This window comes from Bos mutus, chromosome 19 (assembly GCF_027580195.1).
Source record: "Bos mutus isolate GX-2022 chromosome 19, NWIPB_WYAK_1.1, whole genome shotgun sequence".
NCBI classification, from domain to species: domain Eukaryota; kingdom Metazoa; phylum Chordata; class Mammalia; order Artiodactyla; family Bovidae; genus Bos; species Bos mutus.
In genome coordinates, this window is record NC_091635.1 from 47,653,067 (window position 1) to 47,723,159 (window position 70,093).

At 46.3% G+C, this 70,093-nt stretch overlaps 4 protein-coding genes across 5 annotated transcripts; all 4 read right to left on the bottom strand.

Moving 5' to 3' along the window:
* Positions 1–2,157: 2,157 nt before the first annotated feature.
* On the bottom strand, positions 2,158–12,265 carry CCL16 (C-C motif chemokine ligand 16). 2 transcript variants are annotated; one of them, XM_070390490.1, is made up of 4 exons: positions 12,128–12,265; positions 8,963–9,245; positions 6,059–6,179; positions 2,158–5,612 (listed from the first exon to the last, which is right to left on the bottom strand). In XM_070390490.1, exons 2-4 carry the CDS (start codon positions 9,030–9,032, stop codon positions 5,501–5,503), a joined length of 303 nt encoding a protein of 100 aa, XP_070246591.1. In that variant the 5' UTR covers positions 9,033–9,245; positions 12,128–12,265; the 3' UTR covers positions 2,158–5,500. The 2 variants fall into 2 exon arrangements, with proteins under 2 accessions (XP_070246591.1, XP_070246590.1); XM_070390489.1 differs by lacking the exon at positions 12,128–12,265 and adding an exon at positions 9,398–9,536.
* LOC102264403 (C-C motif chemokine 14) lies at positions 12,186–16,705 on the bottom strand. The gene is made up of 3 exons (XM_005899667.3): positions 16,444–16,705; positions 12,881–12,995; positions 12,186–12,403 (listed from the first exon to the last, which is right to left on the bottom strand). The coding sequence occupies exons 1-3, from the start codon at positions 16,526–16,528 to the stop codon at positions 12,319–12,321; spliced, it is 285 nt and encodes a 94-aa protein (XP_005899729.2). The 5' UTR covers positions 16,529–16,705; the 3' UTR covers positions 12,186–12,318.
* A 10,268-nt stretch (positions 16,706–26,973) lies between these two features.
* On the bottom strand, positions 26,974–32,138 carry LOC102288203 (C-C motif chemokine 15). Its single transcript, XM_005899666.2, has 4 exons — positions 31,747–32,138; positions 28,979–29,053; positions 28,040–28,151; positions 26,974–27,624 (listed from the first exon to the last, which is right to left on the bottom strand). Exons 1-4 carry the CDS (start codon positions 31,802–31,804, stop codon positions 27,429–27,431), a joined length of 441 nt encoding a protein of 146 aa, XP_005899728.1. The 5' UTR covers positions 31,805–32,138; the 3' UTR covers positions 26,974–27,428.
* A 19,057-nt stretch (positions 32,139–51,195) lies between these two features.
* Positions 51,196–57,338, bottom strand: LOC102287915 (regakine-1). Its single transcript, XM_005899665.3, has 3 exons — positions 57,106–57,338; positions 51,807–51,921; positions 51,196–51,579 (listed from the first exon to the last, which is right to left on the bottom strand). The coding sequence occupies exons 1-3, from the start codon at positions 57,173–57,175 to the stop codon at positions 51,486–51,488; spliced, it is 279 nt and encodes a 92-aa protein (XP_005899727.2). The 5' UTR covers positions 57,176–57,338; the 3' UTR covers positions 51,196–51,485.
* Positions 57,339–70,093: the final 12,755 nt, after the last annotated feature.

The window sequence follows — 70,093 nt, forward strand, 5'->3', positions numbered from 1 at the left end:
TGGCGGGCGGGTTGTTAACCGCTGGACTACTGCGGAAGTCCTGCCTGCAAAGTTTCCTTCCCCCGGTTCCCTGTGTGGCTGATTCCCGCCGGTCATTTAGCTCTCAAGGGGCATGTCACCTCCTTGGTAATGCCTTTCCTCACCACCCACCTAAAGTAGACATTGAGTCACCTCCCTGATCTTGAGAGCTGCCTGGAAGTCTTTCCACTCCTGCAGTTCTCCAGTCTAGAGACGATCAAAGCTTCCACAAGACTTCTGTGAATCCCTGATGACTTACTTCACAGGTTTTGGTCTCCGGTCCAGGGATGCGGGCCCTGTGTCCCATCTCTGGCTTTCAAAGACCAAGTGGTCTCTTTTCTTGGCTTACTCAGAGTGATTTCATCCCTCCCCTTGAAATCTTACCCCAGTCTATTCTTGCCTGGAGATTTCCATGGACAGAGGAGCCTGGTGGGCTCCGTGGGGTCGCGAAGAGTTGGACATGACTGAGCGGCTCACACACACGCGTGCACGTGTACACACACACATGCATACACACGTCCATGTCCTGGGGGCATTTCTTGCCTTCACTGGGGTTGCAGACACATTTTCTAAACATGATTTTTTCCCTCCAGGAGAGGGATTCTCGTCCTAGCTGATAACAGAATAGCGACATTTTAGCATCACAGTTAAGAGACAGAGTTGGGATCTGAACCTGGATTTGCCTGAGTGTGGAGAATGCTTTTATTTTTTTTAATTTAGCTTTTTACCTCCCTGCATCTGTGGCCTGGGGGATCTAAAATTTTGACCTGCGGACTTTTAGTCGTGGCGTGTGGGATCTAGTACCCCCACCAGGGGTCGCACCCAGGCCCCTGCATTGTGAGAGGAGAATTTGCTACTGGATCACCTGGGAAGTCCCGAGACAAAGCTTTTAAACCAGCACATCACTGTGTCCCGCAGATCCTCATTCAGGCTGCTGCTGACTCTCAGCCGTTGCTTGCACACAGGTGCATGCCCACGTGTTCTTCCTACAGAGGGAAAGTGCCTGCCCTTCTGGCTGGCCTTGGGAGGTTGCCTCTAAGGCTAAATAGCATTTCTTACAGGCCAGCCAGAGCTAGCTGCAGGACATCTGGTCATCTCGTCTAAATTCTCATGGTGCACAGTGGGGATGGGGTGCAGAGGGGATCCATGAGAGGGGATGTGCCGGCCAGGCTCCTAGATGCCGGGTAGAATGCTCCTTGTACTGCCCAGGGCTGCTTCCTTCCTATTTTCCCTTCCTGTCCCACCCACTGGTCCCCTCACGTTGCTGTGTGTGGCCTTCACCCCTTTCTACCCTTTTCTCTGAAAGATGAGTGAAAACCCCGCTATTCCAGGCCTTATTGTCCACCCGCTACCAGTCATCTTGGTTCCACAAGGCTGACAGTCACATAAGCTGGCTGCTGCTGCTGCTAAGTCACTTCAGTCGTGTCCGACTCTGTGCGACCCCAGAGACCGCAGCCCACCAGGCTCCCCCGTCCCTGGGATTCTCCAGGCAAGAACACTGGAGTGGCTTGCCATTTCCTTCTCCAATGCATGAGAGTGAAAAGTGAAAGTGAAGTCTCTCAGTCGTGTCCGACTCCTAGCGACCCCATGGACTGCAGCCCACCAGGCTCCTCCGTCCATGGGATTTTCCAGGCAAGAGTACTGGAGTAGGGGTGCCATTGCCTTCTCTGATAAGCTAGCTAGGCATACAGTAATGTGAATGAATCACTTTGATTGATCAGGCTGATCACGGTTGGGAGACACCTATGGGTCAGAATGAGGAGGTCTTTCCTGTGTGTGCCTCTGTGTGCATGCGTGTTATGTTAAAAGCCAGGCATTTATCTACCTTGAAAAGATTAGGAAAAGCCCTCTGATGGACACAGACGGGGAAAGGGAAGGTGGGATGAACTGGGAGTTCAGGTTTGACATAAATACACGACCATGTATGAAATAGCTAGCTAGTGGAAACCTGTGTAACGCAGGGAGCTCAGCTTGGTGCTCTGTGGTGATCTAGAGGGTGGGATGGGGTTGGGGTGGGAGGGAGTCTCAAGAGGAAGGGGATATACGTATCCATACAGCTGATTCACTTCATTGTTCAGCAGAAACTAACATAATGTTGTAAAGCAATTATACTTCAATAAAAAACAAATAAAAAACCCCAACAAAAACAACAAAACAGCTGATTGCACCTGAGATAAGTTACTTTTGGTTCTGAACCACTGGGAGTTTCTGACAAGTTTTATTATTATGTGCCGGGATAAGAATTTGACTTTGTATACAGATTTTTCAATTAGATTTTTGGACTGACATCTCAACTCTGAACTCTTGATAGATTAAAAAAAAAAGACTCATGATGACATTTCCATTCCAGCTTGCTGGAATCCCGGCCTCGCCTGTGCTTCCTGTTTTCAGGAAGCTTGTCCTTCAGGCCTTTGAACTCGAGTTCCCTGATTATGACCCTGGTGCTGGCTAAGGACTTTGAAACCTCCTGCTTGGCTGTGCACACCAATCGTGGTCTGGCTTCTGCGTCAATCCAAGCCCTGCCACTTCTCCGTGTTCACTCTGGCTCCGGCAAGCAGAGGTCCAGCCTGGCTATGTTGTATCTGTCGGTGGTTCTGTCATCCCTGGGCTGTGAGCTCCTGGAGGATGTTTGATCACAGTTAGCTTTGATTGCAGGAATTGTGGAGAGAAATCCCTGGATCCAAAAGTAGGAGCTCACAGCCTGGAGGGACGACAAGGGAGCATTGACCTCTGTCTGGGACAAAGGGGAGGGTCAGAGTTTGAGGCCCTTACCTGCCCCAAGCTCCTGCCTGGCCAGCGTGGTGACTGACAGGTCAGTACAGGAGTTAAAGTGCTTTTGGCACAAACGACAGAAGCTAAGACCTGCTAACTCGAGCTCGTGTAAGGAAAAGGGGGTACCCAGACACCCGTGGACACATTAATGAATGAACAAAACAGGGTAGACACAGACAATGAAATATCATTCAGGCCTAGCAAAGAATGAAATCCTGACAACATGCATAAATTTTAAAAACATTGTGCTACGTGAAATAAGACAGTTACAAAAGGTCAAATAACGAGATGATTCCATTTATACCTAGAGGTATAGGTACCTAGAGGTACCTAGAGGTTCCTAGAGGAATCGCGTTCATAGTGACGGAAAGCAGAATAGTGGTTCCTAAGGGCTAGGAACTCCGGTACTTTGGCCACCTCGTGCTAAGAGTTGACTCGTTGGAAAAGACTGATGCTGGGAGGGATTGGGGGCAAGAGGAGAAGGGGACGACAGAGGATGAGATGGCTGGATGGCATCACTGACTCGATGGACGTGAGTTTGAGTGAACTCCAGGAGTTGGTGATGGACAGGGAGGCCTGGCATGCTGCAGTCCATGGGGTTGCAAAGAGTCGGACACGACTGAGCGACTGAACTGAACTGAACTGAACTGAAGGGCTGGGGGGAGGGAGGAGGGGGAAGTTATTGTTTATGGGGAAGAGAGGTTTCAGTCTGGGGTGAGGGAAAAGTTCTGGAGATGGATAGTGGTGATGGTCGCATGACAATATGCCACTGAATTGTACACTTAAATACGGTAAAAATGTTGGGTACGTGTGAACACACACACAACAGAACTGACCTAAACCAGCAAAAAGTTATTGCAGAGGTGCTAAATGCCACCACGGTCCTCTAGGAATTCAAACAAACGGACAAAACAAACAAGAATAGTGGGAAGAATGTTGGGGCACCTCATGCAACTGAGGTTAGCCAAACCTCCAAGCCTGGAGGAGGGACAGGGCAGCTCCAGGGGCTTCGGCAGACGAGTACACAGACTTCTTCCCTTTGGACAATGCTCCAGGGCTGGTTTCTCAGGTCCGAAGTTCATCTAAGAGAGAGTCTGATTGGTCAGCTGGGGTCAGGTGGCGTTTGGGTGGGTTAGCATCAGTTGGGGTCGGGGAGCAGGCAGGCAGGATGATGTAGTACCACGGGCGGCCACTGGGGGCAGGCTTGGGTCAGTTTAGCAGAATCCAAGTCATTGGAAGACCAGTCTTCCCAATGATCACTTCACCAAATTCGTTTCTCTATAGGGCTTTAGTCAGGGCTTTTGCCTGACTTTGCTTTGCCTTCACAACACCATTTTGGGGGAATGTTGGACTTTGTCTGAGTCCACTCCCTATTGTTGAGCTGGGGACAGAGAGGTAGGGAGGAGGGGAAAAAATAATCCACGTCTGGAAAAAAAATAAAGTGAAAGTGTTAGTCACTCAGTCACGTCCTGCTCTTAGCCATCCATGGACTGTCACCTACCAGGCTCCTCCGTCTGTGGAATTCTCCAGGCAAGACTACTGGCGTAGAATGCCATTACCTTCTCCAGGGGATCTTCCCTAAGCCCAGGAATCGAAGCCAGGTCTCCTGCATTGCAGGCAGATTCTTTACCATCTGATGTACCAGGGAAGCCCCCCACCTCTGGCCTCAGTGCTATATAAAAGCTCCAGTTCCCCAAATGGAGAAATTTCTCAGGGGAATGTGAAGACCCTGAAAAAACTGAGATTAAGTTTCTGCCATCCCAGCAGAAAGGAGGCAGGGAGTTAGAAACGAAGTTGGTAATAAAGGAAATTGTGTTTACTGAATGGTTGAGTTTGGGACCAGGATTTTCACCCCCAGCCTAGCCAAATGCCCTTCCAGCTTGCAGTGGGAGGGACCTAGGGATTGACACCTCCTCTTTTGTTTCAGTACCATCTGTACCCACATCACCCTGGGGAAGACCCAATATTGGGGAATTCAGCAAAGCCTCAGCAACAGGGACAAAAATCATTAGCATTTGACGATTCCCATAAGAAAAGGTTAGGTTTTTTGTTTTTAATTTTTATTTATTTGGCTGCCTTGGGTCTTAGTTGCGGCATGAGGGGTTTTTTAGTTGCAACGTGTGGGATCTAGTCCCCTGACCAGGGATTGAACCTGGGCCCCTGCACTGGGAGCACAGAGTCCTAGCCACTGGACCACCAGGGAAGTCCCAAAAGGTTAGGTTTTAAAAGAAAAGCATAATAGAAGAAAAAAGAGATCTAGACAAAGGATAAGGGTAGACAGGAAAAGTCAAGAGTCCCGTGAGTCTTTTAATGAGTGCGAGGCCAGAGAGAGCCAGAGGTGGTTTGGCTGTTGGGAGGCAGGACGTGATCGTTCAGGACGGGCTGGTGCATCGGAGGGAGGTGAGGGTCTGAAGCAGGACAAGGAGGAGGATGTGAAAGTGCCGTGCTGAGCGTTAAGGATGTACCCCCGCCCTCCCCCTCAACCTTGGCATTTCCTCCGGAGACTGAGAATATATTCGAAATGCTTTACTTTTTTGAATCTCTGGCCTCTTTCTCTGAAGGTGACTCTTGTCATTCAGACCGCAAGGTTGCCTGCGTTTTCACGGGATTACGCCTTCCCCCCCGTTGAACTTGGGCTCTGTTGGAGGCCTGACCACCACGGCGAGTTGTGGATCTGGGCTTGACCTTCCTCCCATCTGGTGATGTTAACCTAGGCCAACCTCCTGGAATGCCGCGGATGAAGTCTGGGATCCTTGACGTACTCTTGGACCCAGTCATTGTTGGGGTCGGTACAGACCTCTCGTTTCCGCTTGGTGATGAAGCTGTGGGGGCAGAGTTAGACCATCAGGGGCCCTGGAGCAGTTAGGGGTCCAGTCCACACACTCCCCCTCACTTCTAGCTCACTGGGGGCTTGCCTCATGCCCTGTACCATCTCCCTAGGCCTCCCTCTGTCTGGGTCCCCTCAAAAAACTCCCCTCTCTGGCCTCTAGACCTCATCGTCTCTTCTTTCAGCCCCTCTCCATTCAGCCTAGACCCTCAGGCTTGAGTTCCATTATGGCCACCGTTTCTTGGACCACATGAACCAGCCACGTGCCTCTGTAAGGTGGCAAAGTCTAGAACAAACCCCAGGCCTGTCCCATGAGAGTCAAAGCCCAGGCCCTTAACTGCTGCTCCCCTGTTCTAGCATGGAGACTTGGTTCTGTGTACCCCGATCCAGCCTTGGGCTCCCCTTCCTGCTGCCTGTAAATGTCTGCAGGATGGTGCTTACACGATTGCCGGCAGGTGACAGTTGAGGGCCTGTCTGTATCCCACCACCAGTTTCCTCGGCAATACTTTCTCATGATACTTCAGGCAGCAGTTGGGTGGGGTGTTCACCGACTCAGGAATTTCTGAGGGGATGACATTGAAAGCTGAGTTAAGAAGGCAGAGAGGAAGCCCATGGCTGCCCACCTCCATCTCCCATCTCTTGCATTTTGTCCGTTCTTCTGATGGCAAAGCCATCTGTCAGCAGGGATTGGTGGTAGCTTGATGGGTAACAGACAAGAGAAAAAGATGAATCTTCTGCAGATCTTTCAGCCTCATCTGAGGCTGAGCTTCATCAAGTACAAAGGACTGGGGGATTCACATTTGCTGATGAACTTGACTGGGCAAACATATATTGAGCTCCTATTACAAGCCAGGCTCTATGGGAGTTAGAACATGTGGAAGACACAGTCACTACTCTTGTGTCCCCTTATAGACCAGTCTGGGTGAAAAAGCAAAGTGAACAGATAAGCACTACAATGGGATAGAGTAGATTTTGACGCAAGGGGCCATGGGAACAGAACGAGGAGCACCTGACCCAGCCTGGCAGGTTGAGGAAGAAGTCCTGCAGCAGGTGATGTCTGAGCTGATTCCTGAGGGATGAGCAGGACTTAGGCAGACAGAGGGGTCATGGGATCTGGAAGAAAGAAATATATGGAGGCCTGAGGTGGGGGAAGCCCAGCGTGTCTGGGAGGATGGAGCAGTTCCAGGAGCCACAGTGCAAGGTGGGAAGGAAGAAGTAGGAAGAGGATATTAAAGAGGGCGGGGAGGGCTGCACCCCTTCTGAACTATGTCAGGGAGCCTGCATTCTGTCCTAGAGGCACCAGAGAGGCTGAGGTAGGGGGGAAGCTGAGATGCAGGGATGAGCAGGAGATGTCAGGGCAAGGGGAAAAGGCTTGTATTTAAGTTTTGGGGCCAGACAGCATGGGTTGGAGTCTTGACTAAATGACTTGAATCACGGGCAAATTTCTTAACCTCTCTGGATGCCTTCACCCATTAAATGAAGGTGAAAAAGCTCCATCCTACACAGCAGGGGAAGGAGAAGGCAGGATGAATTGAGACAGTGGCATTGACATATATATGCTACCATGTATAAAACAGAGAGCTAGTGGGAAGCCGCTGTATAACCTAGGGCGCTCAGCTCAGTGCCCTGTGATGACCTAAAGAGGTGGGATGATGGGTGGGAGGGAGGCCCAAGAGGGCGAGGATGTGTGCAAACATACAGCTGATTCACATTGCGAACAAAACATTGTAAAACAGTTATTCTGCAAGTAACAAAATATCCTATGCTACACCATAATGAAACAATATTTAAAAAGAATGCATATGTATGTATAACCAAATCACTTTGCTGTATAACAAGAATTAACAACATTGTAAATCAACTATACTTCAATAAAAATAAATCAATAATAATAAAAAGAAGTTATGTCCTAGGATCGTGGTGAGGATGAGTTGAGAAAATGCTTGCAAAACCCTTAACTCAGAGTCTGGTGTAGAAAGTGTCAGCGCTTGTGATTAAGAGCTGATGGTAGGGAGAATGGATACATGTGTAAGCATGGCTGAGTTCCTTCCCTGTGCACCTGAAACTATCACAACATTGTTAATGGCTGCACTCCAATACAAAATAAAAACTTTTTCTTTTTTTTTAAAAGAGGTAATGGTAGTAATGGCCACTCTACTGGCTTGGAAAGTATTTTCTCTCCCTCTCTGACACTCCCAGGAGGCCAGACTTGGTTGGTTGGTAGCACTGTGTCCCCCTTGAGCTCCCCTGACTGCTCATCATTCAAGGATATCACCTTCCCCAGCCCCGAGACCTGCAGAGTGCAAATCCCTGACCAGTAGGTGGCAAAACTTGAGACGTCTCCAGGGCACCATTTGGCTGATCCATGCTTTGGCTGGGCCATTTTTCTTCCTGCCTGACCTTCCCGAAGGGCAATATTGCCCCCTCCCACCCCCAGGAGGCGCCTCTACCCACAGTGGCCCTGGTTCTTTAAGGCGACGTTTACAGGGATCAGGGGCGTGCTGAGAGTATGTGGGCAGATTACATGGTGTGTGTGACCCTCGCTCCCCCGAGGGTTCACAAAGGCAGAATCCAGCCAGACTACGTGCCAAGGGCAGCCTTAGGGAGAAAGGAAGGGCTGGGGCCATTAAAGGCGCGTATGTACTGAGAGATGGCCTGAGTCTCTGGTCCCTTGCCTGTCACCAGCCCTCATAAATGCTGGTAGAGGCAGAGCCCATGCATCTGTCTCATGGCTACAAAGCCTTTCAATCTCCTTCAATCCCTTTTCTCTTTTCTACAAACTTTTTTAGCCCTAGGCTGGGAGATGGAGCCAAGGGCCCAGAAATCCCCAAATGGCACATGTGGGCATCCCACTGGGGTGTCTCTTGGTTGCCATGGCAGTCCCAGAAATTTACAACAGATCCTGCCCGCAAGGGGTGTCTAGATTCAGACTCCCCGTTCTGGGCTTAGCCCCAAATCTCCCTCCGCCGGCCTCCCTGACTCCCTCGGTCCTGCCCTGCCAGACCAGGCGTGGCTTTTCCCACCCACTTGCCTCGCCTTCCTCCTCATCACATATGTTTGTGATTGTCCCTTCTGCTCCTTCCTTGGCTCTTCCTCCTAAATGATCATTCCTGCTGTGTCCTCAGGACTCCTGATGTGACCTCGACCCAGCTTCCTGAGACTGCCCAGCCCCAGCAGCTCTGGAGCGCAGCTCAGCTCTGCTTGCCAGGGGCCAGTGTGCAGCAGCGTGGGTGCAAGTGGGGGCCTGGGGCTGATGACGGAGGCCTGAGAGCACTCTCGGCATCACCCTGGCCTGCTCCCTGTTCCCTTGGCTCAGTGCCGCCCTCCAGGGGCAGGTGGACTCACTTGGCTGGCTGTGAACAACAGAAGTGATGGTGAGAATGAGGAGAAAGAGGGCAGCCACGGAGACCTTCATCCTCTCAGTGGGCAGTCAGGCTCCGGGGGGAGGCTGGGCGGACACAGTCTCCTTCCTTGCTGGTCACCCACGCGGGGCCCTCAGCTCTCTGGACTCTGACCACTTCAGAGTGGGTGGAGGAAGAGAGACGACGGTCCTCCCTTCCTGTTTGCTGAAAGGGAGGGCAGTGGAGGGTGGGGTCTGGTGCACAGTTGAATTTGCTAACATTTGCATCTGCATGGAGGAAAAGAGAAAGGGAGGAATAGGCGCTGGGTGTCAGCTCCCTTCAGGCCCTATTTTACTTAAATTCACAGAGGGGAGTAGAGACTTTATTCCCGTTTTGCAGATGAGGCCCCTGAGGCTTAGAGAAGCTAAATAAATCTCACCTGGGTAGGAGGCAGAGGCTGTTTAGTCACTAAGTCGACTCGACTCTTTGTGGCCCCATGGACTGTAACCCACCAGGCTCCTGTGTCTGCGGGGTTCTCCAGGCCAGAATACCGGAGTGGGTTGCCATGCCCTCCTCCAGGGGATCTTCTCGACCCAGGGATTGAACCTACGTCTCCTCCATTGACAGGCGGATTCTTTACCACGGAGCCAGATAGGCAGTCCTGGAAACAGAATCTGTGTGGCTTCATCGAGTTGCCCGCCCCCATCTCTACTTTGGGAAAGAAGAGGGAAGGTTGAACCGACCTTTTCCTCAGGTGATCAGTCTTTGGGAGGCCAACAGAAAGCAGGGTTAGAGAGAGCACAGACTGAGGAAAGGGTAGGGTTTAGTGACCTCGGAAAAGAGTGTCCCCCTTGCCCCCGTCCAAGGACACACGATGGAACTCACACTTTCTTGGTGCAGATTACGCCACTAATACTCTTCTCCCATTCCTAAAGGGTCAGATCTTTGGGTCCCTGTTTGCTGAAATGTTTGTCTCATTTGTTGATGCTCTCATTTACCTCTTTGGACTTTGTACTGGGAACCAGTTTCAGGTCTAATCAGCTGATCCCTCCTGGGTGCCCTCGTGCGTGCGGGTAAAGTCTCTTCAGTCATGTCCAAATATTTGCGACCCCAAGGACTGTAGCCTGCCAGGCTCCTCTGTCCTTCGGACTCTCCAGGCAAGAATACTGGAGTGGGTTGCCATATCCTCTTCCAGGGGATCTTCCTAACCCAGGCATCAAACCAGCTTCTCTTAGGTCTCTGGCATTGGCAGGCGAGTTCTTTACCCCTAGCGTCACCTGGGAAGCCTGGGTGCCCTCAGTGTGGGTTAATCCAATCTGCCACCGTGGTCAATCATGGCCAGCAGAGGGCTGTCCAACACGGTGAACCTGACAACCTGCTTCTGGGTCCCAGAGTTCCAGCTTCCGCCCTTGGCTTTGGCTAAAGCTGGACTTGCCCCCTCGGGCTTCCCTGGCGGCTCGATGATAAAGAATCCGCCTGCAATGCAGGAGTCGCAGGAGACGCAGGTTCAATCCCTGGGTCGGGAAGATGCCCTGGAGGAGGGCATGGCAACCCACTCCAGTAGAGGGGCTTGGTGGGCTACAAAGCGACTCAGCATGGGCCCATGGACCTGCCCCTCAGTATCTTCTCTTTTCAGACTGCCTCAGAACCCTGTTCCAGGCTGAAGGCAGCTTTCAGAGAAGAAATGAAAGAGGGGATTTGCTCTTTGATGGACTGTGACCTCTAGAGGCATGAGGGAGTGTTTCAGGAGATGGCAGTTTTGGGGGACGGGGCGTGGGGAAATAAGGATCTCGAAAATCCTTGTGGGTCTTGTTGTTTGGCAAGATTGCTTATAAAATAGGGAAAAGCAGGCAATGCAATTAGTCCTGGTGGGTTCAAGGCAGTTAGTGGTGGTAAAGCTGTGGCTTTTTATGAGGGTAGCGGGGTAGGTATATGAGATAACCCTTAACCTCTGTGTGTGGAGGAGAGGAGGTATGAGGAAGCCTGCTGTGCCTTTGCTGTGCAGACACCCTTGGTCTTTATGGAGGGCTGGAGACCAGGGAGCGTGGTCATCATGTCTACACTGGGTGTGCTCTTCCTCTGTGTATGCAGAGCTCCTTGAACCTGGAAGATGGGTCTGAGAGCCTTTGGGGTCAGCTGGAACATAAGCTTCCTCTTGGTTCCTTTCTCATTCCGTCTATCCACCCATCCACCATCCATTCATCCACCCATCTATGCATTCATCCATCCACCCATTCATCCACCATCCACTATCCATCCATCCACCCATCTATCTATCCATCCATTTATGCATCCATCCGCCCATTCATCCACCATCCACTATCCATCCATCCATCCATCCATCTATCCATCCATCCGTTTATGCATCCATCCACTCATTCATCCACCATCCATCCATCCACCCACTGATCTATTCATCCATTTATCCACCCACCCATCTATGCATCTATCCATCCACCCATCCATCTATGTACCATCCATTCATTCATCTATGCACCATCCATTCATTCATCTATGCATTCATCCATCCACCCGTTCATCCACCATCCACTATCCATCCATCTATGCATGCATGCATGCATCCATCCATCTACCCACCCACCCACCCATCCACCCACCCATCCATCCATTTCCTGAGCACCTGATGTGGGCCAGACTTTTTGCTATGCCTTGTGAAGTACACAAAAATGAATAAAACAATATAGTGCAACCTGATGTGTGTATGTGGATGGCGAAGAATTGGATAAAATTTGTCCATCAATCATTCCTATCTTAGCCAGCAGGGGACAAAGGCCTTGGGACCACCACAGAAAAAAGACTATGGAACTTAACTGTTACAGAGAGGCCTTTATGAAGATTTAGCTGCAAAATCAAGCTTTCCTTGTGAAGCTTAAATAAATGAATGCACATAGACTGCTTTAGCAGAGTGCTTGGACTATGGAGGTGCTACAAAAATAGTATCTGTTTTTATTGTGGTCATTACTGTCTCAAGGTAGCCTTTATACAGTGTGTCTTCCTCACTTCCTGTTCAGTTTCTCTCTACCTCCATGGCAGACCTGACCCTTTTTTTTTTTTGCACCAGGCTCTGGCCAAACTTCTGCAGAGTGAAGCATGAGGCTGAGGGTGGCACCCTGAGCTGCCCTGCCAGAGCAGGCATGGCTGGGCTCACCAGTGTCCTCAAGTCCGCAGCGAGAGGGGAAATTTAGTAGAAATGCATGAGGGCAGGAAAGGGCCTGACTGGTCTTTAATTCAAGTCAGGGCATCTCCCAGGAGGCGGCTGGGGCTGAGCTGGGAGGAGGGGAGTGGGTTCAACCCCCTCTGTTTAAATCCCGAGCTGTGTCCTTCTCCATTACTTCTGGGTCACTCCTCCAGTTCCTTGATATAGTCCTGGACCCAGCCATCATGGGGGTTGGCACAGATGTAATGGCCCTTCTTGGTGATGAAGCTGTGGAACAAGAGGGGAGAAGGATGACCAACCAAGGCTCCGGGAGCCAGGAAGCGAGAGCCAGTCCTTCCTTCTTCACAGATTCCTCATTCCACCCAGACCGGTTCCCCTTCCTTAGTTAGAGGCAGCCCAGGGCCAGTGTATTTTCAGAGATACACCCTCCAGCCCCTCAGGGCTGCTTAGACCCGTCCAGTCTCTGTGCCCAACCCAGGAGGTGTCCCTTGCCTCTCCTTCCTCTCCCCACCACATCCTCATCCATGGGCCCAGCTTCCTCCTGGACCCAGCAGGGCCCCCCTGACGGCCCCTGAGCCCCAAGTCTGCTTCTCCCTACCCCACCCCATGCTGCTTCTCTCTGTGGACACGCCTGAGAGCACTTTGGGGAGCACCCATCCTGCATTCTCCCCCCTGCCCTTCCCCACCGTGCTCCCAGCCCTACGGGCCCCCCATCCCCCAGGGTGGTGTGTGGGTTTCACCTACACGATTCCAGGCTTGGGGCATTGGCTGCTGGTCTCATAATAGCTTGAAACGCGCTGCCGGGGGACTGGCCGGCTCACGTAGGTGAGGCAGCACTCGGCGGGGTGGTAAGGTCCTCCTGAGGAGAAAGAGGGGAGCAAGCTGAGATCAGGGTGCTTGTTAGAGATGCAGGGTGCTGACTGCCTCTGGAACCCTAGGGGGTGCAGGAGGAAAGGAAGGAGAGCACCCCAGAATTCAGAGAGAGGGCTGTAGAAAAAGCTCAGTCCCCTGGCCTCCCTCTCAGGCTAATCCCCGGGCTCCTTTTTCTCTCCTCCTTCATCACCGATCACCCTGCCTCCCTTTCTCTCACCCCTGTGGAGTCCTTTACCAAAGTCACCTCATGGACTGTAGCCCGCCAGACTCCCCTGTCCAAGGAATCCTCCAGGCCAGAATACTGGAGTGGGTTTCCCATTCCCTTCTCCACGGGATCTTCCCTGACCCAGGGATCAAACCCAGGTCTCCTGCATCGCAGGCAGATTCTTTACCATCTGAGCCACCAGGGAAGCTATGTTGTCATGAGCCCCCCTGCTCTAAACCGGGCAGCTCCCTGACCCCACATTGACAAAAATACCCATCCTATAGCATCCTAACCAACCACCTAACACCACCCTTCTAGCAAGAAGTTTCTTTGTCTTGAGGCTATAAAAATTGGCTACCAGCCCACAAAAGGCACTGTCCCTGTCTTGAGCCAGCCCACTGGCCTAACAGCATCTCCTGCTCTAGTAAACTCTCTTCTCCTCTCATTCTGCCTCATGTCTCAAAATTCTTTTCCAACCTGCGCATAGACCACGACAATTGCCGCCTCACCCCCAAAGGACTGGCTGATGACTTTGAACTCTGGATGGAAGCGCAGCAAAGTCCAGATCTCAGCGAGCACACAACCCTGGGGAGAAGGGATATTAGGGGGGAAAAGTCCCAATAGGATTGGGGATGCAGATCCTGTCCCTCCCAGTGCCCCCATCCTGCCTGATCCCCACTGAACCCACGCCCTGCCAAGAGGGCAGAATGCCCACACCAAGACCCACGGACAATGACCAGGGAGCTAGGACTACCAGATCTAACCCCATCCAGCCTCTGTTGGCTTTGCACCATCACCCCCATGTCTGCTCATCTGTGAACAAGGCGGTTAACTGCCTTGGCGGCTGACTGCATTTTACACACAGCTTCCTGGAGGCGCAGAGGCACTTGGGAGCTGAGTTACGGGTATAAGACCCCATCTGCCTTTTTCCCGTTTTACATTTTGGGCCTCCTGTGTAAGATTTTGCTGGAAGAAAAATTTTCCTGATCTAAAACACTTTAAAAAAATCACTGTATTTTTCAGTTATTTTTTGATTCCAAAATTTCATGGCTCTTGTAGGAGGTGCCCTTGGTGACAACAAAGTCACACCAAGATTGAATTACAGGGGCAGCAGGGGAGGGGTTTCAGATCAAGGGCCTTGCAGTTAGGGGGTACAGTGATTGGGGCCGTCACGTTATGTGACCAACCTGGACAGAAATATGGGTGTGCACAGCGATGGCCTCGGCATCACCGAGGTGCTTGGGTGGCAAGGGAAGGGCTGGTCGTCTTATGCAGCGCCATCTCCAGCAGCACTCTCACCCCCTGAAGAGTGGAGTAAGGGACCCCCTGGTCCCTGAGAACCACTGTCACTGCATCCTCTGAGCTGCCCAGTGACTCCTCAGATAAGCAAAGCAAACTGTCCCCATTCCACCCAGTCTAGTCTAGCTCCATTTCAACAGCCTTCTATGTTTCCCTTCAGTTTCTAAAAAGGAAACGAGGTAAAATTGCAGAGTGACGAATAGCTTGGGTTGCCTGTAAAGGCAGCTCTTCCGAAGAAACAAGCTGAAAAATGGTGGCCTAGGAGCTCCCCCATCCCAACTGTTCCTTTCCCCCAAGTACATACCCAAGTGATGCTGCACTCATGGGGTAGGGAGACCCTGGAAGCAGCCTGGATCCAAATCTCAGGGGGTAAAGGGACAAAGTGACCTTGAGGGTCCCGAACACGTCTTCCCAGTCTCCTGGGGGATAACGAGCCCAAATGGGATGGGCCTGTCTTTAGTTTAATGGCAAAGAGAGAGGAATGGAGGGAGTGAAGAGATAACCTGGCCTCACTGCATGGCGTTGGCAGGGAGGGGATTGGTCCTGGGCAATGTGAGGATGAAACCAGTTTAAGAGGACATCAGACACAGTGGAATACTACTCAGCCGTAAAAAGAATGAAATACTGCCATTTGCAGCCACCTGGTTGGACTTGGAGGGCATTATGCTAAGTGATTCCCTGATAGTTCGGTTGGTAAAGAATCCGCCTGCAATGCAGGAGACCCTGGTTCGATTCCTGGGCCTGGAAGATCCACTGGAGAAGGGATAGGCTACCCACTCCAGTATTCTTGGGCTTCCCTTGTGGCTCAGCTGGTAAAGAATCTGCCCGCAATGCGGGAGAATTGGGTTTGATCCCTGGATTGGGAAGATCCCCTGTAGAAGGGAAAGGCTACCCATTCTGGCCTGGAGAATTCCACAGACTATATCCATGGGGTTGCAAAGAGTAGGACACGACTGAGTGACTTTCACAGCAACAGAGCCTGCTAAGTGAAATAAGTCAGACAGAGAAAAATAAACACAGTATCATATCCTTATACGCAGAATCTAAAAAACACAACAAACAAATGAATAGAACAGAAAAGAAAAGATTCACAGATATACAGAACAATAGTGTTTACCAGTAGGGAGAAGGAAGGGGGGAGGGGCAAAGTTGGGCTAGGGGATTAAGAGGTACAAACAATTAAGTATAAAATAAGCTACAAGGATACATTATACAACACAGGGAATACAGTCAATATTTTATAACTATAAATTGAATATGATCTTTAAAAATTATGAATCACTATATTAGACACCTTAGGTAATATAACCTTGTGTATGCATGCGTGCTAAGTTACTTCAGTCATGTCCGACTCTTTGTGACCCTATGGACTGCAGCCCACTAGACTCCTCTGTCCATGGGATTTCCCAGGCAAGAGTACTGGAGTGGGTTGCTGTATCCTCTTCCAGGGGATCTTCCCCACCCAGGGATCCAACCCAAGTCTCTTGCGTCTCCTGCACCGGCCGTGGGGTTCTTTACCACTGGCGCCATCTGGGAAGTCTATACAACCCTGTATAGCAACTGTGTCGTTGTTATTTAGTCGCTAAATAGTATCTGACACTTTGCGACCCCTGGATTGTAACCGGCCACCCCTGGATTGTAACCGGCCAGGTTCCTCTGTCCGTGGGATTCTCCAGGTAAGAACACTGGAGTGGGTTGCTGTATCTTCCTCTAGGGGGTCTCCCCGATTCAGGGATTAAACCCGAATCTCCTGCTTGGCAGGAGGATTCTTTACTACTGAGCCACCTGGGGAGCCCACAGCAACTACACTTCAGTAATAAAGAAAAGAAGACACTAGACCCCCTTCTGGAGCCCCTTTCTCTTCGCATCCCAGCACCCTGGCTCCTGCTTGCTATCCCACAGGGACCAGGTTGGAAGGTGTTGTACTCACTTGAAGACGATCCATTCTTGGACCCAAGGGCCACAGTGATGCTGAGGAGGAGGAGGAAGGAGACGGCTGCCATGGAGACCTTCATCCTCCCGTGGAGGAGCAGCTGCAGGAGGAGAGGCAGCTTGGTAGGGGCTTCAGAGGCTTCCTGGGCTTCCGAAGTTTTGAGAAATGTTCATTTAGACAAAAAAAATTTTTTTTTCCAGTAAGGGAACTAGGATTTCAAAGGGAAGTAGGAAGCAGTAGATCCCTCAGCGATTTCACATCCTGCACATGTGTTGAGGGTGGAGTGAAGGAAGACTGGAGAGCCAAGATTTCAGAGAGGAAATTGACCTCCACCCTAGTGGGAATATATTTAACCCTTTTCTATTGCCAGATTTTAGATATGATATTTTATTTTTTATCCCATGCTCAGTCGCACAATCGTATCTGACTCTTTGTGAGCCCATGGACTGTAGCCCACCAGGCTCTTCTGTCCATGGGTTTCTCCAGGCCAGAATACTGGAGTGGGTTGCCATGTCCTACTCCAGGGGCTCTTCCTGACCCAGGGATCGAACCCACGTCTCCTGCATCTCCTGCATTGGCAGGTGGATTCTTTACCACTGAGCAACTTGGGAAGCCCTGTTTAACCCTCTGACGTACGCCTTTCCTTAGTCATAGAAAGACCACGAGCCCCATGGGGAGGGAAGACTGGCTCAGCCTTAGTTCAAGATCTCAAGGCTGGGATGTGTCCCGTACTTAGTTCTGGTACCAGGCCCCAGAGCAAGGCTGTATGGGGGCCAGAGGTCAGAGAGGATTTGGGGTAACAGGATAGGGTCTCCAGTCTTGGAAATCCTCACTTAAGCTCTTCAGCAGAACCTGTGGCTCCCAACCTCATCCTCACTCCTTCACTGTCCCCTGGGGGTGAAGAAGTGCCATGGTGCTCACTAGACAATTTATTTAACAAGCTTTATACTTTAATATGGCGCTTCCCAGGTGGTGCTAGTGGTAAAGAACCCGCTTGCCAATACAGGAGACATAAAAGACGTGGGTTTGATCCTTGGATCAGGAACATCCCCTGGAGGAGGGTATGGCAACCCGCTCCAGTATTCTTGCCTGGAGAATCCCATGGACAGATGATACAGTCCATAGGGTTGCAAAGAGTTGGACATGACTGAAGCAACCTCGGGTGCACACACACACACTTTAATACACACTAGCTGTTGTCCCAAATGCTTCATGAATTTAGGCATTTTAAGCCTTATATTATAAGGCTTAAATTATATTAGCTTATATTATATTATATTAGCAGTTGAGGAAACTGAGGCACAAAAAGCATCCATAACTTGCCCAAGCTCTGACAGTTGATAAGTGGAATCAGGCTTCAAACTCCAATTGGGTAGTCTGGTTCCCAAGTCTATGTTCTTTTTTTAAAAAAATATTTATCTAATTATTTGGCTGCACTGAGTCTTAGTTGCAGCGTGCAGGATCTTCGATCTTCATAGTGGCACATGAGATATTTAGCTGTGGCATGAGGAATTTTCAACTGTGGCATGTGGGACCTAGCTTCCTGACAAAGGAATGGAACCTAGGCCCCCTGTATTAAGAGCATGGAGTCTTAGCCACTGGACAACCAGGGAAGTCTTCCAAGTCTGTGTTCTTAACCACTATGCTATGGAGAAGAACCATGGAAGTCCCAATAAAGCGGTCTCTAAAATCGTCCTGCTTGCTTTGGCTTCTCTATAAAACCTTTGGTCTGAGACATTTCTGAGTTCAGGGAGATCTCTTAGGGACCTTCTCCCAGTTTCTGACTTTGTGACAGAGACGCTTAATGGGAACCTAGAAGATGCCTTCTTTGGGGTTCAGTTCAGTTCAGTTGCTCAGTCGTGTCTGACTTTGCAACCCCATAGACTGCAGCAAGCAAGGCTTCCCTGTCCATCACCAACTCCCAGAGCCTACTCAAACTCATGTCCATCGAGTTGGTGATGCCATCCAACCATTTCATCCTCTGTTGTCCCCTTCTCCTCCTGCCTTCAGTCTTTCCCAGCATCAGGGTCTTTTCCAACGAGTCAGTTCTTCACTTCAGGTGGCCATAAGTATTTGAGTTTCAGCTTCAGCATCAGTCATTCCAGTGAATATTCAGGACTGATTTCCTTTAGGATGGACTGGTTGGATCTCTTTGCAGTCCAAGGGACTCTAACAGGCAGCTGGCAGGTTTCCTGGACTAGCAGTGGCCAGGAGCTCAGTGCTGGAAACTGTTCTGAAGCTGCATCCGTGGATCATGTGACTGATGTGCTTTCTGTGAAGGGGCAGCTTGGTGCTACATACTTGCTGTCCTTAGATCTGTCTACATGGGCCATTTACAGAGGAGGAGTTGGGACTCAGGAAGGGCAGAGACTCGCTCACATTCATGAAGTGATTTGGATGCAGGACCAATCCACTCTTCCTTCTCTCAGTCCAATGGCCTTGGCCACGCTCTTCCAGTGAGGGCCCTTGCCCCATTCTTTCTGCTTTTGTGGTTAGAAGGCTGTTTCCATCTTCTCTCCTCCACTCATCAAGGCAGGGGCAGGCCTAGCAGATAGCAAATGATCTGTAAGTATATGTTTTATTTATTTACTTTAAAAAATATTTATTTGGCTGCGTTGGGTCTTAGTTGCAGCATGCAGAACCTTCCTTGCAGCATATGGACTCTCTAGCTGTGGTTTGTGGGCTCAATTGCTCTGCAGAATCTTATCCAACCAAGGATTGAACCTGTATCCCCTGCATTGCAGGGTAGATTCTTAACCACTGGACCATCGAGGAAATTCCTGTAAGTATATGTTTCAGAAGAAGGATGAATTGAGCTGGTCTAAGTATGTATATCTCACAGGAAATAGCTGAATTCTCATGCTTGGGTGCCAAGACTGTCATTTATTTGAAATTTTCTGTATTGTCTATAATAACACTGTTTAAATGCCTCGAGTCAAGTGATAGAAATTGTCGCCAGCAACAATATAAGGAAACAAGCTGTTTCTGGGAAGAATGTTTAGTTGGGACAAAATAATGACATTGTTTTTGTTTTTGTGGAGACTAGCCTACCTGCCAAGTTGTTGCTTCGATCTTTAGAGGAAAGTCTTTATTTTTCAAGCAATTATTGAGTTCCTACCTACATTAGCCTGGATATGCTCACTGCTATAATAAACAACCCATAAATCTCAGGGGAGTCATTAAATGAAGGTTTATTTCTTGCTCATGTCACAGTCTGCTGTGGGTCAGCAGTGGGGTGTATGTGTATGTGTGTGTGTGCTGGGCAAAGCTTTTTCATGCATCCATTTTTTTAATCAATAAAATTTAATTTTAATACTTTTACATGATTTAATAAATGACAGCTATTTTTATTTAATAGTTACAAATCCATTGAACACTCTGGAATGTATGGAATCAGAGAGCAAGGTCAAGAAAAATGGCTGGGGTGTGATGGGGAGGGAGGTGGGAGGGGGTTCAGGATGGGGAACATATGTACATCCATGGCTGATTCATGTCAATGTATGGCAAAAACCACTACAATATTGTAAAATAATTAGCCTCCAATTAAAATCAATAAATAAATTAAAAAAAAGAAAAATGGCTGAATAGTAAAAATTAAGAGTAAGCAGAATTTTAATTTGTAATTTACTTAGAAAACACTCATTTTCTTTGCCTTTTAATTTTTGAGAGGTTTTGGCCTCTTCTTTCTGCAATTCTTTTCCCTCTTGATGATGTTTTTCACATCTTCTATCTTGTGAAGATTTTCAAAAAAGGAGCCTCCAAGTTTGCTGCCAATGGGGAGAAGCAGAGGGGGATAGGCAGATTTTCATGGCCCATTTCTGGAAATAGCATAAATTACTTTCACTTACACTCCAGGGCCAGAATGAAGTCACCTGACTCCAACTTAAAGGCAGAGGTAAGAAAAATATAGGTCATCTATGTGCCCAGTGGGAAGAGAGAATGGGTTTAGTGACCACATCCCTTCTTTGTCATAATATTATGGACTCAGCCTGGAAGTGACCCTGACCTCATAGCTTGAAGAGGGAACTCAAAAAAGTAAATGAAAATTACAAAACAATGGGGTGAATGGACTTTGATGGCAACATAATCAGAGACCTCAAAGGTTCTTCTGTGGCCCACTGGTGAGTATGCAGGAGTGCCTTTTAAAAAGTTTTTCAAATCAACACATTTGCATTGATTCTAAAAAATTGAATAATACTGAAAGGGTGGGTGGGACCCTTATATTAAAGGTTTACTTCTTTGCTACATCACTTGTATGTGACAAATACAGACCCCACTGTCCATAATCAAGTGGGCCCTCTGCCCCAGCCCTGGTCCATGTCAAGAAAAAAGGGTATGAGCTACGTTACTTAAAAAATCTTGTCTATGGTTCTAAAAGTGAAATAGTAAATGTGTGGATTTTTTTTTTTTTACAACTTTAAAGCACATATTTTTCTAGCTATTTTGCATTTGTAAGATTTTTATTTTTATTTTTTCCCCCACACCACATGGTAAGTGGGATCTTAGTTCCCTCTCCAGGGATGGAAACCATGCCTCCTGCATTGGGAGCATGGAATCTTAACCACGGGACCACTAGGGTAGTCCCAAGATTTTTACTTTTAAAAATTCAAAAATTGGTTGGCAGACTTACTGAGCCACATTTTAAACTTTTTCCAGGGCTTCCCTGGTGGCTCACCAATAAAGAATCTGCCTGCCAATGCAAGAGTTTGGGTTCGGTCCTTGGGTCCAGGAGATCCCTCGGAGAAGAAAATGGCAACCGACTCCAGGATTCTTGCCTGAAGAATCCCAGGGACAGAGGAGCCTGGTGGACTCCAGTCCATGGGGTCGCAAAGAGTCAGACACGACTGAGTGACTAAGCACAGCACAGCACAGTCACTCAATCATTGTCAGCTTGAGTGATGATAAATATCTGTTTCAGAATTCTAGAGAAAGGGAGAGGGGTGTTCTGACTGGGACAGTGAGGGAAGATTTTATGGTAGCATCTAAATGGATTGAGTTTTGCTGGGAGGGTTGAGAGCAAGGGACATTTCTGGCGGAGTCACCACAGAGAGCAAGGAGACAATAGAGAACATGTTGTTTTTGAGGAACTGTGAAAAGAGTATCATGTAACTGACTTTACATAACATTGCATCGTCTCCTCAAAGAGCTCAGAGAACAGCTGTGATTGACCAGGTGCTTGGTCAGGAAGGAAAGTCTCATGTCACCTCTCATTTCTTTTCAGCTGCCATTGTTGTGAGGCACCTGGCACAGCCCAAGTGGTTTGCGCTCACCGTTTCACTCTACTCAGTTGGCAAGTCAAAACCACACACATTGCCCTTAGGGCTAGCATTGCTTTTCTCCAATAGTTCTTTGAGATCTTCAAGACTCTGAAACAAAATCTCAAGAGTATCAAAGAAAAGGGGGGAAGCAGGACCCTCTGGGGTCTTGTCCCCCATATCCTCTGCTTTAGCTCTTCTCTGAAGTACCTAGATAATACATTTATATACATTAATACATTTACCTAGATAATACATAATAATCACATACCTAGATATACATTTCCTGAGTTGTTTTACAGATGTGGAAACTCCTCATCAGATGGAAGATGTTACCTACTGGATGACCAGGAGCTCATAGCCCCAGGCCTCCTGGAGCCTCAATTCAGTCGCTCAGTGGGGTCCTCCTCTTTGTGACCCCATGGACTGCAGCACGCCAGGCTTCCCTGTCCATCACCAACTCCCAGAGCCTACTCAAACTCATATCCATCGAGTCAGTGATGCCATCCAACCATCTCATCCTCTGTCGTCCCCTTCTCTTCCTGCCTTCAATCTTTTCTAGCATCAGGGTCTTTTCCAGTGAGTCAGCTCTTCGCATCAGGTGGCCAAAGTATTGGAGTTTCAGCTTCAGCATCAGTTCTTCCAATAAATATTCAGGACTGATTTCCTTTAGGATGGACTGGTTGGATCTCCTTGCAGTCCAAGAGACTCTCAAGAGTCTTCTCCAACACCGTAGCTCAAAAGCCTAAGGACTTTTGAAGCCTAAGTCCGGTAAAGTTAACCCTTGTGACACCACCTTGTGCTCTCATCATCAGCCAATCAGAGAATTGTGCACAGTTGTGCACAATTGTGCACAATCACATACCCTGCAACCCTCCCCACCCTCACCTGATTTTTTAAAATGCTTTGCCGAAAACCTCTGGGGAGCTCGAAACTTTTTAGGGCATGAATCAGCTTGTCTCTTTGTCTGGGCTTGCAATAAATCTTTCTCTGCTAAAACAACAAAACAAAACAGAAAATAAACAAACAAACAAAAAACCAAAAAAATGCTCGACAGGGAAGTCAAAAGCTTCTGTGGACACCCCAAGTAATGAGAGCAATAGGAAAGATCATACAGGGCTCAAAATATAGGCCAGAACCCTTAGCATCTGTGTTGCCTCTTTTGCTTCCCCCAACTCCATAGAAATGACAGAATAAGTGGGAAGATAAAAACCACACTAAAAATAAATTCCGCTTTTCACAAAGATGGTGCCAAAGGCGAAGAAGGAAGCCCTGCCCCTTCCAAAGCCTAAGCCAGAGCAAAGGCTCTGAAGGCCAAGGCAGCAGTCTTGAAAGGCATCCACAACCCAAAAACTGTGGCTAAGGTTCACAAAAAAAGGCGGCCCGAAACACTGCAGCTCAGGAGGCAGCCCGAATACCCTTGGGAGACTGCCCCTAGGAGAAATGAATTCGACCACTATGACGTCATCAAATTCTCCCTCGATCCGAGTCAGCCAAGAAGAAAAGAGAAGACCAAAACACACTGGTATTCACTGTGGCTGTCAAGGCAACAAGCATCAGATTAATCGGCTGGGAAGAAGCTCGATGACATTGAGGGGGCTGAGGTCAACACCCTGATCAGGCCTGATGGACAGAAGAAAGCTGGCTCCTGACTAGGATGTTTTGGCTGTTGCCAACAAAATTGGGATCATCTAAACCAAGTCCAGCTGGCTAATTCCAAATATAAAAGTTTTCACTATTAAAAAAAAAAACTCATAGTAACAGTAAAGGTTCAGAAAAGATGACAGAAAGCTAACCATAAGGTGAGAAATTTCTGTTCTATATAAAGGACCTTTGTCAATTTGATGGCAACACACAAAGTGGCTGAAAAACGTATATCCTTACATAGGTGATGGAGAAGATCATCGAGAAAACGTGTTTCCAACAGGACCCCGGGGAAGCCAAAGAGCAGTTGGGAGGTGTTGGGAGAAGAATCTTGGGCCCAAAAAACAAGTAAGGACCTTGCCAGTCTCCACTTTTGGACAGTCAGGGGTTTGACCCAGGACGAAGCTGCAAGTACAGTTCTCTAAATAAAGAAGGGTATCTGCTGTGGGAGTCCAGAGGGGACCATGGGCCAGAGAGAGAGTTGGGCATCAGTTATTTCTATTTGGCAGCCCACTCCAGTGTTCTTGCCTGGAGAATCCCAGGGATGGGGGAGCCTGGTGGGCTGCCGTCTGTGGGGTCGCACAGAGTCGGACACGACTGAAGCGACTTAGCAGTAGCAGCAGTATTTCTATTACCTCCTTCCAACTGGCTGACCCATTCCTCTGTGTCATTTAGTCTACTGTTGATTCCTTCTAGTGTATTTTTTACTTTATTGGTTACATCTGTCATCTCTTTGGGGGTTTTCTTTTTTACTTTCTAACTCTTTGTTAAAGACTTCTCACTTCTCGCTCTGTGCATCCATTCTTCTCCCAAGTTCTTTAATCACTGTTATGATCACTGGGCTTCCAGGTGGTGCTAGCGCTAAAAAGAACCTACCAGCCAATGCAGGGGACTCGGGTTTGATCCCTGGGTGGGGAAGATCCCATGGAGGAGGGCATGGCAACCCACTCCAGCATTCTTGCCTGGAAAATCCGATGGACAGAGGAGCCTGGTGGTCTGCAGTCCATAGGGTAACAAAGAGTCAGATGCCACTGAAGCAACTTAGCACACATGCATGCATGATTGCTACCCTGAACTTTTTTCTCAGGTAGATTGCCCATCTTCAGTTCACTTAGTTCTTTTTTCTTTTTTTCTCCACTTCAGCTAGTTCTTCTGAGGTTTAATCTTGTTCCTTCGTCTGGGGCATGTTCCTCTGGCATCTCATTTTGCCTAAGTTGCTGTTTATATTTTTATGCATCTGGTATGTGAGTTGTATTTCTTAACGTTGGAGAAATGGCTTTGTACAGGAGATGTCCTGTGCATTCCAGCGGTGCACACCCCTCTTGTCGTCCAAGCTGCATGCTCTGGGGACTCCCCCCATGAGGGCTGTGTGGTTCCTTTTGTTGTGGCGGGCTATGTGGGCGGTTTGATAGGCTTGGTTGACCCTGGTCTGTTTACTTACCAGGCACTTCCTTGTATAGAGGCTGTTGGCTGCTGTTAGTGGGGCCTGGTCACAAAGCAGCTGACTGCGGAACTCCAGGGGCCCTGGGGCTCGTGTTGGCTCCCTGGTGTGTGGACTCAACTAGAAGACTCTGGGGCTGTGGCCCACCTACTGGTGGTAAAGCCAGTTCCTAGGGTTAGTGCCAGAATACTGGCAGGGAGAGCTGAGTCCTAGAGTCTGGTTGCAGGGCTCAGGGGTCCCAGAGTTGGTGTCAGATCGTTAGTGTTGGTGAGGTGGAGTGGTTTCTGACACAGTTGGGTACAAGTTCAGGTTGTCCCAAAGCTTGTGTCAGCCTACTAGTGCTCAGGACAGAGGCCCAGGTGGTCCCAAAGTAGGATCTGGCTTCTTGGTGGACAGGTTGGTTCTGTAAGCCGTGGGGTTGCCCACTGGTGGGTGGAGCTGGATTCTGGGTCTTTGGGTGGGTTGGGTCATGTCCAGAGGCAACTGTGTGCTCAGTGGGGTCTCAAGGCAGCCTGTCTACTGATGGTGAGGCTGTGCTCCTACCCAGGTAGTTGCTTGGCCTGAGACAGTCCAGAACTGGTTCCTACAAGCTGCTGGACCAGGCAGGGCTGGATCCCAGGGCAATAAGCTAGAGGAAGGATTCCACAGTGGTGCCCACCAGCAAGGTGTCTTTGTGGCAGTAAGAGTTCCCAAGGACAGCTGCTGCCAGTGTCTGTCCCCAGGGTGAGCTGTAGCTGACTCCTGCCTCTCAGGGAGACCCTCAAAGATCAGCAGGTAGGTGTGATCCCAGGCTCCTATCAAATACTGCTTTTGCTGTGAGTCCTACAGGCTGCAAGACTTTGTGTGTGTTCTCTTTAAGAGTGAAGTTTCTATTCCTCCAGTTCTCTGGGACTGCCAAAATTAAGCCCTGTTGCTGCTGTTGTTTAGTCGCTCAGCTGTGTTTCTTTGCGAGCCTGTGGACTGCAGCACGCCAGGCTTCCTTGGGCTTCCCTATCTACTGGAGTTTGCTCAAACTCATGTCCATTGAGTCAGTGATCCATCCAACCATCTCAACCATCTCTGTCGCCCCCTTCTCCTCCTGCCGTCAATCTTTCCCAGTATAAGCCCTGCTGGCCTTCAAAGTCAAATACTCTGGGGGCTTATCTTCCCAGGGCAGGGCCCCTGGGTTGGGGAGCCTGAAGTGAAGCTCAGACGTCTCACTCTTGTGGGAGAACCTCTGCAATGTAAGCATTCTCCAGTCTGTGGGCCACCCATGAGGATGAATGTGGGTGTGTGCTCAGTCGTGTCCAACTCTTTGCGGCTCCATGGACTGTAGCCTGCCAGACTCCTCTGTCCGTGGAATTCTTCAGGCAAGAATATTGAAGTGGTTTTCCATTTCCTCCTCCAGAGGATCTTCCCGACCCAGGGATTGAACCTGAGTCTCTTGCTTCTCCTGCATGGGCAGGTGGATTCCTTCCCACTAGCGCCATCTGGGAAACCCACCAGGGAATATGGGACTTGGCCTATCATGAGTCTGCTCCACCCCCAGCACCGTATTATTGTGATTCCTCTTTAAACATCTTTAGTTGTAAAAGATATTTTCTTGTTGGTAGGTTCTGTTTGTGTTTCTTTTTTTCCATTGATAGTTGTTCTACAAGTATTGCGTTGGCCAAAATAATTCATTTTGATTTTTCCATACCATCTTATGGAAAACCCAAAAAAACTTTTTAGCCAAGTTGTGATTTTGGTGTGTTCATGAGAGGAGGTGAGTTCAGGGCCTTTCTACTCTGCCAACTTGGCCTGGAAAAAAATCTTAAACTTTTTTTGAATTAAAAAAAAAATGTTGTTGTTTAGAATTCAGTCCTTTATTTCTGAATTTTATGCGAGAGTTGATTAAGATTTACTAATTATAAATAGAAATGTATATGCTTTAATAGATATGAATCTAAAATTGATATTAACTTTAGTTTTAAGTGTTTTCCTAATGTCCTTTAACTTCAGAGAAGATATCTTTTAGGAACTTATATCTGGTAAGAAAAAAAAAATCCAAAGAGTAGCATTAAGGCAGAAGGATGAGTATAGGCCTTTCAATGTCATATTGGAGCAGTTTCTGAAGGACTCACCCAGGATTCCTTAATCTGTATGGGAAATGTACATTTGATTGACTGTCTATATATGTTGACCAACACCCAGAATTTATGAAATTGCTTGTTGACTGAGACTGATTTGTAATTTTATTGTTAAGCACAGATCCAAAGGCTTGCTGTCTAGTACAAAAGATAGTCCCCAAAGTTACAGATTTATTGCCCTCTAGGATTTGAATTTGTTTTTCTCTAACAAAACATTTCAGAATGCCATCTCCAATAACTATATCAACTTCTGTTCCTCAGATGATCTTTGAATCGGTTTAGTGATTAATGGGTTAAATACACACTCTAAGTCTGTATTTGAATGCCATGTTTTTAGCTTAAAAAAGTTTAAACTGTGATATCTTGTTCAGACCCTCCCCCCCCCAAAAAAAACCCCACGAATCCAAAGTTCAGGCATTTCTACACAATCTTTTCCCTCTAAAAGTTTGAGTGAAGTCAAATTGGATACTCTTGATGAATGTGTTGTGCTTGTAATTAGAACAGAACAGTAACTGTTGCTTTTTAAAAAGTAATTCAGGCCACGGCCCTCCAATGAGGACGGTGAGGCAAGAGAGACGGAGAAGAGGGGGCCCGGTCCAGGCGCTTCCGCTCAACCAATAGCGATCTCAGGTCCTCGACGGCTGACCCCAGCCTCAGCTCCGACTTGCATTTCTGAACTCCCTCATTGTTAGGATCAGCACAGACACGCTGCCCCTTCTTGGTGATGAAGCTGGGAAGAAGGTGGGGGGAAAGATTACAAACAGCAGAAGGTTCAGCAAATATGGGTGGGCACCCTATCCTCCCTGCGCCTTGGCCCCTGACAGCCCAGCCAGTTCTTGCCTTTCTCTGCTGCAGGAATTTAGAGCAGCTTCTCTCTGAGACTCTCCCTCAGGCTGAGACGCCCTCAGCGACTCAGAGTTTTCTCGTGAAGCCTCCCTCCGGCTCTCACCTTCCTTCCCTAGCTTCCCTTTTCACCTGGAGCATCTCATACCTGGTGCCCTGAAGGATCCTACTGAGGACACATGCTTCTGCTGACCTGGCAGGATCCAGAGGGTGGGACTTTCCTGGACATCCATTCCTCAGGTGCCACCCCTTCCCCTCTCCACTCTGCCCCCAGCGACGGCCAGTGAGCTTGGCATACGTACATGACAGCTGGCCAGGAGCATGCACTGCTCGTCTCTATATAATTTTCCATGAATACACATCGGATGTTTCGTGGGGTGTAAGACATGCAGCAGTCCGTGGGCCGGTGAAAACCTGCAACAAGAGAAAGCATCACTTAAGGACTGAGTGGGAGGAAAACTTGCAGAAGGAAACAGCAAGCCGCCCTTGTATTCTTGCTTGGGAAACCCCATGGGCAGAAGGGCCTGGAGGGCTACAGTCCTTGGGGTTGCAAAAGAGTTGGACCCAACTTAGCAACTAAACAAACAAAACTGATGAAAACTGCATCCTTTCTCCCTTTCCTCCCACCTACTGGGAAGAGTGAGAAGGTGCAGGGCTTTAAAAAAAATTATCTTTGGCTGTGCTAGGTCTGTGTTGCTGCACCGGACTTTCTCCAGTTACAGCGATCAGGGACTACTCTTCCTTGCAAGGAGGCGTGGGGAATCTTCCCGGAGCAAGGATGGAACCCGTGTGTCCTGCATTGGCAGGCGGATTCTTAACCACTGGACCACTAGGGAAGTCCTGAAGGTTCAGGACTGGAAAGGGATGTTTGCCTTCTCTTCCAGCACTTATGGCCTCTCCTTGCCAGAGACATTTCGCTCTCCCCAGGGCTAAGCTGTGTGTCTGAGGGCATCCAGGCAGGGCCACGACAGAGCAGAATTTCTCCCAGAAGAAGGAGGGTCTGAGGCCTGCAGGAGGCATCCCAGAGCACCCTTCCCCTCTCCCCGTGGTGAGCCAACTCTTGGGACAGCCAGGTGGAATCGAGTCCATCTCTGGAAGAGGCCATCTATGGACACACAGCCCCTCCTGAACTTCCTTGGAGATGTTCACCACCCTCAGGACCCCCCTCAGGTGGATTGAAGTCTTTGAGCCAATCTGTACCTGCTAGCTGTTTTAAAATATATGCCATAACAAAACTTTACCTCCTTGAGACAATGAGTGGTGATTCTTTTCCGGACTTGAGAGTTCAAACTTCAGGTTTGACATTACGTCTTTTACTTGAGAGAAACAGTAGAGAAGGGGAGAAAAATTACTGGGAAGCAACGTCGTTTCAACACCTCCATCTGTCTCATTCCTCAACCCCATCTCCTGCTAGGGAGGCAAGGATACTGAACCATTGGCCCAGATGTGCCTCCAAGCCCATTTTCTCTATCAAGGCCCTGAGACTTTTCAGGGGACTTTTGAAAAAGTTCGAGATAGGGAACCATTCTATTGACTATGAATACAAAAAGCTAACTGCACACCCAACATGAATAGATCAGTTGAATAGTTCCATAATGCGATCCAATGCACCATGCTCTCTACACATTTCTGGAATTCACAGGGCTCTGGAAACAGTAAACATTTCTCTATAACTGATCTGGTGACACAACATCACCCAAAGTGAAGTGAGGCTATTTACAGGCTTTATTTACTCCATCAGTGTGAATGTGTTTGCTGCAGAAATGTGACTGTGTTTGGTTAATGTGTGTGTCTCAGACTCTGCCAGGGATGTTAAGTAATGCCCAGGTATGTGTTACCTTTTTAAAAATACATTCTTTTAGAATATGATAGCATGAACATAATGCAAAGTTTACAATTTAAAAAAAATACTAAAATATTTCTTTATTTGAATAAGGTCACTGTTATTTCTTGAATTCCAGCTAGCATCAAAATTAACAATCAGAAAAAAAAAATGCTTGACAAAATGTTATCCAATTGATATTAACCCCTTTTAAACTTTAAAAGAAATATATTAAACAGGCAACATTCAGATCTAAAAAGTTGAAAGTAGTGGTTTTACATCAGATCTTATAAATAAAAAAGTCTCTAATATAATCATTTGTTCACTATCTCCCTGTGATCAGAACATGGATAGGAAAGAATAATCATGTCTGAATATTCACAATTGTCATTTACAATCTTTGCAAAGATTACATGTCTACAATGCAGCAGGTCAGGCAGTTTTTCAGGTAATTTTTGTTTTCCTCAAGTTATCAAAAAGTGCAATTGTCTGAGATCAAATGTCACAAAAATCACAATCAGGAAAAGCAAGAGCTCTAGCAGGCAGACCTGAAGACAGGGGTATTCGTGGTTTGACATGAACTGGAGGTGATTTTGTACATTTAAGAGCTGTCAACCGAAGTACCAAGAGCTATAGGCAGCAATTTGGGTTTAGTCTGTAGTTGCTAATAACCAAGAGTTAGCACATACATAATGCAAAAAACATAAACTTTACCATTTTAATCATCTCGAAAAGTTCAATAGCATTAAGTACCTTCTCATATTGCGCAACTTACCACAATCCATCCATGGAACTTTTTTCATCTTGAAAGCTGAAACTCTGTGCCCATTACACAATAGCTCCCCATTTCCCCCTTCCCTAAACCCTGGGCCACTGCTACTCTACTTTCTCTCTGAATTTGACTATTTTAAGTACTTCGTAGGAGTGGAATCATATTATCTGTCCTTTTGTGACTGGCTTATCTCATCTATCATCATGTCTTCAATGTTCGTCTATGTTGTGGAACATGTCAGAATTCCCTCACTTTTTAAGGCTGAATAATACTCTCTCTCTCTCTCTATATATATATATATATACACACACACATCCTGTTTTCCAATCCATTTGTTTGTCAATGGACACTTGGGTTGCTTCCTCCTTTCGGCAAGTAAAAATTAAGCTGTTATTAGCAAGGTTGTGTAGGTATCTCTTTCATGTATCTACTTTCAGTTCTTTTGGCTATATCAAGAAGAAACGGAATTTCTGGGTCATACTGCATTGCCTTTTTAAAATCTGAAAAATTCTGCATTCCAAAATGCATCTAGCCCCAAAGATTTGGATAAATGGATTGTGGACCTGTACTAGAATAATTAGGCAAGCATAACTAAAATTTAGCTCATTCTTATGTAGTTACATATGAATTATATTAAATGAGGCATGTGCATACACTTCAATATGCTTAATATGATATGTGTGGAGCTTGCAAAACTAAGTCTTGGATGGGTGTTGTCTTCCCATTACAGCTTCCTAACTAGCTTGTAACCTAATGCCACCACGTATGGGTGTGTGATCTTGAGCAAGTTATCTAGAGTTCCTATGCCTCATCTCTTGTTTGTAAGAGGGTAATTAATAATAATAATAAGTAAATCCATATAGTTTGCTGATAGTCTACTGTACAGCATTGTCAGGAGGATCCAACATATTAATATCTACAAGACACTTAGAACAGTGCCTGCTTTCAAATAGGAAATACTAGATATCTATTTGTTACATAAATAAATAAGATGATTAAGTACACTTGAGTGAGTCACTTGCCTGGCTTGTCCAATTTCTTCTCTGAAGTGAGAGTTTTATGCTAGAGGGCATATAATAGTTCTAACATTGTGAAAGTTTATACTTCTTTCTACAGATCTACGATTTTTCTACAGTTCTCTTGATCTCGTCCATAGTGTTCCTATGTCAGCTAAGAGAAAGTATCAGATAATTCTGGTCATGAAAGGGAGAGAATTGTTTCCCCAGGTGGGACCAGTCAGCTGTATGCTGCTTTCCCCGGAGACCAGCGGCTGAAGGGAGAGGTCTGTACCTACTGCTGCTGCTTTTAAACGGGAGCTATATCCACGCTGGGACAAAGGTGTCCCTCTGCATCTCCTCCCTGGTCTGCAAGTTACCACCCACCTGCCCACCTGGAAGAAGGCTCACTGAACTCACCAAGTGCAGCCTGGGCAGCGAGGATGAGGAAGGGCAGGACAGCTATGGAGGTCTTCATCTTCCTGGTGTACAGACGGTGGACCAGCCTGAGGACTCTGGGGCTCTCTCGGACTTCCCTGGATCTCTGCTCTGCCCTTGTATTTATAGAAAGAGGAGGAGTGGGAAGTCACAGGGCAGAGATCAGAACGCTTTCCTGGGTTGTATAATAGATAACACGCTATTTCTAAATAAAGGGAAGGAGGCTGAGAAGGCAACAGGAAGAAGGGGCGAGGATGACATGAGGCTTCTCCAACTGCCCACTGGACACAGGCAAAGGGAGAAGCCAGTTTATGAAGGATCCTTCCTCTAGGAGGGTCACTGAATCCTCTCATCAGAATGTTTTCCTTGGGAGTTCACCCCATTCAAGGGCACAGAGAGCCTGTTATCAGGGTGCTCTAACATGTGAGCCTGGTCATGTGACTCCTCACATAGAATCTTAACCCTTGACTCCTCTGTTTGTTTCACCTCCACATCTGATCCATTAAAAATACTGGGGTGAGTCTACTTTCAAAAATGTGTCCAGAACCTTATTGTTCCTCACCACATCCTCTTTCTCCACCTGGTCCAAGCCATTCCTGTCTCTTACCAGGATTCTTGCAAAAACCTCCTAATGTGTCTCCTTCCTCTGCCCTTGCCCCTTTCCAGTTCATTCTCAACATTGCAGCCTGGGTGATCCTGTTAAAATATAAATCAGCCAAGTCAATCCTATTTAAAACCCACGGATGGCTTTTTAATCCTGCATCCCAACCCAGTGTAAAGCCCAATCCTTCTCCTAGCCTACAAGCCCCTATCTGATCTGGTCCCTGTTCATGCTCTGTTATCAAGTCCTTATTACTCTTCCCCTCACTCATTTTGCTTTGATTATGCAGGCTGGCTCAGAGATTTCTGTTCCTGCTTCCTACATTGCTCTTCCCTTCAATAACTTTTCTGGGAGAAAATTTTACTTTCTCCCTAACCTCCTTCAACTCGTCATTCAAATGTTGTTTTTCTTGTTAATCTTTCTGGGACTCTCTATCTGAAATTATAACCTCCCTCTGCCCAGATTTCTTGTCTTGATTTTTTTCTCCTGTGTATTTGACAGTATGTAAAATACTACATGAGCTTCCCAGGTGGTTCAGCAGTGAAGAATCCACTTGCCAATGCAGGAGACGTGGCTTTGATCTTTGGGTGGGAAGATCCCCTGGAGAAGGAAATGCAACCCATTCCAGTATTCTTGCCTGGGAAATCCCCAGGACAGAGGATCCTGGTGGGCTACAGTCCATGGGGTTGCAAAGAGTTGACACGACTTAGAGAGTACAACAACAACAGCACGCAACTTGCATTGTATTTTTACTGGACAGCCCTGCTCTAGATGGTTCCCCATGCCTTTGGGTCATTTCTTGCTTTTTGTGTTTCCCAGGCATGCCCCAGGCATCATGAAGCAGAGACAAGCCATCCGGGCTGTGCCCTGTGTGAATTTCTGACCCGTAGAATTTGTGAGTAGAATACAGCTGTTGCCAATTTATACTAGTAAGCTTCAAGTGGATTGTTACGCAGCAATGTGTTAAACTGTTGTGAGAGCAAGACTTCATTGGCCAGGGATGGATTTCAAATATTAATTTTATTTTGTTATTGGAGTATGTTTGCTTTACAAAATTCTGTTAGTTTCTGCTGTAATCAGCTATAGGTATATACATATATCCCCTCCCTTTGGATCCCCCCTTCCACGCCGCATCCTACCCCTCTAGGCCATCAATCACAGAGCATTGAGCTGAGCTGCATGTATTACGTAGAAGTTTCTCACTAGCTGTCTATTTTATGCCTGGTAATGTATATATGTCAATGCCACTCTCCCAGTTTGTGCCACCTTCTCCTTCCTGCCCGTGTCTGCATGATTCTCTATATCTGTCTCTGTTCGTTCCCTGCACATAGGGAACTGCACCATTTTTCTAGATTCCGTATATACAAGCATTAATTTATTCACACTTCTGGTTTGCTCATGAGTGTCTGTTATGTTCTTTCACATATTCCATACCTCAGAATCAGAGAAGCCTGGAGTTACGAGGTAAGCTAGAGTTACGAGGTAAGACACCTCCATGAAGCAGGAAAAGCAGTGACTGAGCAGTGGCTGAGGTAAGGAGTGAGGTTGCAAAGGTGTGACGTAATACATAATACAGTCTGCCCCTTGCTTCCCTCCAAGGTGTTTGTGCCTTTATTATGTCTGCTGCTGCTGCTGCTGCTGCTAAGTCACTTTAGTCGTGTCCGACTCTGTGCTACCCCATAGACTTAAGCCACCAGGCTCCTCTGTCCCTGGGATTCTCCAGGCAAGAACACTGGAGTGGGTTGCCATTTCCTTCTCCAGTGCATGCATGCATGCTAAGTAGCTTCAGTCGTGTCCGACTCTGTGCGACCCTGTATACTTAAGCCCACCAGGCTCCTCTGTCCCTGGGATTCTCCATGCAACAACACTGGAGTGGGTTGCCACTTCCTTATTATGTCTAATCCATCACAAAGCTTGCTTCAGGCTGGTTGTATTAGTCTGTGGGGTCGCAAAGAGTTGGACATGACTGAGTGACTGAGCGCGTGTGCGTGTGCACATGCACACACACTCACACACACACGTTCTTTCAGGTTCAGTAGAACCCACACTGTGCACTCATACTTGTTCATCTCCACCTCTCCCATCTCCCCGGAAATCCAGCAGAGTCTAATGCTTCAGGGATGGGAATCACAAATAGATGACTGGAAATATGAGGACGGAGGCCAACCCCTTGATTCCTGTGTGTTTTAGCCTCCAGGGACATGGCATTATCTAACATTCTTTGCTTCCATGCATACACTGCATTCTGGAGAAGTCCCAGCCCTGAAGTTTGTTTTTGCTTCAGCTAAATTATTAACCCCTCACCATTCTCTTAGCTGTTTCAGTAACACCAAGTGGATCCCATATGCCCACTGACTCACACCATTTGTAAGATGGATCCTTTGACCTGAGGCCCTCTTGTGCACATACCATACTGACGATCAGGCATTCTCTAAGTCCTTGGACCATTGGCCTGGCAAAGGTACTGCTGGTAGTGAAAAGCCCCACATCGGGAATAAGTGTTGGTCCTGCTAAGGTTGGCAGACATCCAAGATAATCAACATGCCACTGTACGGCTGCGTTTTCTCCATGGAGGCCGGCGACATAGTGAGACTTAATGTTTATCTCTGCTGGAAGGTTATGCATTCAGCAGCAGCCACAGTTAAATGGGTCTTGACGAGAGACAGCCCACACTGTTGGGCCCATGCCTAACCTCTGTCCTTGCCACCACGGCCAAGGGCTTGTTGCACTAGCTCTGTTGTGGCTGAGGGAAGAGGCTGGCTGACTTCCACGGGACAAGCCATTCCATCCATGTACTTGCTGACTTTCTCCTTTGCTGTGGATACTCCCCAGGGACTTCCAAGTCTTTGAGTCTCTGAGGCTCCTGAGTCCAGTACCTCCAGGCTGCAGCATCTCAGTCCTGAGTACCAAGTGGTTTCCTGCAGGTTCTCTATTTCAGCATCGGAGACTCCCTGATTCAGGAGAGGAATGGCATGCATGATGAGATGAAGGCTATGAAAGGGGAGATGTTGCCAGACTGCCCCTCCATGGAGCTGGGCAAGGCCTGTACAAGATTGGTTGTTGTAGTGGTGGCCAGAGGAAGCGATGGGGCTGATGGGTGGGAAGTAGTGTAAGAAGTGTCTGATGCAGCATCGAATGCACATCTCTTCAGCAAAAAGAAGCGATGAAGACACATGTACGATTTCACAATATAGTGCTGTTTCTCTTTTTTTTTTTAATTTATTTATTTTTAATCGAGTGGCTTTGGTGTACTTCCTGAGTCTTTTATGGATTTTTCTTTCCTATGCCACCTAGCATCATTGTTGACATTGAAGAATCACATCAGCTCTATTTGTTACTCAGCTTGGCATGGTTGAGGGAGCAGGCTGTGCTCCTTGTAAGCTGCTCCAACCTCAGGGGTCTTCCAGGGCTGATGATAACAACAGCTGGTGCTTTCTGAGCAGTTACTACACTCCGAAACTGCGTTATGGGTACTTCCTTTGAGATGAGATGTTTACTACATGAAGCGCTTACTACAACTATTTCACAATACTGCCTAGCACACCCAGCAGCTTCTTCCCTTGCAGAAATACCAACGACCCTGTCATTTCTGCCTGTAAACACTGGTCTTGCCACATCCCGGGACCTAGGCTTGCATAACCTGTTTGTCTAGCATAAGCTGAGCTGCCGTGTACTGTTACAGTGTCAGCATATTTGAGCTAAGATGGCCCACCTGCTTTCTCAGACCTGCACTTGGCCTGTGACAATTGTCTGCCATTGCTCTCAACTCCCCATCACTCCTTTCTTTGTCACTCCATGTGTTATGTGTCTGTATCCTGGGCAGGTCTTGAAATCTCAGGATGGTGTTCCATGCACAGATGCACTGGTCCCTTTTCAGGAGAGAGGCCTGAAGTGGTTTTTCCCTGCACTGCTTGCTGTTCCTTTCTTGGTGCTGTTTATTTGCTAAGTCATGTCCGATTCTTTGTGACCCCATGGACTGCAGCATGCCAGGCTTCCCTGTCCTTCACTATCTCCTGGAGTTTGCTCAAACTCATGTCCATTGAGTCGATGATGCTCTCCAACCATCTCATCCTCTGTTGCCCCTCTTCTCCTCCTGCCCTCAGCCTTTCCAAGCATCAGGGTCTTTACCAATGAGTTGGCTCTTCATATCAGGTGGCCAATGTGTGGGAGCTTCAGTTTCAGCATCAGTCCTTCCAATGAGTATTCGAGGTTGATTTCCTTTAGGATTGACTGGTTTGGTCTCCTTGCTGTCCAAGGGATTCTTAAGAGTCTTCTCCAACACCAGAGTACCTTTAGTTTCCAAATGAAATCATCCCAGGTGTCTGGCCTCCTCTGATGGCTGTGTAAGGAAGGTACGGAAGTAAGGAAGTAAGGAAGGTACCTTGAATTCAAGTTAAATACCTTGAGTCCCACGAAAAGGCGAGGTAGTGATCTAGTTCTCCCTCAGGCCAGCTGCACACTGCATCGGGAAAGGCATTCTAGTATATGCAGTCTTTCAACCCCTTCAGGGCCCAAGAAGAGAGGCCTTGGGGCTGGAACACTTCTTTCCCCAGAGATAAAGTGCTACACAGCTGTGCTGGGCTTATTGCCTTGTGTGGGATTATCTTACTCTGTTTTGGACTCAGCGTGTGCTCCTTTGTTTTGCTTAAATTGTAATGACATAGGGCACCAGGCCAACCCCACTACTATCTGTTCCTGGTGGGGAGGGAAAGGGTCCTTCACTTGCAGCCCAAGAGGGAGCATGCAGATCATTGCCCTAAGTCAACTGCAAGATGGCACCCACTGGCTGTGTGTGGGGGGACTGACCCTCACTGTTGAAGCTGATCTTGCTCTGTCTCTTCTCTTCTTGAGTAAACTGTTCCATCCAGGGCCTGTGTAAGTCATGTCCTTCGAGGCAATCTGACACAAAGCATGCAGTAGGTTGACATATTGGGACAGTGGTTATTACCTGCCTAGCGCATCCCAACTTTCAAAGAGCCAGGACTTTAAGATGCAGACAGTGGGGAACCCTGCTTGGATCCCTTACTTTGCAGCACTCTTCATATCGCAGCGTGCTGTGCAGTGCTCAGTCGCTTCAGTCGTGTACAACTCTGTGATCCTATGCACTGTAGCCCACCAGGCTCCTCTGTCCATGGGATTCTCCAGGCATGAATACTGGAGTGGGTTGCCATACCCTCCTCTAGGGGATCTTCCTGACCCAGGGATCAAACTCTGCATTTCTTAAGTCTTCTGCACTGGCAGGTGGGTTCTTTACCACTAGGGCCACCTGGGAAGCCCCTTTTATACAGTAAAGTGAAGTCGCTCAGTCGTGTCTGACTCTTTGCGACCCCATGGACTGTAGCCCACCAGGCTCCCCAGTCCATGGAATTTTCCAGGCAAGAGTACTGGAATGGGTTGCCATTTCCTTCTCCAGGGGATCTTCCCAACCCAGGGATCAAACCCAGGTCTCCCGCACTGCAGGCAGATGCTTTATCATCTGAGCCACCAGGGAAGCTTTTATACAGTAAGCCCACACTAAATAAATTCATCAGAGGACACAGAAAACACCTCTGTCTCTTGGTATGTGGTCCTCAGGGCTGGCTTGGCATGATCTGCAACACTAAACATCCGTTCTAGTGACACAGTTCATGCCTCCTGGGAAAATGCTTTTTCACCTCTCCCGCTCTAGCTCTATGTCTTTGGAAGGAAGCACACCCGAGTCCAAAAGCTGTGGAGGCTGATGGGTTACCACTGCCAACACAGGAAGAAGATACCCCTTTGGACTGCAGGAAAGATTTGAGCTGCAGAAGACTTTAGATGAGAGAAAAGACAAGCCAGCTAACTTGTCAAAATCTTTCCTCTCATATGGTGTGAAAATGATACATTCTTGTAAAATAAAGAGTTGTTCCCCTGAAATGCTCCATGTTCAGTTTCTTGCTGCTTTTTTTGTGCTCCAGTCTATGGCGATAGACTCCTGAATTAGGGCTGTATATGCAATAGTTTCAGGCTTCCTTATGTGGCTCAGGGGTAAAAAATTTGACTGCCAATGCGGGAGATGTGGGTTTGATCCCTGGGTGGGGAAGATCCCCTGGAGAAGGAATGACAACCCACTCCAGTATTCTTGCCTGGGAAATCCCATGGACAGAGGAGTCTGGCGGGCTTCAGTCAATGGGATTGAAAAGAGTCAGATACGACTTAGCAACTAAACAACGACAATATGCAATGGTTTCATATGGTTGCAATATTAAGTAATTCAGTGTACTTTTAAATTTGTTCACTCACTTATGTTTTGAATATTGGCACACCTGACTCCTTATGGATTCTTGCTGTGGGTTGTGTAAATGTTAGAGACGCAGGACCCACAGAGGCAGGTGGCTACATCCTCTGTGTCCTTACTGTAAATATCTGTGTTTGGAAATAATCTATGTGTGCATTTTTCTTCCACATGCATGATCTTAATGTATGTCACTATCGCACACAGGAAAATCTTTCTTTTCAAGTTGTAAGAGGAAAAGCAGATCCAACCAACTGGTCTTCTTGTTTTCCTTGCTGTCTACAAGACAGGGCCCACACCCTCCTTAGAAAAATACAGCAACCCCAAACAATAATATTCCATTCAAGATTCCATAGCTGAAGTCTGTTCTATAGTGTAGAATTGAAACCATTCTGTCGTCACACATGGACGGGGTTCCTCAGATACTGTCTGACCATTCCCTATATGCTTTGGTGATATCAAGTCAAATAGAGAGGCTTCCCTTTTGTACCAAGCACTTCTCCTAACTCTAGCTTGGCTATTAGAGATTAGATCTTGGTTCAGATATTTAACTTCTTCCTCCCTTTGGTAGTATTTAACTTCTTCCTCCTTTTGGTAGCTTATGTAAAAAGAGGGCTTCAAGAATCCCCCCCACCAAGTATGTATGCATGTGGGAAGTCATGTCCCATACTGACTCTAGTCTTGGCTATGAGACTTTGGTAAATGAGATAATAGAATGTATCATGCAAACAGAGACTTGAAAACCGCTGGCCTGTTGAGACTTGTGTTAGTTTTGTGCTAGGAACTTTTATGCCTTTATGTGTACCAGCCCACAACAACCTCTCAAAGGTTGAGTGACCATGTGGAGAGCTGTCCCTGGTGAGAGATCATCCTCAACCATTGAACCCCAGCTGAATTGCCTCAGACCAGCAGAACCATTTATCCAACCCATAGATTTGTGAGAAATAATAAATCCTTGCACTTAAAAATTTTTTTAATGTTTTCATTAATACTTTTAAAAGAGCAGTTTTAGATTCATAGCAAAACTGAAGGGAAGTATAGATGTTTCCTGCATATACTCTACCCCCAGAGACAGTCTCCCCATTTTCAATAGCCCTCATCAGAGTGGTACATTTGTCACAACTGGTGAACCCACACTGACACAGCATAATCACCCAAAGGCCATAGTTGTTTTTTTTGGAGTATAGCCAATTAACAATATTATGATGGTTTCAGGTGAACAGTGAAGGGACTCAGCCATACATATACATGTGTCCATTCTCCTCCAAATTCCCCTTCCATCTAGGCTGCTGCATAACATTGAGCAGAGTTCCATGTACCACATAGGAGGTCCTTCTTGGTTATCCATTTGAAATATAGCAGTGATTACATGTCCATCCCAAACTCCCTAACCATCCCTTCCCCCCATCCTTCCCTACTGGCAACCATAAGTTCATTCTCTGTGAGTCTCCAAAGACCATGGTTTACATTACAGTTCACTCTTGGTGCTGTATATTCTATAGGTTTGGGCAAATGTAAAATTATATGTATCTATCATTATGGTACCACACAGAGTATTTCCACTGCCCTAAAAATCCTCTGTGCTCTGCTTACTCATCTTCCCTAGCACCTGTCCACTCACCCCCAACCTGCAACCACAGATCTTTTGACTGTCTCTCCAGAGACAGTTTTGCCTTTTCCAGAATGTCATATACTTGGAATCATGCAGTATGTGGCATTTTCAGATTGGCTTCTCGGTAAATGAGATAATAGAATGTGTCACACAAACAAAGACTTGAAAATACTGGCCTATTGAGACTGCACTTTTAAGATATGTAATATGCTTTTAAAATTCCTCCATGTCTTTTCATGGCTTGATAGCTCATTTGCTTTAGCACTGAATGTTCCATTGTCTGGAGGTAACACAGTTTGTTTACCCAGTCACCTACTGAAGGACATCTTGGTTGCTTCCAAGTTTGGAAATTATGAATAAAATTACTATAAACATCTGTGTGCTGGTTTTTGGGTGGACATAAGTTTTCAGCTCCTTTGGGAAAATACGAAGAAGCATAACTACTGGATTGCATGGTAAGAATATATTTAATTCTGTAAGAAATCTATACATTTTCTTCCAAAGTGGCTGTCCCATTTTGCATTCCCATCAGCTATGGATGGGAATTTCAGCTGTTCCACATCCTTGTCAGCATTTGATACCGTTACTGTTCCGGATTTTCACCATTCTAATAGGTGTGCAGTATCTTGTTAACACTGGCTTTAATCTACTAAATTTTAGGGTGACTTGTTATGAGTAAAAGCTAACTAATAACTTCCTCTTTGGACAATAAAGATTGCCTCATCTTTACAGGCTTGCTGAAAGCAAAATAAGAGTTCCTCATTCAAGAGGAGGCTTATTGCTTTTTGTTGTTGCTGTTGAGGTAAAACTCACATAACGCAATATTAATTGCATTAATCATTTTAAAATGTGAAATTTAGTGGCATTTAGGACCTTCACAGTTTGTGTACCCATCACCTCTATCTAGTTCCAGAAGATTTTCATCACTCCAAAAGGTGTTACAGGGATTCCCTGGTGGGCCAGTGGCTAGGACTCCTGCTTCCACTGCAGGGGAAGTGGGCTCAGTCAGCGGTCAGGGAGCTAAGATTCTGCAAGCTACAGGGCATTGGGTTGCAAAAGAGCTGGACACAACTCAGAAACTAAACAACATCGTGTAGTAGTTTCACACAGTTGCAATATTTAGATTTAGTTCAGTCCCTCAGTCGTGTCTGACTCTCTGCAACCCAATTAACTGTAGCTCGCCAGGCCTCCCTGTCCACCACCAACTCCCAGAGTTTACCCAAACTCATGTCCATTGAGTTGGTGATGCCATCCAACCATCTCATCCTCTGTCGCCCCCTTCTCCCCCTGCCGTCAATCTTTCCCAGCATCAGGGTCTTTTCCAATGAGTCAGCTCTTTGCATCAGGTGGCCAAAGTATTGGAGTTTCAGCTTCAACATCAGTCCTTCCAATGCACACCCAGGACTGATCTCCTTTAGGATGGGCTGGTTGGATCTCCTTGCAGTCCAGCGGACTCTCAAGAGTCTTCTCCAACACCACAGTTCAAAAGCATCAATTCCTCGGTGCTCAGCTTTCTTTATAGTCCAACTCTCACATCCATACATGACTACTGGAAAAACCATAGCCTTGAGTAGACAGACCTTTGTTAACAAAGTAATGTCTCTGCTTTTTAATATGCTGTCTGGGTTGGTCATAACTTTCCTTCCAAGGAGTAAGCGTTTTTTAATTTTCATGGCTGCAATCACCATCTGCAGTGATTTTGGAGCCCAGAAAAATAAAGTCTCTCACTGTTTCCACTGTTTCCCCATCTATTTGCCATGAAGTGATGGGACCAGATGCCATGATCTTAGTTTTCTGAATGTTAAGCTTTAAACCAACTTTTTCACTCTCTTATCAAGAGGCTCTTTAGTTCCTCTTCACTTTCTGCCATAAGGGTGGTGTCATCTGCATATCTGAGGTTATTGATATTTCTCCCGGCCATCTTGATTCCAGCCTGTGCTTCTTCTAGCCCAGGGTTTCTCATGATGTACTCTGCATATAAGTTAAATAAGCAGGGTGACAATATACAGCCTTGATTTATTCCTTTTCCTATGTGGAACCAGTCTGTTGTTCCATGTCCAGTTCTAACTGTTGCTTCCTGACCTGCATATAGGTTTCTCAAGAGGCAGGTCAGGTGGTCTGGTATTCCCATCTCTTTCAGAATTTTCCACAGTTTATTGTGATCCACACAGTCAAAGGCTTTGGCATAGTCAATAAAGCAGAAATAGATGTTTTTCTGGAACTCTCTTGCTTTTTCAATGATCCAGCAGATATTGGCAATTTGATCTCTGGTTCCTCTGCCTTTTCTAAAACCAGCTTGAACATCTGGAAGTTCATGGTTCACATATTGCTGAAGCCTGGCTTGGAGAATTTTGAGCATTACTTTGCTAGCGTGTGAGATGAGTGCAATTGTGTGGTAGTTTGAGCATTCTTTGGCATTGTCTTTCTTTGGTTGCAATATACATGACCATAACAAATTAAATTTAAAAGAAAATGATAAAAAATAAAACACACACACATACAAAGGTATTACAATATTCAGTGACAACCCACTCTCTTTCCCCCTCTCCCAGCCCCTGGCAATCACTAATTTGCATTCTGTCTCTACAGACTTATCTATTCTGGGTGTTTCATGTGTAAAGGGAATCATTCTATATGTTGCCTTTTGTGTCTGACTCCTTTCATTTAACAAAGTTTTCAAGGTTCTTCCATGCTGTAACATGGATCAGTACTTCATTCTTTTTGATGGCTGAATAATATTCCACTGTATGGCTATATGTCATATTGTATATCCATTCATCACCTGATGGGCACTTGGTTTGTTTCATAACCTGTGGGTATTAAGAATAATGCTGCTATAAACATTATTCATGTACAAGTTTTTCAGTGAAAATATGTTCAGAGATCAGGGTAATGCTGCCTTCATAGAATGAGTTAGGAAGTAGTTCTTCCTCTTGTCTTTTAGAAGAGTTTGGTGTGTTAATTCTTCTTTAAGTGTTTGGTAGACATCACCAGTGATGCTATTTGGACCAGAGATTTTCTTTGTTAGGAGATTTAGGCTTATTTCTTTTACTTAAACAAATGCTTGTTAAGAAGGATTACTGTAAGTATTAGTAAAGATGCTTTTATTCTAGTTGGGGTAGAGATGAAGAAAACTGAGAAAGACCCTGCTGACCAGAGCTGTGGGACCTCAGCGTTCAGTGAGGATTTCAGAGGAAAGCAAGAGAGAACTCCTTAGATTAGAATGCGGAGGAAAATTCATGAAAGGGATGGCATTTGGCCTGGGTCTCAAAAATTAGACTGAGACTGTATTCGATTTTAGAATGCAGAGAAAGACAGAAGAACATTCTACTCAAAGGTAACTGCCAACAGGGATAATAGTTGTCGTAAGACAGGAAGCACTTACTATTTTGAAAATATTTACAATTATTTCCTGACTACAGCCCTGTGACATTGGTAGAGTTGTCGTCCCCTTTTACGGATGAGGATACAGAGGCGCAGAGCTATGACATAATTGGCTCACACAGCTAGAAAGGGGGCAAAGCTGGGATTCAAACAGAGGTCTTCTGATTCTAGAGCTCACCCTTTCAGACAAAGGCGTGGGAACAACAAAACGTGAGGCATGTTCTGGGTGTGTCCACATTGTGGATCACAACAAACTGGAAAATTCTTAAGGAGATGGGAATACCAGACCACCTGGCCTGCCTCCGGAGAAATCTGTATGTAGGTCAAGAAGCAACAGTTAGAACTGAACATGGAACAATAGACTGGTTCCAAATCGGGAAGCAACAGTTAGAATTGGACATGGAACAACAGACTGGTTCCAAATTGGGAAAGGAGTACATCAAGGCTGTATATTGTCACCCTGCTTATTTAACTTATATGCAAAATACATCATGTGAAATGCTGGGCTGGATGAAGCACAAGCTGGAATCAAGATGGCCGGGAGAAATATCAATAACCTTAGATATGCAGATGACACAATCCTTATGGCAGAAAGTGAAGAAGAACTAAAGAGCCTCTTGATGAAAGTGAAAGAGGAGAGTGGGCCCCACAAAGTCTCTGTCACACCTGCCCAGCTCTTGTTTGTAGATCAAAAGCAGTCAAAGGCCACATGAAAACAAATGAGCATGACTGTGTTTCAATAAAACTTTATTTACAAACAGGCAGCAGCTGGATTTAACTCCAAGACCATGGGTTGGAGACCCCCTAACCTGAAAGTCTGATAGAAACCTACTAATCCAGCCCATTAAAAAATTGTACTTTATTTTTTATTTTTGGCTTCACCACATGGCTTCTGCAGTCTTAGTTCCCCAACCAGGGACTGAATCCCAAGCCCTTGGCAGCGAGAGTGCGGAGTCCTTACCGCTGACCCACCAGTGGAATTTCCAGTTCATGTTTACAGCAAAGGCAGGGCTGGGGTGATGCTGTCTGGGCCATCAGCAAAGAGTTTGCCTCTCCTAATTCACCTACTCAATGCTACTTGGCCTCATGGAACTGTCTTATGAGGGAGAAAGCCATTAACGAAATAGTGTCATATAATAAAGACAGAGTTACAAGTTGTGATGAGAGCTATAATGGGTTATTTCTAGGATTTTTATGAAACTGTGTCACTGGAGACCAAACTTATACTAGAGGTTAACACAAGGCTGCTCTAAGAAGAATGTTTAACAGAGACCTAAAGGATGAATGAGAGTTGGCTAGCTAAGAGTGGGTGGAATAGAAGCCCTAGGAGAAGGGGACTAGCATATGCAAAGACCCTGAGGCAAAAAATGAGGTGTGAGTGTTTGAGGTGACTAAAGAAGGTCTGTGTGGCTGGAGCATCAAGATGAGGGAGCGGGCTGAGCCTCAGGAGACAGGCAGGGTCCCAGTTATGGGGCATTTGGCTGGACGTGCTTATAAAGATTTTGGATTTGGTTGTGTTTATAAAGGGAAGTATGGTGGCTGAATGGTATGATTTTCGGGTGGCTGTGGTGGAGCATGGAGGGCATGGAGGAAGTGGAGAGACTGAGTAGACCATATTTTGGTCATCAGGGCAAGAGATGAGTATGACTTGGATCGGTGTGAGGTTTTTTTTCACGTCTGCAGGTCAAGTTTTGTGTGTAGGAAGCTATTGCAGTTACTTTGATTTTTAAATGAATATTCAGTAGAGCAACAAATTAAAAATATAGCTTCCCGTGCCTCACCCATCTTATCCTATTTATAAAACTAGCAAAATTTAAGTCCCTGATGAATGCTTAATTAAGTAGACTAGACAAGCCTTAAACAATCAGTCCTGTTTAGAACTTTGTGGATTAAATTTTTGTAAATAATTTAAGCTGTTTTAATTAACTTAATATACTGGATTTTAGGCTTCCCAGTTGGTGCTAGTGGTAAAGAACCTGCCTGCCAATGTAGGAGATGTAAGAGACTTGGGTTTGATCCCTGGGTTGCAAAGATCCCTTGGAGGAGGGAATGGCAACCCACTCCAGTATTCTTGCCTGGGAAATCCCATGGACAGAGGAGCCTGGCGAGCTACATGGGGTCACAGAGTCGGACACAACAGAAGCGACTTGGCACATTAAATTTTTAAGAATATTCTCCATGTCCAATCTACCATTCAGAATCTTCCAAAGCACTTCACTCCTATAATAACAGCAAATTAAACTTAGGACTATAGGAAAATCAAGTTGTGTTAAATACTCCAGTGTTCTTTGTTAACTTAGCCATATTCTCTTATATTTATTGCTCAGCTCAAAATCACAAGCACAAATAAGTTATTTAATTACACATTTAATACTGGAATCACATGAATAATCTGTTATGTACTTTAAGAAATCATTTTAAAATGTATTATAAGTGCTCTAAGTTCCAAACTATATAGATGATTCCAATGATTACAAACCTGTAACTCATCTTTGCATTTGAATACTAATATTCCTGGCCTGATTTACACTATACGACCTATGTTTAATTGTAAGCTTCCAGAGGCTTACCAGTTACAGAGTAACTCTTAACTTACAGAGTTATTATCTTATGAAATGGAGATTACTGGGCTAATTATATGTAATTGCCACCAGATCACTACCCTAGCATTGGTGGTGGTTTAGTTCCTAAGTCGTGTCCGACTCTTGCAACCCCATGGACTGTAGCTTGCCAGGCTCTTCTGTCTACGTGGATTCTCCAGGCAAGAATACTGAAGTGTGTTGCCATTTCCTTCTCCAGGGGATCTTCTCAACCCAGTAATCAAACCCGGGTCTCCTGCATTGCAGGCAGATTCTTCACCAACTGAGCTACAAGGGAAGCCTTGTGGCTTCAGGTTTCTTAAAGGGAATGAATCCGATTTCCATGGACTGGACTTTAGGTCCTTAATTCTGCACACTCTCTTCCCACTTAGCCATTTACTGGAACACATGCCCATTTGGAAGGGGCGTATCCATTCTACATTGCTGCAATCTCCCCTAGTCCCTGTTAACCTAGCATTGGGGAGTGCTTATTGGCCAATAGAGACTTGAGAGTCAGGCCTGTGCATTTCAAGTGTGATCATCTCTACACTATGACTGCGTACACGCAGCTCTACCTTTATAGTCAAAATGACAATAGGAGGCTTGGAATTCGCATCTTTTAAAAAGGGTTGTTTTTTTTTTTTTCAGGAGCAGATTTATTTATTTATTTAAATTTTATTTTATTTTTAAATTTTACAATATTGTATTGGTTCTGCCATATATCGAAATGAATCCACCACAGGCATACATGTGTTCCCCATCCTGAACCCTCCTCCCTCCTTCCTCCCCATACCATCCCTCTGGGTCGTCCCAGTGCACCAGCCCCAAGCTGGTGCATCAAACCTGGACTGGCGACTCGTTTCATTCATGATATTATACATATTTCAATGTCATTCTCCCAAATCATCCCACCCTCTCCCTCTCCCACAGAGTCCAAAAGACTGTTCTATACATCAGTGTCTCTTTTGCTGTCTCATATACAGGGTTATCGGTACCATCTTTCTAAATTCCATATATATGCGTTAGTATACTGTATTGGTGTTTTTCTTTCTGGCTTACTTCACTGCCGGGGACCAGCCCCGGCTGATCCAGGGTATTCGAAGGAGAGACGGCATAGGCGAGGATCAGGATACGATAGCTTCAATTAGATATTAATTAAAGATATAAAGAGTAATAGAATAAGGATAGCTCAGTAGGAAAATTCAGTGGAGAAAAGAGGCTGAGTAGCTTGGTTTACGCGGGAGACCAATAAAACTTCAAGACAAGAAGTTTGCACCACTTACGTAGGCCGCAGGTGTCCTTCCGTTCTCCCGAAGGAGAGGAGACACTGAGGCCTCCCCGGTCGGATCTTAGAAGCCCAGGCATAATTAGTAAGCATGGTGGGTTCCGAGCTCCAGATGGAGACTGAGCCAGAGTGAGAGAGAGAGCGACATGGGGAGACCAGTATTTCGAGAAACTGATCCCAATTCTTTATTTTCCAGACTCTGTTTTTATACACTGAGATGGTATACAAAAGTCACGTGGGGACAGCAGTCCTGACTTTTATTAAAGTCAGGTGCTTCACGCCAATGTATACAGAGGTCTTAGGGGTGTTACATCATCTTCTGGCCAGGGGGGCCTGCTGACAATTTACGACCCTCTCCTTGTGACAGCGGTCAGTCAACCAGGACACTTATTTCTCCAGGGCTGATTATTCTCAAAACAGACGCCACCCAAATAAAGTTATATTCCTACAGGGTGAGGGTGTAGTGGGTTTTAGTTAAGGAAAGAATTTACTTAGCCTAAGGTCTAACGTGATTAATATCAAAGGTTAATACTTATTTCTTCTATATATTCATTAATGTGTGTAAGGGCAGGGGATGTGGAGACGTAGCAACAAACATTGGCTCAACAAATGAAAAACCCTTCACCAACACAATTTCTAATTAGCCCATTATACTTATACTAATAGTTTTCTAACTTTTCTAAGGAACCTGTTTTTAGAAGGTTTAAAGCATCTCGTGCCTCTCACGGTTGGGAGGCTGTGAGCAATCACATGTGGCCGGACAAGCCTGTCAGGCAGGCTAGAGAACCTTCAGAGGAGTTTGTAGGTTAAAACAGTCTTATCACGCCCAGGAATTATTATTAACTGGATCTCTAGGTTAACTCCTTCTCCGAAAGAGGTCATGGGGGACAGCCCCCCGTAAAGTCAGAGGTGTAGGTAAGAGCACAAAGTAGTAAAGTAGGCAGGCTCTGGTTATGGGGGTAGATGCTCGAGGAGTTCCAGGGGGACTCCTGAGGCTCGATCCCGCCTTTGCGTATGTCGAGCCTCCTTCCTCATGACCTTTGTCACGGGCGGAGTACCTCACTCTGGCCCCCAACACTTCACTCTGTATAATAGGCTCCAGTTTCATCCACCTCATTAGAACTGATTCAAATGTATTCTTTTTAATGGCTGAGTAATACTCCATTGTGTATATGTACCATAGCTTTCTTATCCATTCATCTGCTGATGGACATCTAGGTTGCTTCCATGTCCTGGCTATTATAAACAGTGCTTCGATGTTTATCATCGAAGGGTACACGTGTCTCTTTCAATTCTGGTTTCCTCAGTGTGTATGCCCAGCAGTGGGATTGCTGGATCATAAGGCAGTTCTATTTCCAGTTTTTTAAGGAATCTCCACACTGTTCTCCATAGTGGCTGTACTAGTTTGCATTCCCACCAACACTGTAAGAGGGTTCCCTTTTCTCCACATCCTCTCCAGCATTTATTACTTGTAGACTTTTGGATCGCAGCCATTCTGACTGGCGTGAAATGGTACCTCATAGTGGTTTTGATTTGCATTTCTCTGATAATGGGTGATGTTGAGCATCTAAAAAGGGTTGGTTTTGGGGACTTCCCTGGCAGTCCAGTAGTTGACTCTGTGCTCCCACTGCAGGGGGCTATATGCTGTGCAGCACTGCTGGGGGAAAAAAAAGAAAGAAAGAAAACCACAACACAACAAAACAAAAAACGATTGGTGTCATCTAGGTTCTAACTAGACACTCCAGTGATCCTTCTGTGTGACTTGTGTAGACAAAAGCCAGCACCTTCAATGAGGGTGTAGCAAACTTTCCTAATGGCCATGCTAGACTTTTCTCCTGTCTTTAGCTCTTTCAGAACATTCATTACCCTCCCCTCTGGCACTAAGGACACTTTAAGCCAATCCACCAGCCCTTAAGATCCTTCTTTTATTCTCCGTGCTCTGTGTGGGTGGAATCTTGCATCTCCTTCTAAGGTTACAGCTGACGCCCTGCAGCAATTTCTTCCCACATAATTCAGTTCTGAATGCCTGCGGTCTTCCTCGTGCTCCACCTTGACTCCGGGTGCCTGGTTGGATTCTGCGCACCGGCCAAGCTCTCACCCGCTTCTGAGGCACATCCTGAGGTCAGGCGGGTGAGAGCTTGGTTGAGGATGGTGACTTCCTGTTTGGTGGAGAAGCCAAAGTGGCTGGAATTGAGAGAGATTTTGAGAGAGTTGACAGGATTTGTTGATAGACAGGATTTGTTGATAGATTGGATGGATGGATCAGGAGAGTGTTTCAAGGGTGACTTCCTGTTTTCATCTTGAGCAGCTTGGAGGATGGAGGTTCCATTCCTGAGGAGGGGGCTCAGAGAAGGAGCGCAGGCGCGGTAGTTACAGCTCCACATTCAGGGGACGCTCGGTATCCACCCAGCTCCCCACAGGCCCGAGCACCCCAGTAACCCAGGAGGAGAGCCGACCTGCCTGGCAGCGGGGGTGAACGGCCACTGTATGCCACTTGTAGAGCCTGTTCTGCAGAGGTCGTCAGTGGCCCCTGCCGTGCCCACCTCCTCCCTACCCTTCGCCCCTGCACTCCCGCCCGTCCTTCCCGGAGACCCCAGGTCTCCCCACCTCCTCACTCATTCTAGTCTCTTTGCCTTTGAGATTTGAGCTTCCATCCCATTTTAGTGTGGATGGAGGTGCAGAGAACTGGTTTTCCGATGGGATTTGTGTGAGCCCAAGAGCACAGGGGCGCTGAGGACTGGAGTTTGGAAGAGGAGGGGGCCGTCCAGTGAGGAAATGGCCTTGGCCAGGGCAGCCGTGGGCTCCGAGGACAGACTGTGCTCTTTTCCTGACTTTGCCCCTGACAGTAGGTGGTCGTCCGCTCCCCACCACTAAACTCATGGATGGACAGAGACCTCTGACCTCTGGGGTCGAAGAGCATCCTTCCTGCCCAGGAGTTTAGGGTTGAGGCCGACAGCCATGGCAAACCTTCCCCAAGGACTGAGTTGGAAGGCGTGTGCTGGGCCACACTGGTGTCCCTGAGGCCCTTCTGCAGTCTGTGTCCAGTGACACACGGCCAGACTGGCATCAGCCTCCGCCTCCTGCCTGCCTCCCTTTCCTCCTCACGCCCACAGAGCACTGCCCTGTACCTGCCTCTGTCTTTAGTTGAGGAGGTGGCGAGGAGGATGGCCACATTTCCAAGGTCACTTTTACCCCAGGTGTCAAGGATAAGGGTCAGGCGGCATCTAAAGAGACTGTAGGACTTCAGCGTTGGGGTGCATGGATTGTGGATGGAGCACGGATTTGAGGGGAGAGCACAGATTTGATGAGTGAGCACAAGGGGGCGCTATTTACAGGCGGTCGAGGAGGGCCCAGAGAAGTAAATGTTTTGAATGGCAGAGACCTGGGGAAGAGCTTTCTAGGAAGGGTGAGCCGCTCTGCCCACTTGGACGAGGGAGTGACCAGGTGCGTTTGCTGTGCACCTGAGCTCTGCACTTGCAGACAGAGGGTCTCCCCACGGTCGTCTGCATTCACACTGTCCGCCTTGTCTAAGCACCCTGACTGGGGTTACTGTTCGTCCTCCTCCTGGTCCTAACTACGCCTCCATCATCCCACTATTTACATCTACTCCTATTGAAATGTTTACAAGCCCCGGATACGCAGTAAATACCATAGAAGTGTCTGTAAAATCAAAGAAATGACCAGGCTGTCTGTGGGAGAACCAATTTAAGCCACCAGTCCCTTTCTGCAGCACGGATTTATTTCAAGACCTGAGCGCGGGCAAGGGGACGACAGATGCTGTCCGGAGGCCACAGTCTCCTCTGGCCCCAGGAGGCGGAGCTTCACGGCAAAGCTTCAGGAGAGCGCAGACCATCAGAGCATGAGCACGGAAACGCGAGCACGGGCTTTCATTCGGGCCAGGACTCGCCCAGGGCCCATCTGGGGTGAGGGAGCTGGTTGGGGAGGGGAGGTGGCTCTGTGGCTTCTTCTCATGGTCCCTCGACTGTGAAGGTCCCACTGTTCCCAGCTCACTTGGACGTTTGGTCCAGGTATTCGATGTACTTCTGTACCCAGGCCTGGCTTGGGTTGGCACAGATGGATCGCCCACTTCTGGTCTGGAAGCTGAGGAGCAAGAAGGAGAAAATGAAAAATGGAGAGTCAGCAGGCAAAGAAGAGTCCGTCCCACCACTCCAGCCTCTCCCCCGACCCCCACCAGGAGTGCCTCCTGTGTCACCCCCACCCCACCCACTCTTGTCACTGTTCCTAGAGAGTCCCGCCCCCCTTCCCTCTCCCAGCCCTACTGGTTCTTGAGATTGCACCCTTTCCATTGTTGGGGGGGCTGTACTTACATGACCGCTTCTTGGGGGCACTTGTCACTGGTCCTTTCATAATTTTTCACCAAAGAGAGTGGGATTTTCCTTGTTATCGAGGAGAAACAGCAGACTCTCATGTTACCAGCTGGTTCTGCAAGATAGAGGACTGTAAGATGCTGGAAGCTTCTCCATGAGAAAGCTTAGACCTCTATCTGCATTCCCCGCAGCCCCTGAGGAGGGGAGGGAGACAGGAGATGGGAGCACCTGGCAGGAAACGGCCTGCTCTTCCTCCTCTCTCCGCCTTTTAAAAAATCTTTTGGCTAAGCCACACTGCATGTGGGACCTGGGTTCCTTGACCAGGAAAGAACCAGCCGCCCCTGCATTGGCAGCACAGAGTCTTAACTACTGGACAATGAGGGAGGCTCCCTTGTGGCCCCCCCCAACCACCCCCTATCCCCGCTTAAATTGTCCTCCTCTAAGTCCTTTCCTCCCTCCGTCTGCCTCTCCAGCCCCTCCCAGCCTCTTCTCCCAGACCCTCTCCAAGGCTGGGATGGGACTCTGTGGTCCTAGTGTTTCAAATTTCTGGTTTTCCTCAGGATTCAGGAATATGAAATCAGAATTCCTGGAAATTCTCAGATCATAAATTATTCTATATTCATATTTTTAAAAATGAGATAAAAATCATTTTAGGTTGTACTACATATTAATTTTTTTTCATTTTAAGGTTTTATTTTATTTTGAAGTATAGTTGATTTAGTGTTGTGTTAGGTGATTTTTTTAAATATATAACACTTTATTCTCATGTTTTAAAAATAATGTGACTACACAGTAAACAGTGAATCATTTTTCTATGAAGGTTTTTTTTTTTTCCCAAAAAAAGGTTTTCTATAAAAATAAATTCAAAGTAACAATAAGGGATGTTTCTATGTATGGTGACAAGATTATAAACTCAGTAACACATTTAATGTTCTCTAGCAGCTAAAGACAGTTGATAATAAAAAGCATGAAAAGATGGGAACATTAACACAAAATAAAGGGCCAATGAAAACCATTTAAAAACCAAAAAAAGTGCAACAACTATTTAAAATATTTAAAGTTCTCATTCAAAAATAAAAATTTAAAACACAGGCAGCATCAATTGCAAACTGCTTGTAGTCTTTACCTTTCTTTTGTAGCAAGTAATTCCATAGAACATTTTTTCCATTCTGGATTGGCCCAACTGTTGAAAGAATGTCTAAATGCATTTTCAGTTGGAGTTTGAGTACTAAATGCTTCCTTCACGTGAGCTAATTTCCTATTTTAATGATGGACATATCTGGTCTGCTTCTCCTGAATTTGTTTTTCTCATTCAAATTGATATTGCATTCTGCCCACACAACACGTGGAATCTTAGTTCCTGGACCAGGGATCAAACCTGTGTCCCTTTCATTGAAAGTGTGCAGTCTTAACCACTGGACCACCGGGGAAGTCCCCTGCTTTAGCTAATTTAGATTGTATATAAATGTTAGCAAATGTTTTTGGTTTCATGTCCCAGTATTCTGTGACATTTATGCATTTTCTCTTTGTATTTCCTCTTACGTGATTGGGCTTCCCTGGTGGCTCAGATGGTAAAGAATCCGCGTGCAATGCAGGAGACCTGGGTTCAATCCCTGGGTTGGGACAATCCCGTGGAGGAGGGCATGGTAACCCACCCCAATATTCTTGCCTGGAGAATCCCCATGGACAGAGGAGCCTGTGGGCTACAGTCCATGGGGTCGCAAAGAGTCAGACACAGCTGAGTGATTGTGAAGGTGTATGAATTTTACAAACTTACTAGCATTTCTTCGGAGAAGGCAATGGCACCCCACTCCAGTACTCTTGCCTGGAAAATTCCATGGATGGAGGAGCCTGGTAGGCTGCAGTCCAGGGGGTCGCTAGGAGTCGGATACGACTGAGCGACTTCACTTTATTTTTTCACTTTCATGCATTGGAGAAGGAAATGGCAACCTACTCCAGTGTTCTTGCCTGGAGAATCCCAGGGATGGGGGATCCTGGTGGACTGCCTTCTATGGGGTCACACAGAGTCGGACACGACTGAAGCGACTTAGCAGCAGCAGCAGCATTTCTTAGCAGCAGACAGAGCTGTGAACTGCCATGTGTAACAGGGCAATGGTCTCAAGAAGCTGGATCAAGACCACTTCTCCCGTTTGTGCTCCAGCCCACATCCCCCCACGTGCTGATCTTAACCTTAACTCCACGTGCCAGTGTTTCCTGCTTTCATGCCTGATGTCAGCAAATTCCTTTAAGTCAGTGACATCTCTCTGTTGAATGTTAAGCTTTATTCCATCAACAGAATTAGAATACTTTTGCCCGTTTTCCCCAATTGCTCAACTGACTTTTCTTGGGATTTGGAATTTAGAAAAAACATATACTGTCCTGAGAAATGCTGAGAAGAATTCCCACTTGAAAATGCTAGTGGACGTCCAGGGTGGGCCACAGCAGGGCGGGACTGTTCCCTGCGTCTGAGAGGACCCTCTCTCACAGGTAGGGGCGGGGTTGCTGCTAGAAGCGGACGTTTGCTCGGCTCAGAGGAGCAGGGCTTTGGCTAGGAGGCAGGAAAGTTCAACTTGTCCTTGTTTTTTTTTTTCCTGAAAGCTGTGTGACTCCAGGCAGGACACCCACCCTTTCCTTTGTCCTTGAAATGGCAAATAATAGCCTTGCGGCAATAGCCTTGTGCAAATTGATTTTTATACCGATGATTGTTTTGTGCAGTAAAGGCCTTATTACCCCCATGGAACAGAGAGGAAGCTGTGGGTCCGGAAAACTAAACAAGGCACAGAAGGTCACAGGCTGACCAGAGCAGAGCTTCCAGACCCAGGCTCCTGGGGAGAGATGATCTGCTTCTGCTCCCAGTGCATTCCAGCGTGTTGCCTAGCAAGTGGCACAAAGTCGGCTTTTTATGTATATACGGGATAGATCCTCTCCTGAGATGTTGTGCAGAGCAGCTGCAACTCTGGGTCAGGCATGGGATCATTGGGGTCAACACTGACGCACTTACCACCAGTCTGGACCCAGACAACCATTCTGTGGGTCATTTTCAGTACAGTGTTCAAAAACATGACCTGTGTTAGACAGCATTCCATCATAAAATAGGCCTATGTTGGATGATGTTCCCTGACTGTCGGCTAAGGTGAGTTCTGAGCACCTTTGAGATAGGCGAGGCTAAGCTATGGTGTCTGGGAGGTTAGGTGCATTATATGCATTTTCAACTTCCGGTATTTTCCATTTCCGTTGTGTTTATCGGGAGGTAACCCGAGAAGGAAATGGCAACCCACTCCAGTATTCTTGCCTGGAGAATCCCATGGCCAGAGGAATCTGGTGGGCTACAGTCCACAGGGTCGCAAAGAGTTGGACACGACTGAGCAACTTAACTTTCAACTTTCAACTCAACCCCCTCATCAGTCCAGGAAGATGTGCCCTGAGACTCTACTACAGGCCTGGTGCCTGGCTTAGTTCCCGATGTGACTCATCTCCCTTCCTCAAAACCACCCTTTGAGAAGTTATCATTGATCTGGTTTGCAGATGAGAGGTCATATGACAATAACTGAAATTATTGGAAAGCAGTGAAAAGCTCTTTCGCAGTCAAAATTTCACAGTCAAAATTGGAAAATAGCCATCATCCATCGAACTAGCAGAATGTCAGATGACAGCCCTAGTGTGGAGTATTGTTTGGTCTCTGATTTCAGTTGAAATTCAGCTCAAGAGACCTGTTTACAATAGCCAAAACTTGGAAGCAATCTAAATGTCTATTGATAGAGGAATGGGTAAAGAAGATGTGGTACATGTGTACATATATACATACATACATGTATACATATATACATACATGTGTACATATATACAGTGGAATATTACTAAGCCTTTAAAAATAATGAAATGATACCATTTGCAGCAACGTGTATGGATTTAGAGATTGCCATACTGAGAAAACTCTGGGAGATGGTGAGGGGCAGGGAGGCCTGGCGTGCTGCAGTCCTTGGGGTCACAAAGAGCTGGACACGACTGGGCGACTGAACAGCAACAACAGCAACATACTAAGAAGTAAGTCACACAGAGGAGGAATATCCTATGACATCCCTTATACTCAGAGTCTAAAAATAAATGATACAAATGAACTTATAAAACAGAGACTCACAGACTTAGAGAATGAACTTGTGGTTGCCAGGAGGGAAGGATGAGGGAAGGGAGACTTAGAGAGTTTGAGATGGACATGTACACACAGCTATATTTAAAATGGATAACCAATAATGACTTACTGTAGAGCACAGGGAACTCTGTTCAATGTTACGTGGATGGGAGAAGAGTTTGGGGGAGAATGGATGCGTGTATATGTATGATTGAGTCCCTTCCCTGTTCACCTGAAACTGACAACATTGTGAATCATCTATACCCCAATACAAAAATAAAAGTTAAAAAAAAAAAAAGAAATTCAGCTCAGGAGAGTTGTTTCCTGGGAAGCCTCCTCCCAGGTCCCTCTGTGCCGCCTTCTCCCCTGGCTCCAGCCCCCCGCAGTGAGGCAAGCAGGCCTGTTGAGGGCAGTGAGCTGGGGGTCAGGACACTGGGGTTTAGCCCTGCCTCCTCTTCCTGTAGCACAGGTATTTACTGAAAGCTCGTACACGGCTCTGTGCTGTGTACACACTGGACAGTTCTTGCAGGGAGAGGACGGAAGCTGACCCGCGTGTCTCAGGCTCAAAGTCCCCCGAGACCACGCAGACCACAGCTGGGTGTGGCAGGCAGTGGGGACCCTGAGGCCTGGGCAGCGCCCCTTATCTAAAGGGACATCACCTCCACCTCAGTCTCATTTGGAGGTGAGCTTGTGGAAACTCGGGCTCGTGTCTGCTTGGTCTTCCATATTTGTGAAAGAAATGGGCAATAGGGATTTTTAACGTTTCCAGTTTTCAATGCTGGCAACCATTCAAATACAGTCAACCCCTCATCTAAGCCGTGAAGAGAGCGTGATCCTTTGTGGGTTCCTCTCACCCAGATTCTGCTCCTGTATGGAGGCAGCTGAGCAGACACCTGCAGGGCTCTGGGTCAGCTTCTCGAGGCTGGGGACCAAAGGCCAGGAAGGCTGTTTTCAGAGGCAGGTTTTCCCCACCCCAGGGGAGGCAGAAGTGAGCCCCGACCGGATATGGGGAGACACCCTCGGGAAAGACACTGTTTTGCAGGAACCCCAGACCATGTTTTCCAGACCACCCACAGCTCCTCACTGCAGCCCCACACCCTGCCCACCCCCACCTTCTGTCTCCAGCCCCTGTATTCTCTTTGTTCAGAGCAGTGGGAGTAGCAGGCTCACCTTCATTGGCCTCCGAGTGCAGGACGGCAAGAGTGAGGAGGAAGGCCAGGGTGGCCAGGCTGACCCTCATCGTTCTGGGTGCCGACCAGCAACAGGAACAGGGCTGGGCTGAGGACTCCTGGGTTCTCTGGCTCCTTGAAATCTCGGCTCTGAGCCTCCTTTATAAAAAGTTGCTGCTCAGGAAGTCATAAGATCCAAAACTTTAAGCTTGCAGTTTTGATTCTTTGGAATTGTGACCAATGACATATGTAAATTATGAGAACTCAGTCAATTTAGACGAAGAAAAGAGGAAGGCAGAGAGTGGCCCTGGCTTTCACGTTTGGCTGATGTCTTGAGGGTGGTGGTGGGGGAGGCCCGAAGACCAGGAGCTATGTCAGAAATGGCCCCCCTTTCCTGGTCTCCCCTGGGAGGCTGGTTAAGCCCCCTCGGAGAGCCCGACCTAAGGGGTGGACCATGAGCTCAGAGGCTGGGTGACTGTCTCAGGATCAGCAGCTCTGGCTGGACACCAGAGAGGGATGTGGGGGTGAGTGCAAGTTCACCCCGAGCACAAGACCCACGACTGATGGGGGCTGGGCAGGGGGAGCAGGGTCCAGGGGGGTCCGGGGACAGCTGGGCCTCACCAGCCAGGGTGGATTAGAAACCTTCACCTACGTGGAACAGAAGGGCCCTGCCCCCTGCCCAGCCCAGGGAGCTTCATCAGACCCTTAGCTACCCAGGCAGGGGCCTGGGCTCTCTGCTTAGCCAGGCCGGCCTCCAGGACAAGACTGAGGGACAGTTTCTTCTGGACTGAGCTGGGGGAGCCAGAGGCAGGGCAGTGTTGTCCACAGAATACAGTTGTGTCTTGTCACCCTAAGTGTGTGCGGCAGGGGCCGTGCTCAGGATGCCAGGATGGTTTAGTGACCGAGATGGAAGGTGCCAACCACCCTGGTTTGCCTGGGTAAGAGGGTTCCAGCAAATTTGGAAAACTCCACAGTGGCCACAGGACTGGGAAAGGTCAGTTTTCATTCCAGTCCCTAAGAAAGGCAATGCCAAAGAAAGCTCAGACTACTGCACATTGCACTCATCTCACACGCTAGTAAAGTAATGCTCAAAATTCTCCAAGCCAGGCTTCAACAATATGTGAACCGTGAATTTTCAGATGTTCAAGCTGGTTTTAGAAAAGACAGAGGAACTAGAGATCAAATTGCCAACATCTGCTGGATCATCGAAAAAGCAAGAGAGTTCCAGGAAAACATCTACTTCTGCTTTATTGACTACGCCAAAGCCTTTGACTGTGTGGATCACAACAAACTGGAAAATTCTGAAAGAGATGGGAATACCAGACCACCTGACCTGCCTCTTGAGAAATCTGTATGCAGGTCAGGAAGCAACAGTTAGAACTGGACATGGAACAACAGACTGGTTCCAAATTGGGAAAGGAGTATGTCAAGGCTGTATATTGTCTCCCTGTTTATTTAACTTATATGCAGAGTACATCATGTGAAATGCCAGGATGGATGAAGCACAAGCTAGAATCAAGATTGCCAGGAGAAATCTCAATAACCTCAGATATGCAGATGACACCACCCTTATGGCAGAAAGTGAAGAAGAACTAAAGAGCTTCTTGATGAAGGTGAAAGAGGAGAGTGAAAAAGTTGGCTTAAAGCTCAACATTCAGAAAACTAAGATCATGGCATCCGGTCCCATCACTTCATGGCAAATAGATGGGGAAACAGTGGAAACAGTGGCAGACTTTATTTTTTGGGGGTCCAAAATCACTGCAGATGGTGATTGCAGCCATGAAATAAAAGACTTTTACTCCTTGCAAGAAAAGTTATGACCAACCTAGACAGCATATTAAAAAGCACAGACATTACTTTGCCAACAAAGGTCCGTCTAGTCAAGATTATGGTTTTTCCAGTGGTCATGCATGGATGTGAGAGTTGGACTGTGAAGAAAGCTGAGTGCCGAAGAATTGATGCTTTTGAACTGTGGTGTTGGAGAGGACTCTTGAGAGTCCCTTGTACTGCAAGGAGATCCAATTAGTCCATCCTAAAGGAAATCAGTCCTGAATGTTTGTTGGAAGGACTGATGTTGAAGCTGAAACTCCAACCCTTGGCCACCTTATGCAAAGAGCTGACTCATTGGAAAAGACTCTGATGCTGGGAAGGATTGAAGGCGAGAGGAGAAGGGGATGACAGAGGATGAGATGGGTATGGCATTACCAACTCGATGAACATGAGTTTGAGTAAACTCTGGGAGCTGGTGATGGACAGGGAGGCCTGGCGTGATGCGGTTCATGGGGTCACAAAGAGTTGGACACAACTGAGCAACTGAACTGAACTGAACTGAAGAGGGTTCCTGGGATATGGGACTGTTATTTCCTGTATCTTTGAGAGTGGCCAACTAATGATGTGGGGTGATAGTTCGTGGTGTTAAGTACCTGTGTTTTATCAGCTGTACATAGTAGGGTTCCAGTTTGTTGTCCAAAAAAAGTTTCCCACTGAAAGGTAAAAGCATTAACCCCCTGTTCTCATGGAAAGAGCAGAAACTTTGGATCTAGTCTGAGGCATTGTTTTAGGTCCCAGAGTCCACCACGTACAAGCTATGGGAACTTTTGAGTAATTTCATTAAGCTTGTAAAGCTTTGCATGCTTTCTGAAAGGTGTGTGCAACCTAACAATGTAAGTGAGTGAAATTTCCCTTAGGTGTCTGCATTGAGACATTCCCGAGCGCTGAGGTTCACTCATGCAGTAGATTTAAAAATTTTAACCTTATTTTTAATTTTAATTAAAAAATTTTTTTTTATTTAATTTTTAATCTATGTTTACAGATTAAAGATAAAGAGATAAATGGTTAACATTGATTGACCATTCGCCAGATAGTCAATACCGAAATCACATTGATTATATTCTTTGCAGCCAAAGATGGAGAAGCTGTATACAGTCAGCAAAAACAAGACTGGGAGCTGACTGTGGCTCAGATCATGAAGTCCTTATTGCCAAATTCAGACTTAAATTGAAGAAAGTAGGGAAAACCACTAGACTATTCAGGTATGACCTAAATCATGTCCCTCATGATTATACAGTGGAAGTGACAAATAGATGTAAGGGATTAGATCTGATAGACAAGGTGCCTGAAGAACTATGGATGAAGGTTCATGACACTGTACAGAAGGCAGTGATCAAGATCATCCTCAAGAAAAAGAAATGCAAAAAGGCAAAATGATTGTCCTAGTGGGCCTTACAAATAGCTGAGAAAAGAAAACATGTGAAACGCAAAGGAGAAAAGGAAAGATATACCTATCTGAATGCAGAGTTTTAAAGAATAGCAAGAAGAGATAAGAAAGCCTCCCTCAGTGATCAGTGCAAAGAAATAGAGGAAAACAATAGAATGGGAAAGACTAGAGATCTCTTCAAGAAAATTAGATATACCAAGGGAACATCTCATGCAAAGATGGGCACAATAAGGGACAGAATTGGTATGGACCTAATAGAAGCAGAAGATATTAAGAAGAGGTGGCAAGAATACACAGAAGAACTGTACAAAAAAGATCTTCACGACCCAGATAAGCACGATGGTGTGATCACTCATCTAGAGCCACCTGTCCTGGAATGTGAAGACAAGTGGGCCTTAGGAAGCATCACTAAGAACAAAACAAGCATAGGGGATGGAATTCCAGTTGAGCTATGTCAAATTCTAAAAGATGATGCTGTGAAAGTGCTGCACTCAATATGCCAGCAAATTTGGAAAACTCAGGAGTGGCCACAGGACTGGAAAAGGTCAGTTTTCATTCCAGTCCCAAAGAAAGGCAATGCTAAAGAATGTTCAAACTACCACACAATTGCACTCATCTCACACACTAGCAAAGTGATGTTTAAAGTTCTCATAGCCAGGCTTCAACAGTATGTGAACTGTGAACTTTCAGATGTTCAAGATGGATTTAGAAAAGGCAGAGGTACCAGAGATCAAATTGCCAACATCTGCTGGATCATCGAAAAAGCAATAGAGTTCCAGGAAAACATCTACTTCTGCTTTATTGACTACACCAATAGTCAACGCTTTGACTGTGTGGATCACAACAAACTGGAAAATTCTGAAAGAGATGGGAATACCAGACCACCTGACCTGCCTCTTGAGAAATCTGTATGCAGGTCAGGAAGCAACAGTTAGAACTGGACATGGAACAACAGACTGGTTCCAAATCGGGAAAGGAGTATGTCAAGGCTGTATATTGTCTCCCTGTTTATTTAACTTATATGCAGAGTACATCATGAGAAATGCTGGACTGGATGAAGCACAAGTTTGAATCAAGATTGCTGGGAGAAATATCAATAACCTCAGATATGCAGATGACACCACCCTTATGACAGAAAGGGAAGAAGAACTAAAGAGCCTCTTGATGAAAGTGAAAGAGGAGAGTGAAAAAGTTGGCTTAAAGCTCAACATTCAGAAAACTAAGATCACAGCATCTGGTCCCATCACTTCATGGGACATATATGGAAAAACAGTGGAAACAGTGGCTGACTTTATTTTTTGGGCTCCAAAATCACTGCAGATGGTGACTGCAGCCATGAAATAAAAAGACACTTACTCCTTGGAGGAAAAGTTATGACCAACCTAGACAGCATAAAAAGCACAGACATTTGCCAACAAAAGTCCATCTAGTCAAAGCTATGATTTTTCCACTAGTTATGTATGGATGTGAGAGTTGGACTCTAAAGAAAGCTGAGTGCTAAAAAATTGATGCTTTTGAACTGTGGTATTGGAGAAGACTCTTGAAAGTCCCTTGGACTGCAAGGAGATCCAACCAGTCCATCCTAAATGAAATCAGTCCTGAATATTCATTGGAAGGATTGATGCTGAAGCTGAAACTGCAATACTTTGGCCACCTGATGTGAAGAGATGACTCATTGGAAAGGACCCTGATGCTGGGGAAAATTGAAGGCAGGAGGAGAAGGGGACGACAGAGGATGAGACAGTAGGATGGCATCACCGATTCGATGGACTTGAGTCTGAGCAAGCTCTGGGCGTCGGTGATGGACAGGGAAGACTGTGTGCTGCAGTCCATGGGATCGCAGAGTCGGACACGACTCAGTGACTGAACTGAACTGATCTTTATTGAACTTCTTCTGCATGTCAGATACTTTCTACAACCTGGGGATACTAAGGCAGACAAGAAAAGAAGGCTTCTGCTTTTTAGATGCTCAAATTATAGTGGAGAATCAGACAAACAGGGAGTAGGAGATGGAATTAGAAGTTAGAAAGAGGAAAAACCAAGGTGTTCTGATAGACCTGAGGGTCGAGTGGAGGTTGCTTACCAAGCCAGTCAGGGGAGCCTCTTCAGAGGGAGTGTCACTTCTGCTGGGGCTGGCCTGTTGAGGATGAGCCAGACTTGCTTGGGGGAGACTGGAGGAGGTGTGTCCTAGGAGTGGGAACAGCAAGACCAAGACCTAGAGGAGGAATGAGATTGGAGCATTCGAGGAATACACAGATGAGCAGGTGACTGAAGAGAAGGGAGGTGAGGGCCATTGTCCAGGTCCTTTCTGTCTGGTCACTCGACAGTTTACTTTCCCTTTCATCCATGTGGGCCCTGAAGGTAGCTGCATCCTGGAGAACAGGTGGGTGGATGTAACAAGAGCTCTTGTCAGCTGCTTTAAGGGAAAACAGGAAGAGAAGACTGTGAATGCCTCCCCCTGAGACTTCAGTCTCCCCCCTGTAGGTGGATGGAGAGGGTCTGAGCTGCCTGATTTCTCCCAGCAAACCAGAGCCCAGTGGGGAGCAGGGCCTCTCCCGGTTCTTTTTAAGTTCAGAGAGATGGAGAGACATGTAGTGGATGCCTCTGATGGCTGCCTTTGTCCTCCCTGCTGACTGTGGGCTCCTGGGTGTGCACCAGGGAGGGGCAGGTGGCCGACACTGGTCTTTGTCCCTTGGTGAGCAGAGCGTCAGATGTGGGGGAGGTGGGGGACACACGTGGGCAGGAGGAGGGGAGAAGCTGATTCATTCACATCATCGCTTGCATCCCTGTGCCAACTTCTGGACTCTTGAATCTAAGTTCCTGGTAACACTCAGGTATCAGCTTTCCATGCTTTTGTAAACAGCATGTACCCTCCTCCTGAAGCTTTATTCTTGCATAACTGACCCTACTTCTCTACTCAGAAAAGAAGGGCTGGAGTGAGGCAGGAGGCCTGGGGAGGATTAAGGCTGGGTAACTTTTGGGGGGTTAAAGTTTTTGTTTTTTGCACTGGCACATGGGATAATGTACCAGCCCACAGTAGACAGTACATTAGTTTCCTGAGTTTTACTGTTTTCCTAGCTGGAGAAAATTTATTAAATGCTGGAGAGCAGAGCCTTTGCTCGCAGCTTTTTCCAGCCCACGGCTCCTCAGCAGTTCATTGCTGCCAGAGAAGGAAGTGAAGTTGGCCCAGCCTCATTGCCCCAGCTTCACCCATGCTGACTTGCAGTGAACACTTCCTTTTCAAAGTGCCAACAAAGGATTTCTTACCAAGAATTGCAAAAGCATAGAATCTTGCCCTTAACAGAGGTGGATGACCCCTCTCAAGTTCATGGAATCCCTCTTCTTTCCACTTCTTCTTTTTTTTGAAACTCGGTTGCTGTTTGTTCATCTTATTCTACAACCTCCCTGCCTCCTAAGAATCCACAAAGATGGTCAGTCTGTAAGGTGTCTGGGCTGCTAGAAAGGACTTCATCCAAGCCAAGGAATGAAACACCATACCCTCTCCTACCCATCTTGGGCTTCAATTTCTTCTCATCCATGGAATTTATACCCTTTTCGACTGTAATGGACAGAGAAGGAAATGGACAGAGAAGGGACAAATAAATATTGGAGACCAATTGTTGTGCTTTATCCCTTCCACCTGTTTATTCATCAATTCACTCATTTATTCTTTCATTTTTTCTGTAAATAATTAATGAATGCATCCTGTGAGTAGAGCGCTTCCAGGTGCCAGAGATTAAGCCATGAGCAAGACGCATAGAGTCCTCTGAAAGTTTACGTAAGCAGTAGGCTTTTGGCACATTCTTCTTCTTTTTTGGGGCCATACTGCACAGCTTGTGGGATCTTAGTTCCCCAACCAGCTACTGAACCTGGGGCCTCCACAGTGAGAGAGCAGAGTCCTAACCACTGGACCACCAGGGAATTCCCTGGCTCATCCTTCTTAAAATGAGACAAACAAAAAGCTTTCATCATGATTTATTATTGAAAAAGTAGTACTGTGAAGGAGCTTAGAAAATACTTAAGCAAAATGAATTAAACAGAAATTCTGTGTGGTCACACAGTATCACTTTTAGGTGTATCTTTTTCTTTTGTCTCTGAATGCTTTCTCTGAGCTGGAATCATACACAAAAATATCAATTTCATAGCCCAGGCTTTGACATATTGTGAGCAATATCATTTCATTATAAAATTCTACATGTGGCTGAAAGTAATTTTTCAATAAAAATGGTGCATAATTCTTACAGACTTTTTAAGAAAATCAAACTATAAGAAAAAACTCATTGTTTAATACTATTCATATTTTGATGTGCAATTTTCTAGTCATTTTTATATACATAATCATTATACATATTAAATACATATACCTTTAAACAAAAAATGGGGTCATACTAAATGTTCTTTTCTATAACCTGATTGTTATGGCTTTATAATTGCTTTTATTTAGCATTGAGTAGGCATTAAATCAGAGAAGGCAATGGCACCCCACTCCAGCACTCTTGCCTGGAAAATCCCATGGACGGAGGAGCCTGGTGGGCTGCAGTCCATGGGGTCTCGAAGAGTTGGACACGACTGAGAAACTTCACTTTCACTTTTCACTTTCATGCATTGGAGAAGGAAATGGCAACCCACTCCAGTGTTCTTGCCTGGAGAATCCCAGGGACAGGGGAGCCTGGTGGGCTGCCGTCTGTGGGGTCGCACAGAGTCGGACACGACTGAAGCGACTTAGCAGTAGCAGCAGGCATTAAATAGGGCTTCCCTGGTGGCTCCAGATATCTGCCTGCAATGCAGGAGATATGGGTTTGATCCCTGGGTTGGGAAGATTCCCCTGGAGAAGGGAATGGCTACCCACTCCAGTATTTTTGCCTGGAGAATTCCGTGGACAGAGGAGTCTGGCAGGCTATAGTCCATGGGATCTCAAATAGTAGGACACAACTGAGTCACACACACACACACACACACACGCACAAAACAAATATTGAGAATGAAGAAAAACAGCATAACAAACATCCCTGCACTCACTACCCCATGTAGCCCTCTGCAGTTCTGTCCCTTTCCCCTTTCCTCCAAACAATCTCTCTTCCAAACATAATCTATGCTATACTCTCACTTTTCCTGTGATTTTATTACCGAGTCCAAGCTTGTACTGCTCACCCCAAATGGGCCAATTAATCAAGGGACAAGTTGCTAGGGCAAGGGATAGTGACTCTCTGCAGAAAACCCACAGAAGGAGAAGACTGTGGACGAGTGAACCATCTTTCCTGAGTTAGAATTCAGCCTTTTTTTACACTAAAAGGGGAGGGAGTAAGGTACTGTTTCTGGTCAGACTCCGGAGGAGATGTGTTAATTTCTCCTGTCCGGCAGCCATTCACAAGTGGGGCACCGTCTGGAAGTTTCCCATGAGCTAAACAAAGGTATTTTAGCTTGATGATCATGACATGGGAGCCAGGGATCCCAAAGATGGGTCACTGCATAATTTAAGCTTACAAGCAATATCCCTTTAGTGATTGTGTGAGAATACAAAGTTTCTTTCCTATTGCAGTTTCACCAAGCATACTTGAATCTTAAACCATCTATTTTTAGTTTTGTATATTTTTGAACTTTATATGAGTAGAATCATTATATGTATTCCCTCATAGCATTTTTTCTCAACATTATACTTCTGAAAATTCACCCATATTACTGTATCTAGCTGTAGTACATTTTCTTTCACTTCTGGTGGTATTTCAGTATGTGAATATATCATAATGTATTTTTCATTTTCCCATTTAAATTTTTGCTAGTAATTGATTTTATTAATTTATTTCTGCTAATGCCAACAGGGCTGCTGTGAGTATTCTTGTGCATATTCCCCAGTGTACATGTACAAGGGTATTTGGGGGATGTATTTAGGAGCAGGTAGGAAATGGCAACCCACTCCAATGTTCTTGCCTGGAGAATCCCAGGGACAGCGGAGCCTGGTGGGCTGCTGTCTATGGGATCGAACAGAATTGGACACGACTGAAGTGACTTAGCAGCAGCAGCAGCATGCTAGGTCCTTGGATAAGCACACTTCTGAAATGGAGCAGGACCCTATGATCATTGCCCCCCACCCATGTTCTTTGCCTGCCTTTTGTTTGTGGAAAACTTTAGTCAAAGAATGAGTTTAATTAGAGAAATGAGAAATGCAAAAACAGAGGGAAACTGTCAAAGGAGACCAAATAATAATAATGTAGTCACTAAGCACAGTTACGGAGAAGGCAATGGCACCCCACTCCAGTACTCTTGCCTGGAAAATCCCATGGATGGAGGAGCCTGGTGGGCTGCAGTCCATGGGGTCGCGAAGAGTCGGACACGACTGAGCGACTTCACTTTCACTTTTCACTTTCCTACATGGGAGAAGGAAATGGCAACCCACTCCAGTGTTCTTGTCTGGAGAATCCCAGGGACAGCGGAGCCTGGTGGGCTGCTGTCTATGGGGTTGCACAGAGTTGGACACGACTGAAGCAACTTAGCAGCAGCAGCAGCAGCAAGCACAGTTAAGGACCTTTAGTTCCTTCTCAAGGACTGTAGCTAGTATTTTGAACCATATCCTGTGAGCTACCTTATGAAACCCCATGTGGAAGACTTCAATTACATGATGACCAGACTGTACCCCCACCACATAAGCTGCCACAATTCTGAGAACTGACCTCAAAGAAGTGGAAACAAACCGACCCTGGAACTGAAGTTTAACTGTACCTAAAACAACCAAGATGACATTGGTCGCACCACCGATGACCAATTTGAAGACGATTGTCAGAGCTGATTGTGCTGTTTCTACATATAGCCCCCTCCTTCTGAATATAAGAGCTCTTACCCCACGGGTTGCCGGTGATGGGGAGTCAGCCTTTGAACAGATGTCTGCCTAGCCCCATCTCCCTCCACACAGTTGCCAGGATCTGAAATAAAGGAAGCTTTCCTTTCCACCCACCTGGCCTGTTTATTGGCTTTTGAGCAGTGAGCAGCTGGACCCCAGATACTCTTTTGGTAACACTTTTACTATACAGGATGACAACAGAATTTTCCGAAACCACAGGACCTAGTCACAGTGCCAGAGGCAGCATGTGGGTGTCAGTAGTTCTACATCCTCTCTAATATTAATACTCCTCAAATTTAATAATTAAATTCAGAGGGAGACACACAGGAGGATGGAAGGAAGGCCAACTTTATTCTTTCCAAATCCAGAATCCACAACTGGGTACACATAGTCAATAAATATTGCTGGTTTGATAAATTTCTTACAATGTCTGCCCTGGACCCAGCTGATTTCAGGCACTGAAATCCCTGTGTGACTGAAGGGGACAAAGTGAGGGGATGTGAGAGCAGGCCATGATCTCTCAGCATATTTTGTAAATAATACAATTTGAAGCTGGAAAGGAATTACAACCAGAACATAGCATACATAAATTTAACATAAAGGGAAAGTGAGCCCTAGAGTTTGTCTGGAAGTGGTTAGTGAGATTGCAGGGACCTCACCTGGCTCAGGTCCCTGTAGCCAATCTGTTCACGTCTCTAGCTCTTTCCCTGCTGATTGTAGAGCCCTCAGGGGTCTAATTCCAATTGCTGATGTAATCCTGGATTCACACCTTGCTGGGGTTGGCACAGACTTTACAGTCTCTTATATGAAGGAAACAGTGGTAAAAGGGAAAAATGCATAAAAGAGAAACGGTTCAGGAGCAGAATATCTGTGGGATTTTTTCTCTTTCTACTCCGTGTTTCTCTCTGTGCTGGGGAGCTCAGATTCAGTCTAATTTCAGAGTGAGAAATATTTCCTCAAGCCCTAAGATCCCCTAGACATTTGTTTCATTGCTCATGGGGGCTGACTTCTGTCTTCTGCAAAAAGGTAGCTCTTTCTTGACCCCTTGTAGGCCCTGGGCCTAGGCAGAAACTCCTCAGGAATCTCTCCTGTGTCCTGCACACCTAGCAGGGCCCCGGGAGGCTGGTCCTTTCCAGGATGTTTTCTTGCCTACCTGTCTATGCTTTGTGGACTGTGCCCACTCCATGTCCTTCAGGATGTCTCTCCTATGGAGAGTCAGGAGGACTGGCTCTGACATAGCATCAGGATAGAAGGATAAGCTGCTGGTCTCTAATGGGAAATTTATGAGGGACCCAGTGAGAAAAGTATGAGAAACAACAAGATTTATCAATTTCATTAATCTTTCCAAATGACCAATTTTTGACTTCACGGATTTTTCTCTTTTCTGATTTCTGTTTCATTGCTTGCAAATCTTATTCTTTTCTTCCATGAACTTTCTTTGGGCTTAACTTGCTCAGTTCTTCCTAGCTTCTTAAGGTGAAAGATCTATTTAATTTTTCTATATCTTTCTGGTTTTTGAATAGAAATATTAAAAGCTCTAAATTCTTTTGTAGGTCTGCTTTAGCTTCAAAATGACAGGTTTTTATATCATGTATTTTCATCATCATTCAGTTCAAAATATTTTCTTGTTTATTTTGTGATTTTTATCTTTGCCCCATGAGTAATTTAGAATTGCATTCTTTATTCCCAAATAGTTGAGTGTTTATTATATATTTTATTGTTATTGATTTCTAATTAGATCAATCAGATTTAATAGATTCTACTATGATCAGAGAATATACTCTGTGTTATTTTAATTCTTGGATATTTATTTAGACTTGTTTCTTGGCCCAGTGTATCTTGGTGAATGTCCCATGTACACATGAATATGTATATTGTATTTGGATTTTCTGAAGTTGATTTTATTGTGCTTAGCTGTTATCTTTTTTGTATTTATCTTGCTTGGGACTCCTGAGCTTTGTGGATCTGTAGTTTAATGTCTTCGACTTTTTTGCTTCCTAATTCTCTCACCCCTTCTGGTAATCCAACAAACATACATATTTATTTCTTTATTTGATATTTTTATACATATCTTGAATGCACTCTTCTTATTTTCAACATTTTTTTCACTTTTGGTATCTTAATTAGATATTTTCTATTGATCTATCTTCAAGTCTACTGGTTCTTTGCTCTGTCTAGTCTGCTGTTAGCCTAGCTAATGTACCCTTCACTTATAAGATCTTATTTTTCATTTTTAACATTCCTCTTTGATCCTTTTTTAAAGGTTTTCAGTGTCTCTGATGAAATTCCCATCTCTTAATTCATACTGTTCACTGATCAGATTTCTGTCCTTATAGTTTCATCCTAGTGGAATAATTCAATATGTAGCCTTTTCAGTCTGGATTCTTAATGTTGTGCTCCTGACGTGTATCCATAGTTTTGCATGTATCAGTTGCTGCTGTTAAGTCACTTCAGTTGTATCCAACTCTGTGCGACCCAGCCCCTGGGATTCTCCAGGCAAGAACACTGGAGTGGGTTGCCATTTCCTTCTCCAATGCATGAAAGTGAAAAGTGAAAGTGAAGTCCCTCAGTCGTGTCCAGACCCTCAGCAACCCCATGGACCGCAGCTTTCCAGGCTCCTCCGTCCATGGGATTTTCCAGGCAAGAGTACTGGAGTGCGGTGCCATTGCCTTCTCCAATGTATCAGTAGTTGACTCCTTTTTGTTGCTGAGTAATATACCACTGTGTGAATGTATAGTCAGTTCTGCTATAATACTTCTTTAGAAAATGTGAATTTATTCTAATACGATTGACATATTAGGAAACAATTTGAGCTTAAAACAAGTTATTCCATTTGCTTACATGTGATTTTATCCATGAAAAACACTAGGTGAACAGGCTCATAGGTGTATATCACTACAGCTTGTATGTGCGTGCGCACACACACACACTCAAATG

Bases quoted from the DNA above. Each gene is read 5' to 3' on its own strand.
- LOC102288203 (XM_005899666.2), bottom strand. From the start codon at position 31,804: ATGAAGACCTCCATAGCTGTCCTGCCCTTCCTCATCCTCGCTGCCCAG. The intron at 29,054-31,746 runs GTGAGTTCAGTG...GTTTCTCTCAAG, and splicing joins CGCTGCCCAGGCTGCACTTG to TAAAAGACGTAATGTCAAAC. The intron at 27,625-28,039 runs GTACGTATGCCA...CCTTCTTCCCAG, and splicing joins TGCTCCTGGCCAGCTGTCAT to CTTCATCACCAAGAAGGGGC.
- LOC102264403 (XM_005899667.3), bottom strand. From the start codon at position 16,528: ATGAAGGTCTCCATGGCAGCCGTCTCCTTCCTCCTCCTCCTCAGCATC. The intron at 12,996-16,443 runs GTGAGTACAACA...CTTTCTCCTCAG, and splicing joins CAAGAATGGATCGTCTTCAA to GAGGACCTTACCACCCCGCC. The intron at 12,404-12,880 runs GTAGGTGAAACC...CTTGTTCCACAG, and splicing joins TGCCCCAAGCCTGGAATCGT to CTTCATCACCAAGAAGGGCC.
- CCL16 (XM_070390490.1), bottom strand. From the start codon at position 9,032: ATGAAGGTCTCCGTGGCTGCCCTCTTTCTCCTCATTCTCACCATCACT. The intron at 6,180-8,962 runs GTGAGTCCACCT...TCATCCCCTCAG, and splicing joins TGTTGTTCACAGCCAGCCAA to AAATTCCTGAGTCGGTGAAC. The intron at 5,613-6,058 runs GTAAGCACCATC...CTGCCCCCACAG, and splicing joins TGTCACCTGCCGGCAATCGT to CTTCATCACCAAGCGGAAAC.
- LOC102287915 (XM_005899665.3), bottom strand. From the start codon at position 57,175: ATGAGGGTCAGCCTGGCCACCCTGGCCTTCCTCCTCACTCTTGCCGTC. The intron at 51,922-57,105 runs GTGAGCCTGCTA...TCTATCTTGCAG, and splicing joins GCACTCGGAGGCCAATGAAG to AACCAGCTGGTAACATGAGA. The intron at 51,580-51,806 runs GTAAGTACAGCC...CTTGCTCCTCAG, and splicing joins TGCCCCCAAGAAGCGGTCAT to CTTCCAGACCAGAAGTGGGC.